General features: G+C 31.6%; 3 protein-coding genes and 1 pseudogene across 6 annotated transcripts; 3 read left to right on the forward strand and 1 right to left on the reverse strand.

The window, feature by feature from the left end:
* The first annotated feature begins 13,777 nt into the window (after nt 1-13,777).
* LOC110646256 (WRKY transcription factor 72A) lies at nt 13,778-18,509 on the forward strand. Its single transcript, XM_021799653.2, has 4 exons — nt 13,778-13,938; nt 15,431-15,967; nt 16,075-16,188; nt 17,550-18,509. Exons 1-4 carry the CDS (start codon nt 13,837-13,839, stop codon nt 18,360-18,362), a joined length of 1,566 nt encoding a protein of 521 aa, XP_021655345.2. The 5' UTR covers nt 13,778-13,836; the 3' UTR covers nt 18,363-18,509.
* LOC131174448 (SNF1-related protein kinase regulatory subunit gamma-1-like) lies at nt 18,347-22,353 on the forward strand (annotated as a pseudogene).
* Nucleotides 20,159-24,405, reverse strand: LOC110646247 (pentatricopeptide repeat-containing protein At2g02750). 2 transcript variants are annotated; one of them, XM_021799642.2, is made up of 2 exons: nt 22,084-24,405; nt 20,159-21,326 (listed from the first exon to the last, which is right to left on the reverse strand). In XM_021799642.2, the coding sequence occupies exon 1, from the start codon at nt 24,388-24,390 to the stop codon at nt 22,474-22,476; it is 1,917 nt and encodes a 638-aa protein (XP_021655334.2). In that variant the 5' UTR covers nt 24,391-24,405; the 3' UTR covers nt 20,159-21,326; nt 22,084-22,473. The 2 variants fall into 2 exon arrangements, with proteins under 2 accessions (XP_021655334.2, XP_057993769.1); XM_058137786.1 differs by having other exon boundaries at nt 20,159-21,702.
* A 10,660-nt stretch (nt 24,406-35,065) lies between these two features.
* LOC110646258 (ubiquitin-conjugating enzyme E2 2) lies at nt 35,066-40,435 on the forward strand. Of its 3 annotated transcripts, XM_021799655.2 has the most exons (7): nt 35,066-35,230; nt 35,340-35,397; nt 36,191-36,324; nt 36,442-36,467; nt 38,662-38,751; nt 39,724-39,812; nt 40,145-40,435. In XM_021799655.2, exons 3-7 carry the CDS (start codon nt 36,200-36,202, stop codon nt 40,271-40,273), a joined length of 459 nt encoding a protein of 152 aa, XP_021655347.1. In that variant the 5' UTR covers nt 35,066-35,230; nt 35,340-35,397; nt 36,191-36,199; the 3' UTR covers nt 40,274-40,435. The 3 variants fall into 3 exon arrangements, with proteins under 3 accessions (XP_021655347.1, XP_021655346.1, XP_021655348.1); XM_021799654.2 differs by having other exon boundaries at nt 35,226-35,397; XM_021799656.2 differs by lacking the exons at nt 35,066-35,230; nt 35,340-35,397 and adding an exon at nt 35,457-35,624.
* The last annotated feature ends 18,286 nt before the right edge of the window (nt 40,436-58,721 follow it).

A 58,721-nucleotide genomic window follows, 5' to 3' on the forward strand; every position in this document is an offset into this window, starting at 1 on the left:
CTCCAACTAATGATGCTAGAGTAGTAAAATTTTTGAAAAATTTGTCTTGAGCCGATTTGGAGCTCCTAGGGCTATAATTAGTGATGGGGGTTCCCATTTTTGTAATAAGCAATTTGAGAGCTTAATGAGGAAGTATGGTGTAGTGCACAAGATAGCTACCCCATACCATCCTCAAACTTCAGGACAAGTTGAAATTTCTAACAGAGAGCTCAAGCATATTTTGGAGAAAACAGTGAACAATTCTAGGAAAGATTGGTCTATCAAACTAGATGATGCTTTATAGGCATATAGGACTGCCTACAAAACCCCTATAGGAACTACTCCCTTTAGGTTGGTGTATGGTAAGTCTTGTCATTTACCTGTGGAGCTAGAACATAGAGCATATTGGGCCATTCAAACCTTGAATTTTGATCTTAAGCAAGCTGGTGAGAAAAGGTTGTTACAACTTAATGAGCTTGAGGAATTGAGGATGGATGCTTATGAAAGTGCCCGTATTTACAAAGAAAGAACTAAAGTTTGGCATGATAAGCATCTGAGGAAAAAGGAATTCAAAGAAGGTGATTCAGTTTTGTTGTTCAACTCAAGATTGAAATTGTTCCCTGGAAAACTCAAGTCAAGGTGGACTGGTCCATATAGAGTTTCTAAGGTTTTCCCTTATGGAGCAATAGAAATTTGGAGTGAAAAATCTGGGAATTTTAAGGTCAATGGGCATAGATTGAAGCATTACATAACTGGAGACCCAATACTAGGAGCAAGCTGTTACAAGCTCTCCAATCCCTCACCTCTTTTCAGTGAAATTCATGAAAAGTCCAGCTAAGGACTATAAATTAGCCCTCTTGGGAGGCATCCCAAGTCCTTTTATTTTGCTTTTGTTGATTTACTTTCATTTTCATTAATTTTGTTTTTATCTTAAATCTCCCCAAATTCAATTTTTGACATTGTTAAATTTTGTCTCTTGTAGATGTAATTCAATGAAGAAGGGCTGGTGAACTATTGGGGAAGTAATTCTTAACTTGACAAATTTAGTCCTTCAAAAGAACTGATAAGCTTTTGCTGCATAATCTGTGCAGGAGCTGCAATCTAGTTCATGCAGAGGAAATGTACATTCTGCAGCAAAAAGGGGTGTCTGCAGCAAAATGGCTCATGTTTTGGTGAGGTTGGGTGGGTAATTTTCTAATATTTGTGCTTATAATGATATTATGGTGGTAAGTGAGTCATTTTTGCAGTTTTGAGCTTCTTTGGGTTGTAGGATTCAAGGTAGAAATGCTGCATTTTCTTGGCAAATCTTGGAGAGTTCATTTCTCATTTGTGGTTAGATGCAACTTCATGCAAATTTTATGGAGTTTTATGTGCCAAATGTTGATTTGCAGAATTTGAGTCAAAATGGCATGGCTCTCAAAGGTCTTTTATGTAGGATCCATTTTTACATGCTTGTGTGATGCACTTTTGATGAACTTTGAATATATTGATGTGTTTTTGGTGAAAATCTCTCATGGTTTGTGCTTCATAGAATTATATTTCATCATTCCAGGCTATCTTTCACACTTGCAATCCATGTTCTATTGCAATCTTAATTTTGTTGAATTTGTGCATAAGCAACTGCATAGCTTATGCAATCCTGCATGACCAAAATTCTTGCCATTTTTCACCTTTATTGCAAGTGCATAAGGAGAGTGCATAGCTTATGCAACCCTGCATAACCTCATTTTGTCAAAATTCATATCTGTCAAAACTTGCATAAGGTGAGTGCATGACCTATGCACAATTGCATAACTTCAAATCCTTCATTTTCTCTCTCTGCTGAAGTTTGCATAAGGAAGGTGCATAAGCTATGCACTTCTGCATAACCAAAATTCCACAGCTCCAATTCTGCCGAAGGTTGCATAAGCAGAGTGCATAACCTATGCACTTCTGCATGACCAAAACCGGAAAAATCATTCTTGCCGAGGGTGCATAAGGAAGGTGCATAGCCTATGCACCTCTGCATAACCAAGATCTCCAAAAATCAATTCAATTAAGAGTGCATAAGCAGAGTGCATAGCCTATGCACTCTTGCATAACCAGAAAACAGAAAATCCCAAAAGTTGCCGAGACCTGCATAAGGAATGTGCATAGCCTATGCACTTCTGCATAACCAAAATTTCTGAATCCCAAAAATTGCCGCAGAGTGCATAAGCAGAGTGCATAGCCTATGCACATCTGCATGACCCAAGTTTCTGAAAAATAATTCTTGCCGAGAGATGCATAAGGGGAGTGCATAACTTATGCACTCCCGCATGACTTCGCTCCTCACCATTTCAGGGTCACCGAAACATGCATAAGGACAGTGCATAACCTATGCACTTGTGCATAAGCACTTTTCTGAAATATAAATCCTTTTGAAACACGCACAGGTTATGCATAAATCATTTTCTCCTTATGCAGTCTCCTACAACCCGATTCAAATTCATTTTCAGCAAAGGCCATTCCCACCACCTCCACTTCCCGACTATTGAACCCCACGACCGCCCTTCATCCTCCATTTCTTTCCGGCATTCTCGCCATCTCTCTTCCATCTTCTCCATCAGCGCTCTCATCACGAAACCCTAAATCCCCCTACATTTCCATCTCTTCTCCAATCGACCATGGATTCCCCTCCACATTCCCGCCCCGCCTCTCCTCTTAAAGTCACTCCATTGTCTTCGATACATCCCCCTTCCAATCCTCCACCACAAACGACACCACCACCACCTCCATCAACAACATACAAACGCAAAATCCGATCCAAATCCGTGCGACCCATGTCCTCTGCTCCTCCTCTGTCCAAACGCAAAGACCCACCCACCCCATTTTCGGAGCCACCTCCTAAAAAGCCAAAAGCTCCAGCCTCTACACCTTCTTCCAAAGAAAAGGCGGTTCAAGAACCCCATTTGTATCAAAGCTACCCTGGCCTCTACATGATACAATTCAAAAAGCTGCTTTCAAAAGACTCAAAGATAGAAGGGTACAACCTACTAGGTATATATCTGCTGATGCTCTACAATCTCTGGGTTTATTTGATAATGTAGTTGCATTTCTTGACGGTATGGGTTGGACAGAATTTGTGCATAAGCAAGAGGTAGTTTATCCAATTCTAGTTTTGGAGTTTATTTCTTCATTCTCTGCTACCCTCAACTTGCATGATGTAGACCATAAGCCAATTATGACATTTAGATGCTTGGGGCAAAATAGAGAGCTGTCATTGGATCAATTTCATAGCATTTTTGGTTTTGCAATTGATGGGTTCTTTAGAGTGCCACATCTTTGGAGTAGAGGTAGCCAATAGAGGCATCTGGAATCCTGCCCAATTTTGGAGAATCATAACAAACCAACCCCAAACCTTCTCTGCTGGTAGGTCCAAAACATCCCAAATCCTTGACCCTGCACTTAGGTTTATTCATAGGTTGATGGCTAGCACCATATTGGGCAGAGGGACTAGTTACAGTCTTTGTGGGCAAATCTGAACTTTTATGTTATGGTGTGCATTTCACAAAGTTAAGGTGTCTCAGTTACTTCTTTTGCGAACATGTCTTTGCATATTGCCACCAAATCCATTGGTGACATTGTTTTGGGTGGGCTCATTACTGTCATAGCCAAGCATTTTGGCTTTAATCCTGCAGAGCACTCAATCCCAGCACTTGAGGACACTTCCTATTTTGATACTGCACACTTAACCAAAACAGGGTTCCATTTATCATATTTTGATACTGGCCACCCTGCAGCAGAAACTGAGCCTATTGCACAACCAGAAACCCAACCTTTCACACGGTCCCACAAAGACCCTACTACCCCTACCCCACCCCCTCAGCCTACTCAGGACACTCCAGCTACCTCTGCTCAGCCCATTCCTCCTACAGCTGAACCTACCTCATCCACAGCACCTCCTCCATTCAACACTAAAGCCTTATTCACCTACCTCGACAGGCTTAGTGATGATATCTACTTTGTGGATAGGAAGCTTGACAGTGGTCTTGATACACTAAAGGATCGTCATGAGCAACTATTTGACCTTGTCATGGAAACCAGGGACAAACAGAAAGAACTGAAGGAAATGGTGAAGCAACTCATGATCTTCCTGGGCATGCCACCCCACCTCCATCACCTCCTCTGCACCATCATTTCGACAGTACCACCAATTATAGCAACATCCTTGGACAAAGGAAAAACAATAGACATAGATTAGTGTTTAGTTTACTTTTGTTCAATCTTGTAGGACCTTTTCTTTGTAAATATGTTCAAACATTTATACTTTGTTTTGGATTTTGTTGATTTGCTCTGAATTAGTTTCTTTTAAATTCTGTTTCCTTTGAAGTTTTATTGAATAGCTATTACATTCGTCTTCTTTGATTTTTATTGCACTTATTGCCTTTTTGTACATATTTGCCCATACTCTGTCTATATTTCCATACTTTTACTGCTGGTTGTACATTTCCCCTTGCCAATTCCCATGCAGCAGTTTTTGTATACCCTGCACAGCTATGAATTTCCTCATGCATAACCTTTGCATAGCCTGTGCAACCCTTTCTGCTACTTCTGCAGAACTGCACAGGTTGTATTTCCCTTATGCAACTGTCCTGCATAGCCTATGCAACATCTATTGCATCTTATGCAGCACCGCATGGCTTATGCACCTTACCTATGCACATGTTCTGGACAGCACTTAACTCTGCATAACCTGTGCAGCTTCTTATGCATCCCTTTAACTTGAATTCTCATACCAGGTAACTCTTTCTTTTTGTTCTTATTTTTACAATATTATTTGCTTTGAGTTTTGGATATCTACTGTTTGAGACATTGAGGACAATGTCCAATTTTGAGTTTGGGGGTGCACATTTTGATTTTTAGCTTTATTTTTCACATTTTGAGTATAAGAGCATCTCATCCCATTTCATTTACATATATTGTAAATATTTTACATATACATCCATCCATACATATTCATTACACATTTACACACACATTATACATCACTTAGAAATTGTACAAATTGCATACAAATAGACTTCCTCCATTTAGTTCATGCATTACTCATTTTAGGAATCATACACCATGCATTAAAATCTTTTGCCAAATCCCTTGAGTATTGAAAATGTGCCTATGAAAGTGATTTGACTCACCTTTTAGTTGGGTTTGTGGATTGAAAGTTTCCTAAAAGGTGCAAGGTTTTGAAGTGTCTATCTCTTGCCTATATCTTCTTAGCCAAAAAGCCACCCAATTAGTCATTTGGAGGTGGAAGTGTTTAGAGGGAATTATTGGATATAAGGTAGTCAAATGATGTCTCACCAATCCTAGAACAAATTTTCTAAACCTTTCAAGGCGAAATACCAGCTTGTACTTGAAAAGAGAGATGATTAGGCATTCTTTGATTTAAACCTTCTCATTTTAAACCTTTGGCCCTTTTCCTAATTAAAATTGACCCTTGCAAACCCCTTTGAGCCTTTTTACCTCTAATTTTTCTTGAAATCCTTATTGTTACCTAGCCAATGAACCAAACACTCCAACCCTTTTCATGAGAATAATTATTTACAATATTAGGTACATATAAAAAAAAAGAGAAAAAGAAAAGAAAAGAAAAAATACAATAAAAGGGAGAAGAAATACTTGTCACCTTGTAAAAGTGCTAGTATATGTGCTTTTCACTATTGCCATTCAAAATGAAAGAAATCCACCCAAAGTATCAAAAGAAATGAGTTTGGGGGTGGCAATTTTAGGGACAATCATCAAAAGAAAATACAAAATACAAGTTAAAGTATCAAAATGTCCCTCCATTTTTATGTGTTTTGTAAACTATGCTAGCACTTGACAATCCTCATTGTGTATTCTCCTCTCCCATATAAAAAAAAAAAAGAGAAAAAGAAAAAATATATAATAAAGTGTACCCTATGTTTCAAAAATTGAAAATATTCTCATGCTTTGAATACTTTTTACCCATCTTTCTTCTTAGCCTCATTTTAAACCCCATGGCCTCATTACATCCCTAAAAAGACCTTTGATCTCTTGATAGTACTTGCTACATTAGTGGAGATAGGAGTAGGGAATTTGCCTATGGGATTGGAAAACTATTCATCTATTCATTCAATTCTATCATTCCATGTTGAGATACTTTGGTTATCAATTGTCCTAGAATTCCTTTTGAGCATGACTCTCTCTTTTGATTAGTTGGTTTGGGGATTTGAATGATAATTGACTTGATGGCTAAGCGGTGAAAGCTTGGATAAGCATTAAATTCTTTGCATTTTGAAGGATGGGTATATGGATTGTTGGTATGGCTAAAGGTGTGTTAAGTTACCTTAATGAGTGATTTTCATAACTCTTTGGATAAGGCACCCTTAAAAACTTTGCACCACATTTTAAAGTTTGCTTGAGGACAAGCAAAAGCTTGAGTTTGGGGGTATTTGATGCATTCATTTTGCATAATCATTTAGGTCTAATTTCACAATCATTTTATTTGATTATTAGTCATTTTTAGCTAATTTCAGTAGTTAATTAGTTAGTTTTTCTTAGTTGTCAATTTTGCACTAATTTGTAATTTTTACTTTGTTTTGTAGGAAAAATGGTGTTTTTGAAGGACTAAAGAGAATTTTGCCTTTGAGGAGTGTCTTCTACAGCAAAAAGATGCCAAAAACAAGTTTTCAAGCTGAAATATGCATTGACCAAACTGTGCATAACTTGCCGCATAAGCTATGCAGTTCTGCATAAGGAGGAAGAACACTGTTCCAGAACCAGCGAAATGTGCATAAGGAGATCGCACGACTTATGCACATTCTCACCTCCCTTATGCAGATTCACGAAATTGTGCATAACCTATGCACCAAGTCATGCGACTTCGCATAAGTGACCCGAACCAGCTGAATCGCATAAGGGATCAGATAACTTATGCGATCCACTTATGCAGTCCCATAAAGAGTTCATTAATGAGCTGGCAGAAGATTCCCTTAATGTATTCCTCCTAGAACATACTATTTTAGGGCTCCATGTCAGAAAAATGATATAAATAGTCCCATTTTCTCATTTTAGAGGGGAGGCAAGGAGAAAAGAAGAAGAGGAGAAGAGAGGCAGAATTTGAGGAGTCATCTCACCTTCTACACCATTTTTCAACTAAGATTTGCAGATTTCTTTCTTTCTTTACACTTTTCTACATTTCTAGTGTTTAATTACTTACTTCTTAGCTTAGATTAAAGCTTTATTTCCATTTAAACTCATCATATCTTGTAAGCATTATGGATAGTGAGTAGTTTACTTTTGATTCTTGAGTAAGGGTTGTAATATTTGAGATATTTGTGGATTTTGATTGGGTAATCCATATTTTGTGGTCTTAATGAGTTTTATTCATTTCTTGTAAGCTTAATGACATGCTTAATGTAGGATCCCATTGAGTAATGTTCTTAATCCATGGTTGAAGCACCGAAAGGAGAAAGCCTTGTGATAGATAATCAGGAAATTGGACTTAATTAACTTAGACCTAGAAATAGGCTAAGGATTAAGAGGATTCACAGATTAATTAAGGAACTTAATGGGTCTTAATTAATTCTAACTCCACGAAAGTAGGATTAGTTTGATTAAGGCACTCTTTGTCTCACTCGAAAGGGAATTCAAAGGATTTAAGAATTAATCTCCTTAAAACCCATTAGTTTCACAAGATTGGATAACCAATTTAAAATCCCAAAATAGCTCGAATATGAAATCCCGAACTCCGGAATCGCCTTTTTACCATTGTTAATTTCTAATCGAATTTAATCATTTGCCAATTTAAATATTGCCATATTTGAACTTGCTTATTTCTATTTGATGCAATTTTAGTTTAATTAATACATTGTTGAATAGAATATTAATTTTGCACAATTAGATTTCACATTCCATTACCCATTAATTCATCATTTTAATCTCATAAATACTTCAATTTAGTCAACTTTTATATCGAAAATTCAATCATTAACACAACTCCTCGTGGGATCGATATTTTTCTATACTACTTGTACGACCCGTGCACTTGCGGTTGGGACGCATCAAAAAGGATCAAGAAGCATAATTTGTGATTTAACAATAGCATATTGATCATTTAGGCCTTTAAGAAACCTAATGACATAGTCATGATCATGATACTTCTTGATTTTAAAAAATGCTCCATAGGAACGTGAATTCTCACATGAACAGACAAGAATTGGCCTAAAATTTAGTAATTAATCCCAAAGAATCTTCAATTCAGTAAAGTAATTAGTTACAAATCTATCACCTTGTTTAATAGAGAAAATCTCCTCTTGTAAATATGAAATCTGCAAAATATCTCCTTTAGAAAACGTTTCCCTTAAATCTTTCCAAACATCTACTGTCTTATCAATCCAAAGAATACTATGAATAATAGATGGAGAGAGAGAATGGATTAACCATGAAAGAACCATTGTATTGCATCGTTCCCAAGCACAATAAAAAGGATCTATAGTTGCAGAAATCATCAAATAACCATCGACAAACTTAAATTTGTTCTTAGACAAGAGAGCCATTTACATTGCCCTAGACCAATAGTGATAATTGGGACCTGTAAGTATAGGAGACACTAAATTCAGTATAGGATTTTCATTTGGATGCAAATGATATGGATTAGAAGGATTTTGCATTGGATCACTGCTCGCAGCCATGAAGAACAGATAGTAAAATCAAAAATCAAGAAAGGAAGAACTCAGCTTTGCAAAGATTCAAGCAAAAAACAATAACCACTCTGCTACCATGAGAAAGTTTGAAGAAAGAAATTTTATTGAATGACAAGAGAGATTATAGAAGATTATGTTTTGAGCTAAGTAGCTAGCATATAAATTCAGAGCCAAAGTAACTACTTTTCTAACTGACTTGTACACGTGGACTATAACAAACTAATAGTTTCTTTAGCTGACTTAACAGATTTTGACATCTTTCCAATTTGATTTGATACTGTTGAATTCTAATTTTGATGTTGATTCCAATTTTCATATCCCAATCAAAAGGCCCTTAATTAGCTTATGCAGCCATGTGGGTGATGAAAGTAATTAACAAACCATCCAATTATGTTTAGCAAGTGGCTACTCTCTCTCTCTCTCTCTATATATATATATATACATATAATTAGCAAAGCATGCACAAATACTTTTGTTAGTTTCAAATTAGTACCTAATCACCATCTATTGACCTACTGTTATATAAAAGTTTGAATTGGTTTAGTTTTTCCAACAATCATGATGATATATTTAATGTGACTTTTTTAAGTATATATGGATCAATATGGACCTTAGTTTATCGTAGACTTAAAATATAAAATATATGATAAAACTTATTTATGCAATATATAAATTTTATATATCTATATTTTAAATTTATAATAAATAGATTCTAAATAATAATTTCTTTTTAATATTAAGCTAGTGTATATATGTGCTATGTATATCTATTTTAATAAATAAAAAATAAAAATATTTTTATTTTTATTTTTTTATTATATTTAACAGAAGTCAAATTTTAAGACTTGTAATGTGAATCTTATATAGTTGTTCAATGACTTGTCATTACCTCATAAGCTAAATATGAGAAGAATTCACTCAAATTTCTTTAATGATGCTAAATAATTTTTTTTAATTAATTTAAAGTAAGGGAAGTAATTAACTGCCAAAATCATATATATTTTTGAGGCAAATACTATATTGATCGGAAAACTATTAATCTAGTTAAGCCGTCATATTTTCACTGATAAAGTTCTAATTATAATTTGTAGAAAAGCCTAATGGTAAAAAAAAATATATTTTATATTTTTTTAATTATTTTCATCTTTTTAAATTTAATAATTTTATTCAATTTCAAATTAAATATCAAATTATAAATTTGTGTTAATAAGGTATTTATATGCATGATAGCCGACTATAGTAAAAATATTATTTGTTAAATTATAGAGTCAGCACAAATATAATTAAAATATTATTTTTAAAAATTTTGAAATTCACTTATAGATTTTTTTTTTGCTTAGACTCGATTCACCATAAATCCAATATATAGAATGTATAGTGAGATTCACCTATTAAATATATGAATTTCACATATTTGTGTCTTAATTCATAGTAGATCGGATCTAAATAAAAATTTTCCTCTCACTTATATGCATGGATCTCAAAATTAACAAAAAAAAATCATCAAAATTAATGGTAATCTTGAATTTTAATTTTTATTATTAAATAAAATTACAATTAACATTTAAAATTGAAACAAAATTGCAAAAATGTGAAAAGATTAATTAGTTTGTTTTATCAATAAGCCTGGTAGAAATATATATATATATATATATATATATATATATGAAGGGTGAAGAGTTGTCTTTCCCATGGCGTCTGGGCATATAAAAGTTTGACAGAAGTAATTATAATTAATAAATTGTAATTGAAGACTTGCTATAATCTGAGATGACTTTTTTTTTTTTTGGATTTTCATTTTTTATTTTATAGTGACAAATCAATTACAGTTAAATGCATCATCAATTGACTTAATTAATTGTATTTATTTATTTAAACTCCCTCTAATTAACAGCCAAACTGTTTGCATCACAGTTCCCTTAAAAATTTTGTCAAGTTCAATCGTTCGTTTCAGCTTTCAAGCACCGGCCACATTTCATCTCAGCCAATTTTATATTTTTCTAGTTATTTTGATGTATAAGACAACTTAATTATTTATATAAAATCATTATTAATAATGAATTAATATGTAATTTGATAAACACTCTCTTTAAATTTAATTTAATAAGGTATCAAAATCCAAACTGAGTTGTGAATTTCAGCTGCGGCTGTATAATTGAGACTGTATTTAGTTAAAATACTACCTAATCATTAAGTAACAACTATATGTTACACTTATGAGAAAATGTTAGAAATCTCATATTAAAAGAATATGAAATAAAAGGAAAATATATAAGAGGTTGGGTTACAACATTAAATTGACTGATCATTTTATTGTATAAAATAACTTAATCATTTATATAAAACTATTATTAATAATTAATTAATATATAATTTAACTAATACTCTCCCCAAATTTAATAAATTTTGAGTTCTTACCAAATTTAATCGCTTTAAAAAATTCAACTTGGCGAATTAAAATTACTTGTCTATGTATATACACTATTATTATTGTTGAATTCCGTCAGTCCAAGTCTTCTTTTATTTGCTTTCTTTTTTTTCTACCGAAATTTTCAATGTTATATATCCTAATCTTGTTATGGCTTAAGTGGTCATGGTTTAGAGGAGGTAGTTTTTTCATTTTATTTTATTATCATTATTATTATTTTTTTTTTCTATGAATCGGTTTACCTCCTGTAAACTAGATCGGTTACTGATTATCTGCCTGGTTTGAGGGATCAGTCCCAATTCTCTTCTGACAAGTGTTTTTAACATTAATCGGATCAACTATTGATATGATATCCTATTAAATCGATCAGATCAATTTGATTTTAACAATTATAATGTATATAATAAAATATTTTTATAACATTTACTGAATAATGATTTATTTTTATTGAGGATATTCTCATATAATTCAAGCCCAAGTAACTAATTACTCATATTTTCAAAGGTAAGCTCTTGGGTCCTAAGTTTCAATAAGCAAACTATTTGCTCATATTTTTAAGAGGGAACTTTATTTTCTTTCATTTTACATCATCTCACACAAGAAACTACTAATTTAATTATTAGTGTGTTATCTCCTTCAGAAAACCCACCCAATAGACTCTTTAATCAGATCATATAACTTTTTCATTGTGATGCTAAATTTTAACTTCATGACAATCCATTTGTCTTTTTTTGTCCTCTTGATGGACAAAGGTTCCACGCTATCTTGACTTCGATGGTTAATGTAGAGAGGTGGCTTTGAACCAAAAAATGTATACTTTTATACGAGCGAGAAAATCAAAACTAATAAAATGTTCGACTATTACATACTTAATTTTTACAAATTCATATATAGCATATGGGATTTTTTTATATTTACGTCCAATTTATTATAAATATAAGACATAAGATGTATGATGAATCTCACCTATTAAATATATGAATCTCATATATTTATAATTTCAGTCTATAATAGATCAAGTTTAGGCAATAATTTTCCTTAGCGTATGTTGTGTTAGGAAAAGAAAAAGGAGAATTGATTAATTTTACCAAAAAAATTGAGGATTGCACTGACATTATTAGTATAATTATTAAAGATTAATAACTCTACTCTAAAAATTTAAATATTTGTGAGTTTTGAAGTTTTAATTTAATTTTTTTAATTTGGAATAAATTTGTTCAAATTTAAAATTGAAATGAGGGATTGTGCCTGGCTAATGTGTCATGACATGTGCACGCATCTTATTACACATTACCCTCTCCAGTGAAGAAAGAAGAAATTGCACTAAGGAAAGAGAAGGTGTAGAACTAAAGGGGAAAATTAGGTGGGCTGAAATTTGGACTTTGATTGAGCTGCAGGGAATGGTACGGTAGCCATTGTTTCTTGTATTTGTGATTTGAAAGTATGGGGAGATATGATGAGAAGAAACTAAAAAATGAGTGAAAGAAAGAGAGTGTGGTTTTAGTCTTCTTATCTTGTTTCCTGATGCAGAACTTGTCCATGTTCAAAATAAGGTCTTTATCCTCGCCTCCATATGTAAAGAGTGCTTGTTTCTCAGGAAAATGGAAGAAAATGAGGGAGAAAAGAAGAAAGCTTGGAAAGAGAAATTAAAAAAAAAAAAACCAACGAGAGAAAGTAAGTGTTTGTTGCATATGCCATTAATAATCAAATAGTGTTTTAATTTAGGGTTACTTTAGTTTGAATTTACATAATTAGCCATTGGTTAAATAGTTAGGGTTAAATGCTTTTTTGTTTGCTTGTGTCATGTATACCTACTTATTTGAAATAAAAAAAATGCCACCTCTCATATCACGTCAGAGTAGATATACCTCCTTAATTTCAATTTCAAATTTAATAAAATTTTTCTCCATTTTAAAATTTTAAACAAAATTAAAACGCGTAAAGATTTAAATTTTTACATGATTAAACAAATTATTAATTATGCTAATTCATTACATAATTAGCATTAGTAAAATTATTTTTTTGTGAAGAAAATATACTCGAATTTCATTTTAATTTTTGAAAAATAATATCTTTTATCGACGAATTTTAATAAATACAAAAATAATTTCAAATTCTAAATGTAATTTTCTTTAAAAATTTTCAATATATAAATAAAAGAAATTATGCAGCATTTTCCTAATTTCTTATATATATATTATAAAATTCATTATAAATAAGATTTGACTTCCTCAGAATCTCGTATTCTAAAATGGGAAAAATTAATTGACAACGCGTCAGCAACACTAGGGCATACGTGGTGTGAAAGCTGATATTGCGGTCGCCGATTGGATAATGTACAAACGCAAAAATTTTGCATTGAAGTTCATATGACGGCGGCTAACTTTGACCAAAATTCGGTGGTTTACACGTGCGAATCTCTAACTGAGTACTGGGTCAACGTTCTTCCTCTCAAATTGTTGTCTATACAAACGTTGAAATTGAATTTTTCTTCATTTAGATTTTATTAATATTGAAATTATTAGAAGAATAATACATTTGCGTTGGCTTCTTGAACTGTGACAGTTTGACATTTCTTAAATGAGTAACGTAAGAAAAGATGAGCACTGCACCTTTGAATTTTTTTTTTAGTAGAAGTCAAAATCTGGAGGCTCTTTCTGTTCTTCTTCTCTACTGTATCTAAAAATGACCCAGCCTATATAGCTGCTATATGGCCATGGTTGATTAAAAAACTCAATACCAATGGAGGCTAGCTTGGAAAAGTCTGATATAGCGCCTGCAGAAGAGCAGATGGTGATGAAATCAAACGGTGATGAAGAGGGTCTTGTTTTAGAAACCAGCAAGGTATTTATCATTATTAATCTGCATGCGTGCATGGATTGATTCTGTTTCTTGGAGATTTTCTGTTTTTAATTAGCTAGAAAGCTTCCATATTTACGAAGGAAATTAATTAAGCTGCTTAATTCTTCATTTAACATCTTGAATATAAATATAATGTTAAATTTAAAGAGATAAAACGTATATTTCAGTGATCTGTGGATTACATTCTCAATGATTTTAGAGGGAGAGAGCAATAGTTGAAAGAGATGCAAAATGACCTTCACATTTATAATTGCAATTATTTCAGCAATTGCATCAAACATATTTTGATTTTGATTTCCAGTTTTTTTTTTTTTCCATTTAATCGGTCATGGGTGATCCATACTTGAAAACCAACATATAATCATATCATATATTGAAATGAAGTTGGATCAGTGAAGACAATAATTAATTTTCTTGAAATTTTCCAAAAATCAGATGTGATGACTCTTGATTTCTTGATCTCGCAATTCCATAATAGAATGCTTTCCAAAGGCTATCAAGATCTATACGGTAGTTCAGAATCTATTTTCTTATAAAGCATGCATTTTCTTTTCGGTGTCTCAGGAATGAGATATGATTGGGAAATCATGTAAAAAATCTGGTTAAACAAGAGGAGAGTGGCAGGTCTCCTTCCATGGTAAAAAATCTGCCCTTTCTTGAGAAAAGCATAAAATTAAGATTTCTAATTAATAAGATTTGTTTTGCCCTTCTTCCTCTTTTCTGGTTGTTGGTTAAAGACTTCAAAATTAATATTTAATTTAATGTCATTGATATGTTCCCTTTTTATCCGATTTCATTCATGGAATTCTTCACTCTGTGCAAGTTGGCCCGTCAAATTAATTATTGATTGTTTCTTTACAAAAGTTGCTTAATTAATTTAAAGACTATAAATTAAGAACTTTGCATACGTTATTAAGTTGTTCAACCAAAATATATTTTTCTCGTATGGTTTGCATTTTAGCTTTTAAAATATATCTCAGCTTATATATGCATTATTCATTATGGTTTATTATCTCTTTATATATAGTATAATACCGAGTCAATAATAGTCATAAATGCCGCCATGTGAATCAGATCTCTTAATTATTGATTCTTTCCCTCTCACTTTCTTTGATTCCTACTCGAGAAAAACGATCTGCATGTCTTGGAATCTTCATCTTTTTATATATGTTAATGACCTGGAAACCATTTAGAATATGGTCAACCCTGGTTATGGTGATCTATTTGGATGCCATTTAATGAAATTAAATATGTAGAATTCCATGTGCTTTCGCTAGGAAATCATCAGATAAATTCAAATAATTAAACCCCTTCAATCCAAAATGCCCTTCGTCATAGATGTAGATATCATATATATGCAAGAATCTGGTTTTCAGATCCATGCTTTGGCTATATATCCTGATTATAATTAAAATAGACAGATACATAAAAACGGTGTACTGAATTTTTTGCTGTTACTTTGTTTTGACACTAGGAGAAGGATCAGCTCAGATCAGCTAAAGCTGAAATTGATAAAGTTAGAGAAGAGAACGAAAGGTTAAAGCAGTTATTATCCAAAATCGCGAAGGATTACCAATCTCTAAAGAAACGTTTCTGTGAAGTTGTTCAAGAAGAAGAAGAAAAGAAATCCACCAAAATAACACCTTCTACTCGAGAAAATGAAGAATCTGAACTAGTCTCCCTCAGCCTTGGGAGAAGTTCCAGTGAACCTAAAAAGGAAGAGGAAAAAAGCAGCAATATAGATGATGGGAATGAGCATAATGAGGGATGGAATAAAGTATTTTCACTTGGGTTGGACAGCAAATTTGAACTAGATTCATCTGTAACTAAGAAGAATCCAAGTTCTGAACATGGCTTTGATGATGAGGAACCAAAGGAAGAGGAAGCAACTGAGACATGCCGACCAAGCAAAATGTTGAGGACAACGATAAGCGCAGATGATGAAGTGTTGCAACAAACCCAGACGAAGAAAGCTAGGGTTTCAGTCAGAACCAGATGTGACACCCCAACGGTTAGTATCTAAGAACTCCAGCATAAAGCAAAACTTTCTAGCGAAAGAATAATCCAGTTCAATATAAATATATAAAATTATTTATTTTCCAATGAATTGTTATGCAGATGAACGACGGATGTCAATGGAGAAAATATGGGCAGAAAATGGCGAAAGGAAATCCATGCCCAAGGGCATACTATCGTTGCACAGTCTCACCAACTTGTCCAGTGAGAAAACAGGTATATACATTTTCTACTCGCCACATTGATGATATACATATTATCAGATCATTAACTTCTTTAGAAATTCAAGTTAACTTACTGTGATTTTACTCAAGAAAACTGCAACTTTAAAGGAGATTTCATGCTGTATAATATAATAGTGAGGAGCGAAAAACAGAAGGGGATTACTTTTTTATTTTTTAATAAATTGTTACTTTAAAAAATATTAAATTTAGAAATTTCCTCTCACCAAAAAAAGAAGAAATTTTTCCTGCTTAAAATTTAATATTTACCCCCCTTAAATTGTGAATTAAATAAAAAGACAGAAGCATTTTATTTTTTTTTTCTCTTTGTGTACTCTAAAAAACGATTTAAAAATTGCATTTCATTTGCCTATCAGAATCAAAACCCATAGAAAAAAAAATTAGAAAAAATTGAACAAAGTCAAACAAAAAGAAAGTGAATAAAAAAAATTAAATTTAATTGTGGGATTTGAAAATGAGATGAGTAATTTTGTTATATATTTATTTTTTTTTATTTTCTTTTAGTTTTTTCTTTTGAATAAAAAAAATTGTTGTAGTTTTGTATTTTTGTACGTATCCAAATCTATTTGATAAATTTATTTTATGTACTCTCAATTTTAACTTTTGTTGTAAATATAACAAAATATAAAACATATTGATAATTTCATAATTTTAATTTTTTTTATAATTGACTCTAACTAAGATTTATTGTAATTATCATTAATCTTTAAAATTTTTAAAATCTATATTATTAAAATTATGTTATTGTGATTTTTATATATGGGTTTTTCTCAGTTTTACTTTCTTTGAAATTGGTTAACTCATTGTTATTATATTTGATTCATAGAATTACATTAAAAATTATGATATTGTAATTTTCATAGGTTAATTTTTTTTTACTTACAATTTTCCCTTATTACGTTAATAAGAAATAAGAATTATAATTTTATTCTATTCCCATTAATTAATTTCAATTTTAGAGTGGATAAAACTAGTTTTTAGTTTGACAGTCTAATAATTTTACAAATATATTATGTATCTCAAATTTTTTGATTTAGTAATTGAACAATTTAATAAAAAAATTATTATTTTATTATTTAGATATTTTAAAAAATGAGGATGAATGAATTTTAATTATAAAATTATATAAACATAAGTTATACGAAATTTAATTAAATTTTATATTTTAATATTAATTGTGATTGCAACAACGCTCAAAGGAATCGAATATGACCTTTATAATTTTTGTCTATATGAAAGTTTCCACTTAATGTTAAATCATGGCTTCACCCGTATAATTTTCCCTAGGCCTGAGTTACGATCTTTCTTCTCATGCTGCTCTATCTTGACTTTCAGGTGCAAAGATGTCCTAAGGACATGTCAATCTTGATCACCACTTATGAAGGAGCACACAACCACCCTCTTCCACCTTCAGCCACAGCAATGGCATCCACCACTTCTGCAGCTTTATCCATGCTACAGTCACGCTCATCGTCCTCACAGCCAGGGTTAGGGACCTCAGTTTCTGCGCCTGTTTCTATTTCCACCACCAATGGACTAAACTTCACTCTCTCCCAAAATAATGCAAGGCCACAGCAATTCTATTTCCCAAACTCTTCAACCTCAACTTCCAATTCACACCCCACTATTACTCTTGACCTCACAGCGCCAACCAGCGACTCTCACTTTAATAGATTTCCTTATGCTTCGAGATACTCACCAACATGTCTCAACTTTTCTTCTTCATCATCTTCTACTTCTTTAGAGCTCAACAGTGCCCTGCAAACATCATGGAACCCAGGCTACTCCACTTATGGGACACTACCTCACAGGCAGACTTCAGCTACCTCGCAACAGTGTTTGACAGAGACCATTGCAGCTGCAACCAAGGTGATTGCTTTAGATCCCAGTTTCCGGTCAGCCTTGGCAGCTGCAATCACAACATTTGTTGGAAATAATGAGGGTAATGGGATTAGAGATAATCCTGGTGTGGGAGAGCATTCTGGCCTGAACACGAAGATGGGTGATTCACTAACATTTAACACAATCTATCCTAGTAGCCACGATGGTATAGGTCGTGCTCAAGGGAGCTTGGTTTCATTCCCATTTTCTGCTTCCAAGAGTTCTTCTGGGTCTCCTGTTAATAGTAGGGACTACAACAAGCGATGAGGTACAGAAAAAATCATTTCATTTTTTTAGCTAGATGATATATGTACATTTTCATTAGAAAAGGAAGAAAGTATATCATGTTGTAAAGATGTTTTGCTATGAATTTCAGTTACAAATTACACATTTATTATTATTGTTTTTTCCAAAGAATATAATGTGTACACTGTAAAATAATTAACCAATACAAGAACAAGGTTTGGTTCAAACTGTAAATTAAACTGGATTAGTAATTTGGTTAGATTTAATTCGTATTAGTAATATACTATAATATTTTTTTCTACATGCTAATTTGATCTTGTTTGTTAAAAATATATTTTTTTTGTAAGCATTAATTGTATAATATCTTAAGGTTGATACTTGGGCATATGTTAATTGTGAGGCCAATTAAATGGCGAAAATGCTGTGAACTTGCCCGTCGGGAAGCATTTCTTCTCGGACTCTGTAGTATGCAATATGAATTGGTAATTGCATGATATCAGTGGTATATGTATTTCTGTAATTATATTGTTTAGCTTTAATCAAGTATTAAAAAAAAAAGACTATTTATAATTCAAATCAAATTAAATAATAATTTTTTTAAAATAAAATTATGAAATTGAAGTGTGTTTCTGAATCAAAACAATTCCAACAATGAAGGCTTATTAATCACAAAGGCTTAAAATTGTCTTTTAAACCTAGCAATGACAACATTATTTTCAACATTATCTTTGAAACCTGAGGCTTAGGTTGCCGGTCATCGCCTTATAGTTATTGGGCTTCCCTTTGTAGGGAAGAAAAAAGCCCATCCTTAGCAATCTCCAGACCCATGCATATAAAGCCAGCACAACTAAAGAACTAGGCCGAAACTGAATCCAAATAATATTATTTCTGAAGACAAAATATTTCAGGTACGTTTTGCGTTGAATGTGGAATTTTTACCTTATTTTTTGTTTTCTATAAAGATTCACGTAAAAATTCTTTGGCTTCTGCATATATGCAACTGCAAAATTAAAGCGTGCCATTTTCATGGTTGCAACCATTGAATTTTTAACCTTTTCTCTTTTTAACGTATCAATCAATTCAATATCGTAATGAATGATATATTGAATTGATTGAAATGATGAATGTTCCGTTTTTTTTTAAAAAAAAAAAAAAGAAAGAAAGATTGAGATGATGAATGTTTCCGACACTACAAGCATCACATGGTTGGATCAATTAGGAACAAATGGCGGGAGGAAAAATCAATGTAGAGGATTAGATTAGCCAAGCATGCCCTTTGGTAAGTTCGGGGTGATGTACAAGTACCTAGGTTCCCATATCTGAAAATACTTTAACTCTTAATAAAAATTCTTAATTAAAAAAAAAACCTAAATATGTCTCTATAGACTACAGCTTGATATAGAAGAGAAAAAAGAAATAGCTAACCAAACCCTTGCAAGAATAAAATATTGTTTATTAAATTCCTACTAAAAGAAGTAGCTCAATGTGACTAAAATCATCTTCCAGATTGTAATGTCGCGAGTTCAAATTCCAGTTCTGACATGGGCTTGGGTCAAGGTCAAGACTCTAGCTCTGCTTAATTGCTCATGGGAAGGAATACAAACTACATCACAGGGGTCTTCATACTGTGCTATTTCATGGGTGAGAAGCACTCATAGAATGGGAGAATTAGATAGTTCTTGCAACAGACACTTGTGAGGTAAAGTTTGCATTAATTTAGATCCGGTAAAGAACTGATTTCCAAGTGATACCAAGTTTCGAACAGGCCTAAAACTTATGAATTCAACATATGCAAATATCTAAATGACATAAGAAGGTTGAGCAACTATCTCATACAAATCGAAGTTGCATCATATTAGACAATGAATTCAATTGCAAAAGATTCATTACATTAATGAAGGGGAATGATAATGAATTTTGTTCTATGCAATGAATATAGATATGGCACATGCAGAAGAGGTAAGGGGTGTAAGGCATCATTCCAAATTTGCAAACTACGATGCTTATTTTGAGATAATTCAGTCCAGGAAGAAGTTACCACAATCATTGCAGGAGACTTTTAAGTTCTGCATTTGCAAGGATTCCAGTCTCATCATTCCCGCTAGCGCCTGGCAGCAAAGGTGATTGCAGAAATGTTCTGGCTTCTACAATTTTACTGCACTTGGCAGTAAACAAATGAAATATTCTTTAATCGCTTAATGGTGCTTTACATCTTCATTTTTATAGCCATTCAAATTCCAGCAGAAACCTCCATTGCTGATGCTGTCAAGATCTTATCTGAATGCAACATTATGGCTGCTCCTGTGAAAAACCCTGATGCAGGAACTAGTTTGAACTGGAGAACTAGGTACATTCAGCAATTGTTCTCTGGGTGTTAGAGAGTGCAGAACTTGCAGATGTTGCCTTATTAGCCAGTACTGCAACAGCTGCTGAAGTGGGCACAGAAGCTGTTGGCACTCTTGGAGCAGTAGCATTGGGCATCACAGTTCCGGCTACAATTGCTGGGCTAACTGCTGCTGCAGTTGGTGCTGCTGTGGTTGGTGGCATGGCTGCAGATAAGAGGCTGGGAAAAATGGCCCCACAGCTGCTGACAACTTGGGGAAGGACTTCTACAAACTTATCCTTCAAGAAGAACCATTCAAGTCAACCACCGTAAGTTTACTTTCAGAATGAGTCTGGGATGCATCCAAATCTCAAGCTTGCATTTTGATTAGCTCCAGTAACAGATGTCTCTTTAATAAATCAGCAGGTTTATTTCTTCCTTGAACAAAGATAATAGGCCATACTTCATTGAGTACTGTTGACTGATTGAACCAATGGGGATAAGAGGGTTAATCTTTTTCTGGCCACAATTTTATTTTCCTGTCACACAGTTGAGATCAGTACTCAACTCATACCGCTGGGCTGCTTTCCATCCAGTTGCAACGGATAATTCAATGTCGAACGCCTTACTTCTACTCTCAAAATATAGGCTGCGCAATGTACCTGTGATTGAACCAGGAAACCATGATATTAAGAACTTCATTACCCAATCCGCAATTGTTCAGGGTCTAGACTCTAGAGGGGTTTGGTTCAATTGTATTGCTGCACAATCTATTTCAGATTTTGAACTTCCTTTCATGTCTCCCAATGAGTTGAGTAATTTTCATATAAGTACTCTCCCAGGACCACTTAGTTTGGATTTTCAAGCTTGCTATTATGTCTGCATGCCAGGTAGTTGGAATCCAGAGCAATGAACTGATTCTAGAAGCTTTCAAGCAAATAAGAGAGAACCAAATTGGTAGTCTTCCAGTTGTAGAGGGGCCAAAGAAGAAGATTGTTGGGAGAAACATAAGGGGTATAAGGCACTTGCTACTCAAACCTGAACTTTTCAACAATTTCAGGTAGTGGAAACAAAATATAGATTTGAACTTACAGATACAATTATGTGATAAAGAGCCACATTGCTATAACTAAAATAATTAAAATCATTTGAAGTGTAAAGTGCTCTATAGAAAAATGATTAATGATTGATATTTATGGGGAAAATAGGAAAAAAGAAAGGGGAAAGATAGGAAAAATAAAAATAAAGAAAGAATGTTATTCAACCCGTATGAAACTTGCGGTTATTAAAAGAATCACCATATGGCGCGGTTTTTAATTGGTTATTACATAAGCCATCGGTTTGAGGCTCTGCAATTGAGCAACAAACACGATAGACAATACCATTAAAGTATTGAAACTTTAATCAAGTTTGACTTACCATTTTTCTTTCAGGCAGCTCACAGTAACAGATTGCATGAAAACTATCAGCTCAACCCAAGAAATTAGCAGAGTCATCCCGCCAATAACATGCAAGCTAGATGCAACTCTTGCTAGTGTAATCCATAGTCTAGCTTCAATGGCGGTTCACAGGATTTATGTGGTCGCTGGCAATGAAAATGAAGTTGTTGGCGTGATCTCCTGTTTCATATTTGAGCCCCCTAACTACTCTGATAACTACTTAGGGGCAAATGAAATGTTCAATGATTGATACTTCTGCTGTCAAAATCTATAATAACTTCTGGTGATGCAGAAATGTAACAAGTCTCAGAGACTAGTAAAGGTTGGAGTTAAAGCTGTTTCATCAGTTACCACTGGATGTAATTCTTTCTTATGTAACTCCAATAGAACTATATCCTGGCAATTTTCTTAATCCTCTATCTTCTATTATTTGCCTGATTCTTTCTACGTCTCCCCACCTTCCCATTAGAGCATAAATGTTTGACAGAGTCACAAGAGGAGTTGGATCCCCCGGTTCTAGCTCTGAGAGCTTCATGGCCATTTCTTCTCCCAGCTCAGGATGCAAGTGATGCCTACAGGCACCAAGCAAAGAAGTAAAAACAGAAGCAGGAGGCTCAGGCATGTCTTCTACTAGTTTCTTAGCTTCATCCAGCCTACCCAATCGACCCAACATGTCAATCATGCAACCAAAATGCTCTACCTTTGGTTTCAAGGCATAGTCTATAGACATCATCCTGAAAACTTGCCACCCTCTGTGAACTTGACCCGTGTGACTACACCCAGATAAAACCGCAATAAAAGTTGCTGAATTTGGTTTCACCTTCTCCTCCAGCATCTGGTCAAAAACCTCAAATACAGACTCATTCTCTCCATTTCTTCCATATCCAGATATCAATGCATTCCAAAATGCTGGGTCTTTGGGCTTTATCTCAAACTGATCAAAAACTCTCCGTCCCCAAGAGGAATACCCACATTTCATATACATGTCAATGAGTGCAGTAGCCATAAATTCGTCAGTATTAATATTAATTCTAATAGCATGCCCGTGAATCTCTTTTCCATGTTGCAAAGCAGATAAAGATGCACAAGCTGGCAATAGGCTTGTAATAGACTTCAAGCTTGGGACTACCCCAGAAAATTGCATTTTCTTGAATAAGTTAAAAGCTTCGATCCCCTTGTCTAATTGTGCAAACCCGCTAATCATGGAATTCCATGTTGCTGAATCAGGTTCCAGTCTTTCAGATTCTAAAAGTTTGAACAAATCAACAGCATTGTCACTCTGACCATTCAACATCATCCCAGTAATCATTGCATTCCACGTTATCAAGTTCTTATTGCTATTTAGATCAATGAACACTTCATATGCCCATTTCCAATGACCACACTTGGAATACATGTCCACAAGTGCAGTCCCCACCATAGTGTCACAACTCGCCTGAGTCTTCTTTATGAACCCGTGAACCTGTTTCCCAAACTGAAGATGCAAAAGACAAGCGCAGGCAGAAATAACAGAAACCAATGTAACTGAATTTGGTTTAACAGTTGAACATTTTCTCATGTCCTTAAACACATTCAAAGCTACACTTGGCACCTCATTCTGCAAAAGCCCTGAAATAAAAGCATTATGACTCACCACATTGCGATTAGGCATTTCTCCATACACTTCTGTAGCCAAAATTATCTCTCCACAGTTGGAGTACATAGTCACCAACGACGTTGCAACATATATATCCTTTTCCACACCCAACTTTATAGCCCAGCAATGCACTTGCAAACAGTGTTCAGCACTATCACAAGCAGGCAACAGACTGGCAATGGTAAGTGAATTGGGTCTAAACCCACACAATCCCACCTCTCTAAACATTAAAAAGGCCTTCTCGCGATACCCATTTTGAGAAAACCCAGAAATTGCAGCGTTAAGAGAGGCCAGGTTTCGGTCACGCATTTCACCGAACACTTTTAGAGCATCCTGGAAAAGATGAAGCATCATATACATATGAGAGAGAGCAGTGAATGTGTACAGGTTTGAGTGAAAGCCAGTTTTCGTGAGATGAGCGTGGATAATTTGGCCCTGGAGGGGAGACCTAAGCTTGGCGCATGCTTTGAGGAGAGGAGGAAAGGTGAAATGGTCAGGAGGCAGGGAGGAAGAGTGGAGTTGAGAGTGCAAGGAGAAGGCTTCTTTGTAGAACCCATCAGCCACTAGTTTTGTTATGTGGCGCGGGAGCCTCATGTCATGGTGTACCCTAATGAGAGGTGGTGGCAAGTTGAGCGTCACATTCACAGCCATATATTATAGCCCACCTACATTTTTTGTTTTAATTTTAATACTCCAACTTTTTAGGGTAAAATATCATTGAACAATTCATACGGATAATTTTTTAATTAGAAATACAGGAGTTATTTAATTTACTTTTTTTTAATAATATTTTACTAATTTCAATCTTATAAAATTTTAAATTTAAATAATAATCAGATATCTATAAAAAAAAAAAAAGAAAATTTCTTGAATAGTAATTATTTGTATGCTTAAATTTATGGTTAAATAAAGTTCCTTTAGAAAAAAATTGAACTGAATTGTTTTTTATTTAATTTTTTAGTATTTTAATTAAGTTTGAATTAATATTTTATTATAAAAATAAATAAATAATTAATTTATTAAATTCAAAATTACTAACTTTTTTTTTACATATAATTAATTGGATTCTTAGCACATTGTGTGAATTGAATACGTGAGAGAGATTAGATTTAGACTTAATTTTATATGTTAGATATCTATTATTCAGATTCTTTATATAATTATTTAATTAAATATAGAATATACTTTTTTATTTTAAATAAAAATATTTTTAAAATATATAAAATTAAATAGGTTCATTATTAATTAAAATATATAAAATTAAATAAATTTGAATATTTTTTAATAATAATATGAGTCTTAGGTGCATTTAAATAGTAAAAAATAAATTTTATTTAAATTTAAAATGATTTTAAATTTTAAAAATATTTATTAATTTTAAATTTAATTAGAGTAATTTTTAAGCATATTACATTCGTTGTTATCTCTAGATCGAAGCTGTTAGAAATGTGACATAATTCTCTCCCTTTAGAACGAGTGGGACCCATTCCTTCAAATTTTTCACAAATTTCTCTTTTATTAAATTCATGCACGATTCAGCAAAAAAAGAATCCAGACACGAATTTTCATGCTAAATAGCAGCAATCTATAATTAAAAAATTTAGCTATTAAAATAAATTTAACAATCATATGTAAAATTATCAGTCTTAATTAAGTTTTATGAAGTATTGTTGAATTCAATTTTATTGGTGCATTCGATCATATGTTTCCTTTGGTGACGATCGATTAATATATATTTTTTTTATTAAGTTTTGTTGATGAAAATTGAACTTAAATAATACTTTTATTTTTATCTTTTTATCTCGATCATGTTACTTACATTTGACTTAGAAGCATTACACATTTCTGAGGATTTAACCCAAAATCGTTCAGAGTGGAAAAAGCGAATCCATATAGCCGACCCCAAATTTTTGGGATAAAGGCTTAGTTGAGTTGAGTTGAGTTTATGTTACTTACATTTGTTTCAATTTATTATCTAATGATCTTTACCACCTTATTGCTAATTCCCCAAGTTCCCGTATCAAATCATGTTTCCTCAACAGGAAGTAGGGGTGTGCAAACGGTCGGTTCGGTTCCGAACAGAACCGAACCGATAAAACCGAAAATCGAAAATCAAAAATTTTAAAAATCGAACCGAACCGATTGATAGGAGAAAACCGAACCGAATCGAACTGATAAATTTCGGTTCGGTTCGGTTTTAAACCGATCAAACCGAAATTTATAAAATTTCATATTTTTAACATTAAATCTAAATAATAAAAATAAAAAAACAAAAAAAAAATTAGAAATCAAAACTCAAAAATCTTTAGGTTCGGTTCGGTTTCCTTTGATTTCGGTTCGGTTCGGTTCGATTTTTTTGATTTTTTTATGAAAATAACCGAACCGAACCGATTTAACCGAAATTATCAAAATTATAAACCGAACCGAACCGATTAAATTTTAAAACCGAACCGATTGAACCGAATTAATCGGTTCGGTTCGGTTTTTCGGTTTAAATCGAAAACTGCACACCCCTAACAGGAAGTATTACAAAATCAATTAAGAAAGGAAAATATTTTGTCTCATTGAATGAACAGGAGCTACTTATATACAGAGCTAGAGAACTAAGAAGAAAAGGCAGGAACAGTTACATAGTTCAACGAACTAACAATCAACAAAGAAAACCAACTAAAAATAAGTCAACTAGCTAGATTCTTTATTCTCCAATAATACCCCCAGCAAGTTAGAGAATGGATATCAATCATACCCAGCTTGGTCAACATAGCTTGAAAAGAAGCAACAACAAGAGGCTTAGTATATATGCCAGCTAATTGAGCATTGGAAGCCAAGGGTAACAAGTGAATGAGGCCTGATAAGACTTTTTTCGCGAACATTAATAGCAATCAAGCTCAATATGTTTTGTCCTTTCATGAAAAGTATATTTGTGGCAATATGCAAGGCGGATTGATTGTCACAGTAAATACTAATAGGCATTTTATGAGAAACATGAAGATCATCAAGAAGATAGGCAAGCCATTTATAGTGCTTGATATTTTGCCTTGGATGATGATTAGAAATAGTACTCTGTTTCTTGGATTTCTAACTATTAAGTGAGTCACCAAGGTAAACACTAAATCCAGTGATAGACCTCCAAGTATCCAAACATTCAGCCCAGTCAGAATCACTAAATGCTTTTAAGTGCAAGAGGATGAAGAGAGAAAAAATAGGCCCTTGCTAGGAGAACTCTTGATGTATCTCAAGACATGATGCAACGCTTGTTGGTGAACAATAGTGGGTTGAGATAAAAATTGGCTAAGTTGTTGTATGGCGAAAGTAATGTCTGGCCTTACAATGGTCAGATATAATAGCCGTCCCACTAAGCGTCTATAAGATGATGAATCTGATAAATGTTCTCCAGTGTCTTTGCTAATCTTAGAGTAAAAATCCATTGGAGTGGAGGCTGGTTTGGTAGCTAGATAACTCGTATCAGAGAGAATTTCTAATGCATATTTGAATTGGCAAAGAGAAATCCCAGCTGCAAACCTTGCAATTTCCAAGCCCAAGAAAAATTTCAAAGAACCAAAATCTTTAATCTTAAAAGTATTATCCAAAATTTGTTTGATCCTTGTGATTTCAACTAAATCATTGCCTGCCAATATGACATCATCTACATACACAAGTAAGGCAATAAATGAACCTGGATGAGTGTGAACAAACAAGGAATAGTTGGATTTGGATTGAGAATAACTACATTTAATTAGCTGTTATGACAACTTGAAGAACCATTGCTTGCTTGCTTGTTTAAGTCCATATAAGGACTTTTGCAATTTACAGACCTTATTAGGCTTGGCTGAGGAAAAATAGGAGGCAACACTATATGTACTTCCTCTTCAAGGTCACCATGGAGGAAGGCACTGTTGACATCCAGTTGTTGTAAGTACCAATTATGAATGGAAGCCAAAGCTTGCAACAATCTAATGGTGGTCATTTTAGCAATAAGAGAGAATGTATCAAAATAGTCAATGCCTTCTGTTTGAGTATATCCTTTCGCCATAAGTCTGGCTTTATGCCTTTCAATACTTCCATCAGACTTGTATTTTATTCTAAACACCCATTTATAGCCTATATGTGACTTTCTAGGTGGTAGATCAACTAAGGTCCAAGTATGATTTCTCTCTAAAATAGCAATTTCATTAGCCATAGCTTCTTTCCAAACGTCATATTTCACAGCTTTATTACAAGTTTTAGGTTCAAAATGAGTGGTGATAGATAAGATAAATGCACGATGAGATGAAGATAAATGATCATAGGAAATAACAGAGGAAAGAGGATAAGGATTACCTGTGGAAGCATGATTGACAACTAATGTACCAGGAAGGTTACAATGGTAGTCGTGGAGATAAATTGGTAATTTTCTATTTCAGGTGGAAGTTTTTCATATGGAAGTAGATTTTGAATGTGATATAGAAGTAGGAAATAAAGGGTTGGAGAATGAAGGAAATGTGCCAATAGCAGAATAGTCTATATGAGAATAGTCCATATGATAATTGTGATTAATTTGTGGAACAGAAGAAGAAATAGATTTAAGATGAAAAGGAAAGACAAACTCATGAAATCGAACATGTCGAGACTGTAACACCCTCATACCAAGTAGTCTATACATTCTACTGTTCTGGTGACTCGTGTCTGTCCGAACAGTTAGGATGTCTAGAACTATATCTGTGTCATCTAAAAAAGTCATAAATAAAAATTAATTGAAATCACATGAAGGTGAAATGGAAACAAGGAAAACAAAGCATGATCGGTTAAATGAGCCGAGGTCCCAGCGATGGGTGACTGAACCGGAAAGTGACTGCGAGTTCAGTTGCTACCCTAATTTCGTGTGGGACTCTATGACACCCCAGGCCTAGGGATAATTGTAAAACTAATAGTAATGTGAAAATCACAGAAAAGAATAGAGAACAAATTCAAATAATTGAATCAGAGTTCAGGAAGTAACCTAGTACTATTAGAAAAATTGATCAGACCGAAAAGGGGCAATTTGGTCAATTCACTCTTAAAGGTGACTCTTGGCCTAAATGTCCATTAAAATGTAGAAAATTAAAATTTTGAAAAAAAGAATTAAAAACATAAAGAAGTGTATGGAAGAAAAGAAAAAGAAAATAGAAATTCAAATTTTTAAGGGAATTATGACATAAGCGTGAGGTAAGCATGATCTAATTAATTTATAATTTTAATTTATGAAGATTTGGGAATAATTATATATATATATATAAAGACAAAATTAAAAAGAAAAAAATCACTTTCTTCCTCCCCATGTCCAGCCGTCCCTCTCTCTCACCATTTCTCTTAAAAATCCTCCATTGATGAATATTTGAAGCTCATAAAACCCTAAATTTTCTTCATAATTCCCATAATTCCCAACACCAAATCTTGATATTAGACATTGGTTAAGAATTTAGAAGCAAAGAAAGGAAGAAAAAGTGAAGAGATTGAAGGTAGGAAAAGCTTCATCAAAGGTACGTCTCCCTCTCCTAACTTAAATTAGTTTATACTCATGAAAATGATGTTAAGCAAGTAGAAATTTAATGAAAAATGAAAGAAATATTGTGTTGAGGGAAAAAGGGAAATTCGGCCAACTTGATGGGGATTAGGGTTTGATGGAATTGAACATGCAATTGAGCTTAAATGCATCATTATATTGATTTATAAGTTTAGAATGACATGAATTGAATTAGTTGTAAGAGATGGAGAAGATAGCCAATTAGGGTTTTGAAACAATTTGGGGAAATTGTGCTATGATGCTAAATTAATGTTGTTAAGGTCAAATGTTGACCAATTGATGAGCTTTGATTGTGAATTGAAGTAGTGATTGAGATGGATTAATGAGATAGGAAATGTGTTTGATGTGCTGGATTACTAGACTAATGAGTACAACAAGGTTAAATGGCCATAAGTAGAGTTGGGTTACTCTAATTGGTGTGAGGCTAATTGGAGATGAAATTAGGGTCATAATGCCACATTTTTCATGGAGAAACCTTGCCCAAAAACTGACCCCAAGTTGGTCTAAAATTGGCTTAAATTCGGAATTGGTGTTCTTATTCTGGACATAATTGACCAAATGAACAATACATGTTAAAATGGCCATAACTCACTCTAGAAATGTCAGAATGACCTGATTCTTGAACCATTGGAAAGGGTATATATAGGAGCACATTTTTCATGATGATCATGAGCCCAAAATCTGACTCTAACCAAGCCAAATTGCTAGAACAAATTAGGTCAACCAATCTACTGGAACCAGACTTGACCCAAAAATTCTGGACTTGGACCTATCCGACCGGTCTTGGCAAAAATGCCATAACTTGGTTCACAAGACTACAAATACAATGAAACTAAAGTCAAAATTTTTATAAGACCTAGAACTACAATTTTGGTGTTTTGACCAAAATCTAGAACCTAATGGAATTGGGGCAAATTGCTAGGACAAGTTAACAATTCAAATCCTGGAAATGAGCTAAATAGCTATTAACCTCAGAATAGTATTTAAGTCATATCTCCCACTAGAAAACTCTAAATAGAGTAATTCAAATTGGAAAATGAAATTAAAACATAGAATGACAAATTTTATATAGAACACCTCATTAGATTATGACTAGAACTAGGTCAAAATTGAGTTCAAAAGTCAAGAAATAAAACTATCCAGAACCCAACTTTATGAGACTTCATAAGTAATTTAAGTATACATAATTCAATTATTGGATTAATTATTAGAAATGATGTGGATGGATATTGAAACACTTTAATTACGTGTTTCAGTTGGAAAGGAGCCTTTCAAGGAATGAGGAAGAGTGGATTGAGTCAAGTCAAGTAAAAAAGGTTTGTGCACAATAACCATTTCCTTTTTATTTTTCAAATCGAATTTTGTTTTGAATGAGTTGTGGGAATGGTTTATGGCTTTTATAGCATTGAAAACCTTAATTCAGAAATTATGTGTTATTAACCCATTTTGGGTAATTGTTTTGAATGGGATATGATTATGTGTTGACAAATGCAATTGATGATTGAAAAATTGTTACTATGCTTTGAAACCACAGTTGACATAACTATGTGTTTTGTATTCCTCATTAGCTTGTCTAGTGGGACGAATTGGATTTATATTCCCTCTCTGGCTGAAGTGTTGAGGTGTGTACTAGTTGATCACGAATTAAATGAGTACTCATATATATGTGCTAGCTCGCCTTTGCATTCCCCATTAGTCTTTGGTTATTGGGATGAATTGGATAATCATGTCATGATCTAAACTATATGACTTTTCAAAAATTATTGTTTTATGATTAATGGAATAAAATTTGCATTGATTAAGTGATTCTCTGACTTTAGAAATAAAGTATGATTTTATATGTGTTAATTTTTTTAAAGTTGTGCATCACTGAGTCTTTGGCTCAACGATAGCTTATTTATGTTGTCGCAGGTAAAGAGGCAGATAAAGCAGCAGAGTAGACTGCTTGTGATGAGGAGTGATCATTATTTTGGAGTCGTTACCGGGTATATAGATTATACTCTTGTAAATTTTCTTTTAATGTATATGTATTTGTGTGTATGTACATGACAGACTTGAGTAGTTGTATAAAGATTTTGGAATTTTATTTTTGATCAGTGTAAATATTTGTAATGTAAACCTGTTATTTCTTATTAATGAAATGCTTAAGTTCTTTTTGAAATTTTCAAATAATGAATTGCTACCTTTAATTAAGTTGATGAGATTGAATTGTATTGAAATTATTGGAGTCGTGGTTAAGACATATATTGGGAGTGTTTTTAACAGGTTTTGAAGAACTGTTTTCTCAATTTATAGACGGAACTCTATCAAAATTTCTGTAAAAATCCTAGAAATTCTGAAAAGATCAAAAAATTGTCATTATGATATAAACCCCAATAAAAAGTTTTTAAAGGTTATTTATCATTTTTTTTTTCACTTTAAAAGGGATTAAAATTGTTTAAAATCCATCGGTTGGTGAAGTTCGGTAATTTATTGGATGTATTACGGGATCATGTCATACCTTATGTAGGGATAAGGTGTGACAGAGACAAAAATATTTCTCTTGAATTAAGGTCCATCAGTGTGTAACCTTTTGTGCTAGATTTAAAACCCAAAAATATACATTTCCTAGCTCTAGTATCTAACTTAAATTTGTTGGCACAGAGTGTTGATGCAAAACAAAGAGAGCCAAACACTTTGATGTCGTTATAATCTGGTAGCTTATGATAAAGAATTTCAAATGGCGATTTTTCTTGCAAAAGGGGACTTGGAATTTTGTTGATTAGGTAAATGGCATGAAGAACGGCATAGCACCAAAAGGATTTAGGTAGATTAGATTGAAAAAGCGAAGATCTAGCTACATTAAGAATATGTTGATGCTTTCTTTCAACAATGGCATTCTGCTAAGGAGTTTCAACACAAGTGGTTTGATGCAAAATGCCTTTAGAATTATGAAAATCTATCATTAAAAATTTAGGGCCATTGTCACTCCTCACAATTTTGACCTTGGCTTCAAATTAATTCTCAACTAAAAGAATGAAGATTGTAAAAGAGATCTAGTTTCAGATTTAGCTTTCATCTAGAACACCCAAGTGTGTCTAGAAAAGTCATCAATTATTGATAGGAAGTATTTATGACCATGTATTAACAATACAGAAAGAGGTCCCCAAATATCAATATGAAAAACTTGAAATGCTTTGTGTTTTTGGCTGACTAGATGAAAAAGGCAATTTCTTTTACTTAGCTAATGGATAAATATCACAAGTATGATTATTATCACTACAAGACACAAAGGATGACTTTATGTGTAGCAGCAAGTCTTGAGCTTGAAGAGCCTGAAATGCCATAAGTTTGCAAAAGAAAAGGATGGAGCAAAAGAGTAGGAAACACTGAACACAGTAGGTATTGGTGAACTAGTGTGAATTGCAGGTTTGACCAAGACATACAACCCTTCCTTTACCTTAGCTACACCAATCGTCTTCCAGGTACTAAGATTCTGAATGAAACAATATGCATTTTGAAAAATCAGACAACAATGTAGGAATAAGCTAAGTTTGGTAACAGAAATGAAATTAAATTTGAAGTCAGGAATATAAAAAACATCTATTAAGTAAAATTATGCAGAAAAATGAATGGTGCCAAAATAGTGAGCAATAACATTATCACATTAGGCAATTTAGCAGAAATTTGCTTGATTTTCTTATAAGTGGTAAAAAGGGATAATGAAAAACATACATGATCTATGGCTTCTATGTCAAGAATCCACAAATCAGACTTTAATTGACTAAGAAGGGTAAAATAATTACCTTTAGAGTGATTAAGGGATAGGACATTGGTTGGATCAAAGGAAGTGTTACCAATTTAGTTTGTTATTACTTGGTTGGTTGAATGATGTGAGGAAGTCAAATTATGATCCTAAATCAAAGCTAATAGCTTTTGATACTGCTCTAGAGTGAAATGCATATCAAGACCCTCATTGACATTTGGAGATGATTCAACAATAGTAGGCATTATTGTTTCAGCAGAAACATTATTGGCAATTGAATTAGAATTCTTGAATTTAAAGCCAAAAGCAAAATTATGCTTCCTATAGCAAGTGTTTACAGTATGCTTATGCTTACCATAATAGGTACAAAATTTTACTGATTCAGTAGATTTGCCCCAGTCTCCTTGAATATTTCCATAAAATGGATTAGCAAATCCATTTTGACCTCTGCCATATGATCCATAACTGAGTTAAAACTAAAATTGTTGGGCATATTTTTAGTCTTCACAACCCTATTTACAAAGACCTTTGATTCCATATTATTGTTGCTACCCATTTGCCTCTCTTATTAAATGACTAATAAAAATACTTTGTTTATCGAAGATAGTGATTCCATCAACATGATTTGTGATTTAACATTCACAAATTACTCGTTCAATCATTTGAGGAATCGTATCATATAATCACTTTTCATATAATTTTGTATAGTAGTAATAGCACCACATGAATAAGGCGTAACACATGAGCATGAAGGAATTGGTCAAAAATTAATTAACTTATCCCAGAGAATCTTAAACTCAGTAAAATATTTAGTAACTGTCGCTCTCCTTACTTAAAATTGTAGATCTCTTTTTGTAGATCTGATATACATATAATGTTCCCTTGTGAAAATCTATCATTCAAATCATTCCATGCATCAACTGACTTATTAATCCACATGATACTCTGAGCAATCGAATGAGATAAAGATATGATAATCCAAGATAGGACCATAGTGTTGCATCTCTCCCAAGTAGAATATGTCTGATCAATTTTTGATGGGAGAAGACAATGAACCATCAATGAATTGAAGCTTGTTCTTGGATGCTAATGCCATTTTCATGGCTTGAGCTCAAGAATGATAATTTGATCCATTAAGAGCAGGTGATACCAATAGTAGAGATGGATTTTCATTAGGATGAAGAAAATATGGATTAGAAGGATTCTAAAGATGATCATTAACTTGATTAACTGCCATGAATACCAGTGAGTAGTTTCTAATCTTAAAAAAAGAAGAAGAAAAACTCAAAGAAGTTAACTATCTCAAAAGAAAAATTGCTCTGATACTATATTGCAAAATCAATTGAGAAAGGAAAATATTGTCTCATTGAATGAACAATAGCTAAGCTAGTTATATACAGAGCTAGAGAACTAAGAAGAAAGGCCGAAAAGTTACGTAATTCAATTTACTAACAACTTATCAAGCAAACTAACTAAAAATAAGTTAACTAGCTAGGTTTTTTTATTCTACGGTAATAGGAAGGGCAAGTACCTTTTGCACTCCAAGGAAATGCCACTATTTTATATTAAAAATTTTAAAATATTTAAAAAAATTAAAAAATAATACTTTACACAAAAAAATAAAAATTAATTAATTTTGTAATTTAAAAAATAAGTCTCATATAATTTATAAGTGAGGGAATATAAATAAAGAATAATAAGTATATAAAATAATGAAGAATTATTATATGAATCGAGAGCACTAAAAAAATAATACTCTCTTAAAAATAGAAAATTAATGTTTCCATAATTTTAGAAAATAGAATCTTTGTATTCGGACAGAGAATGCATATACACCTGAATACACTCAATAATCCCCCTTAAATAATTCCTCCATTATATCATAAGGCAGCTAACTTCCTAGGGGGCAAAAACAAGCAACCTACATTTTAGCGTAGCCCATACGCTACCGTATAGCAAAATAATAGAGAGCAAGAAAATAGATATAATTACTCACAGAAGCAAATTTTTTGCAAAAAAATAAAAAAATAAATCAGCCTTGGTAGCAACTTGGGCACTTAGCCATAAAAAGCACAAAACAGTAGGGAAAAGGGACACCCATTGGGACCTCTGACCCGACCAGAGCCACTCAACCTGCGATTCCCTTCTATAATTATTAATTTCAGCATTCAATTTTTCAAAAAAAAAAAAAAAAAAGTCTTTGCGTAAGGTTTTCTTTATCTATATAATCAATAGGTCCATTCTTTTGTCGTGGATGTTTTCCTCTAATATTTCATTTTCTGTTTATTTCATCCGAACGAATTTAATAAATAGGGCCGACAAAGGTTTCATTTCAGTTGATTCAGCGCGTTCTCGCCGCTTTTGCTGACTAGTGAGTTCCTGGTGCTCTGGATTTATTATTATTATTTTCCTTTAATCTGTGGTGATATTCAAATTTTGTGTTTGTGAGAGTAGCTAGCTGTGTGGGTGTTGTATGAGAGGAAACCCTTGTTTTGATTGCTAGATTTGTTTAGGCATCGGGTGTTTGATTGCTGCATTTGGTGGATTGAGAGGCATCCATTTCTGGATCTAGGGTTTTGTGTTTGCTGTGGAAATTAGGTAATGAGTTTTTGGATGCAATCATTCGTGCTTTTACTTGGTTGAGATACTTGTCCCTCTAGGGTCTATTGTTCAATATTGGTGCGAATTATACTAGCTGATGAATTCATTGTTTAAGCTCTGTGATGTATACAATTTGTATTGGGAACATGGATAGAAGGCATGTGTTAGCTTGCTCTTTCCTTTTTTGGGCTTTAACTTTGTAGATTCTGTCATTCTAGGATGCTTTATCTCGCAGCCAATATACTTTGAGGTTTCTGTGCAAAATGAATATCATATTTTTATCTAAAATAGATTTCAGTGTGAATTGCTTATAATTTGTTTTCCGGATGTTAGTCTTCCAAAATTATATTGACTATAACCAGGTGATTGATAGTTGTTGGCATAACTGCATGCTGCTTTTCATTGACCTGTGACATTGTTGCACCTTAAATTTGATATGTTTTGGGCAACAAATAAGCCAAGCAACGATCATCACTGCAATTTTGTTTCTTGAAGTATCCTTTCTGTTCACCTTGTGTGATCTGAGTTAAATTGGTTGGGTTGTTGATATTTTGAATTTACAGGTGGTGAGGATGTCAACCCCAGCAAGGAAGAGACTGATGAGGGATTTTAGGAGGTTGCAACAAGATCCTCCTGCAGGGATTAGTGGCGCTCCTCAAGACAACAATATTATGCTATGGAATGCTGTTATATTTGGGTATGTCAAGAGATGAAATGATGTTTAATAATAATAATAATAATAATAATAATAATAATAATAATAATAATAATTGTCCAATAAAGCTGCTTATGCCCTTTATTTGTCAAATTGCAGGCCTGATGACACCCCGTGGGATGGAGGTAAAGTAATCTCCTCTATGTGATCTAACTTGAAGGGGACTTTTTAGCATTTGCATTCTGTTTTTCTGTTTCAATTGGACAAGTTTTTAAGTGTTATGGGGTACATCTTGATGATATCCTGGTCTTGCCCAAGTTCAACCCTCAATGCATACCATTTTGTTCATAGCAACCCAAAACACATACTGTGTTATTTGTTAGTTATTACTAGCACATGGTTTAGAATGTTTTTGCTAATGGTTACTTTTGCTTTTTTATTTATTTATTTTTAATCTTTTTCACTTGTGTTTAGTTTTCCTTTGTCTCAGTTTATGATATTGGTTTCTTACATTTGTAGCTTTCTGATTTAGATGCTATTATGCCAATGATCTATATGGAGATTATTTTTTATTGCATTTTATGATTTAGGATCTAGAGAATTAGTTTCTTATCGTTTGTTTTTAATCTAGCTTTTTTGGTATTTGTAGCTTATTTTTCTTTTTTACATTAAAGGATTTTGCTAGACTCTAAACTATCAATTCATGTATGTGTTGGGATGGCAAAATTAGTCACAATCTTAATCTCTAAGTCTAGTTTGTTTTGTGGTTTTACATCAATTTGGTATCAGTCTCATTAATTTGGTATCAATTTGTTACCAACCTAGCAAATTGACTTGTACACCTCATTGAAAGCTCGCTACTTGCCAATTGACATCTTATCATTGTTGGATTGCTCGTCTGACCCTCCATGCACTCACACTCTTTGGGTCAGATCCAACCCACCTGCTTAGCCACTAATTTCACTCTTGCAGTCTGCACCTGTTCGTCTCCAATCCTATGCATTGCTCTCTGTCACTGTCACATCAGCTCCCATGTCAACAATTTTATGGCAGAACTCTCCCCCACTAATTTCAATGTCTGTTGTGGGCAGAAACAAATATTTGATGTACAGTTGCATATCCAAATTGCAATTTAGTAAGATTTTATGTGATCTGACATTCAAAGATAACAAAGTACAATTAGATGAGATATGTTATTTGAGGGATGCTTTTGTGGTGTTGAAGCATGTCCTCCTAACTCTTTAGTTTCAAATTGTCAAATAACTTTCATGAAATAGGGAGAGAGAACTTGAAATATGGAAGAATGTATATGTGTTTCAGCAAGGGTATTGAAAATTTTGTTTTATTCAATTCAACCGCCAATAAGTTCTAAGTAGTTGGCTTATAATACTCGCCCAAATGTTCCATTTGAAGAAAAATCTCAAGAAACTGATGAGAATGAGCAATAAAAGTTTGAGGAATCTTCTGTAGGGAAAGAAGAAAAATAGACCATTGAGAAAATGGAAATTGAAAATTTATTTATTTCTCTTGTTCTGAGTGAATCGAAGAGCCTTTTAATTACTGTCGTGATTGATTTTATCTAGTCAGATATTATCGGAGATGTGAGGGGAAGAATGAAGTTCATTGTTTCAATCTTATTGCTACCATCCAAGAAGATAGAGTTGTTCTACAAATTCAGTTCTTGATTCTTTAGTACTTTTTTTTTTTGAAACATGATTCGTTAGTACGTAAAACTCAAGATCAAGTTGTCTTCATTTGAAGGAGAATGATATAGTCAAGGAAGACCAGATTTAGGAATTATTTTAATTTAATTTTTAATTGTGAATTTAAGAGCTTTAATTCAGATTTTCTAATATAATTAGGAAGTTTAGATTTCTATTATTTAGGAATTATATTATTTTTTAGGAATATTAAAAAGGTTCCATTAGGCTTAGTATTTTTCTAATTAGATTGGTTTAATATTTTCTTATTTTTGGAGTCCTAGTACTAATAGGTAGTTATTATACTATACCTGTCATCTAGGTATTTTAGCATAGCTTATTGTGATTATTATTGGTGTTTAAGAATTAATAAAAGTTGAGAGTTTATTTCTTTATTCCCTTTTGAGTGTTTTTTTGTTGTTCTACATTACATTCGCTCCTTGGATGTAACACTTTGAGATTTATAACATTTGTTAGTGACTTTAATTTGAGAACAGTCTCTACGTGATGCTAAGTAACTAAGATTTAATAATGTGGCATGGCATCTGCTTGGATTTGGTTATTGTGTTAAAGTTTGAAATTGTCTTTCATGATGATATTATTAAGAGGCATTTTTAATTTCATATAAGATTGTTATATCACTGGAAAACTTATATCTTAATGTCTTTGAGTTGTTCAGGAACGTTTAAGTTGACCCTTCAGTTTGCAGAAGATTATCCAAATAAGCCTCCAACAGTGCGTTTTGTTTCTAGAATGTTCCATCCAAACAGTAAGTTGAATACAAGAACTTTCTCCCATCTTCTTTTAACATCCTAATTTCCAATATTTGTTCATGAACTTTAGATGAGAAATGCATTCAATTCCCTGAAAAAATGGTGGTATCTGTCTATTCCCATACTTTCTTCTGGGCTTGTCTCATGTATTTTATCTGGTGTCAATGTGCGTGTAGTCGTGTACCCCTTTGTGTAGGTGGGGTTCTCTGGTTATATATGTCATGTTTATTTATTTATTTATTTTTTGTTGGTAATTTACAATTAAGCCTTTGAGATATAGCAAAACTCACAGACTAGTCCGTAGTATGTTTTTGAATAACAATTTGGTCCTCAAAGTTCAATTTTGTTAAGAAATTAGTCCTTACGGTCTAAATTGACCTTAACAAGTTAAAACAATTTAATCTTTTAAGTTTTGTTTCATTCAAATAATTTTGTATAATTATTTAAATATAAAATAAGGAATTACTTAAATATAAAATTTAAATGTAGGGACTATTTTGCTAATAAAACAAAACATTAGTGACCAAATTGTTTCAAATTGAAAAGCAATTAACGATAAGGACTAATTTGTTAATGGAATTTAAACATAAGAACCAAAATGTTACTAAAAAACAAATCAAGGACTAACTTGTGGGTTTTGCTATATCTGAGGGGCTTAGTTGTAAATTACCCTCTTTTTCTCATCCTTTTTTGTTGTAGTGGTGAAGTGGGACTCATGTCTATTTTGCTTATGGAACTTTAAGTTTATACGGACTGATAAAAATTACAAGGCCTATATCATCTAATAACCTTAAGGTTCCTTGCTCATATCCTTTCTTGGTTGTCAATATTGTTTCCTGTTGCCTTAATTGATTATAATTATTAATTATTTTCATATATTAGTTCAATAAGGGATCTGAGAGATTTTGTTTTGCATTAATCATTGTTTTCTGGTTCCAAGTTTTTACTTTGATTGGCATTTTCTTCAGTTTATGCGGATGGAAGCATTTGTTTGGATATCCTACAGAATCAGTGGAGTCCAATCTACGATGTGGCAGCCATACTCACATCAATCCAGGTAATAAATTATAGTTCAATCATGGTTTTGTAGTAATTTAATGATCCAGAGACTGTAAATACTAATTGAGAGCAGATTTCAAAGAATTTGATTCTTTTTCATCATTTACTATTTCATTTTCTTCTTAATCATTACTGTTGCACCAAGTTCTATTCCAGCCTGAGCCTGCTGATTAGTGTGTGGCCTCTCTTGCCTGCTTGCTGACTCAGCTGTACTGCCTAGTATATTTTCATTGTTTTACTGTTCATAAACTTAGGTAGCCACGCTTGCATTTTTTTTCTTTACTGTTTGAGTGGTGTTTATTGAATGCATTATTCTTGTTTTTATTGTAGTCATTGCTCTGCGATCCAAATCCAAACTCCCCTGCAAATTCTGAAGCTGCACGGATGTTTAGTGAGAACAAGCGTGAATACAATAGGAGAGTACGTGAAATTGTTGAGCAGAGTTGGACTGCTGATTAGTTTCTCCTCGTTCGGCAGAAGAAGTTGAAAAATTGCCCTATGCCCTGTTTAAACAACATTTAACTTGAAATTGTGGTTGCCCATGCCCCTTGTTATATGTTTGCTTGGCTTATGAGGATGGATGTTTGGCCTCTATATTCCAATGTTTGTTCCACTTGATTATGTTGCCTCTGTGTTTGCAGTTTTACGTTTTGAAAAGAGTAGGATGAAGTTTTCTTTTGCCTGGGTGGTTAAGAAAGCGGTAAATCGCATGCTATAATTAGTAACCTGGGTCGCTTCTAAACTCCTAGCCATTCATCAACCTCCCTTCTTAACCATAATTAGCATTGTCATTGCTTGCTTTTGTCTTTTTGGCCAAGGAAGATGCAAAAGAGAGGGCAATCGCAGACAGGCAATAGAACTGAAATGCAGACTCAAATGTTGTCTGTGTTTTGGTTTTAGGGGGTGGTTACTCGAGGACCAAAATGGAATTTAGGAATCTTAAACCGTTTAGGGGGATTTTTCTCTTTTCTTTTTTTTTATTATTATTTTTTTAAGAATATATTTACTATCATTCATGAGAAGAGAGTCAATACATCCTATCTTACTGAGCAGCCCAACTAAACTTGACGCAAGCTTGGAAGACCGCCTTGACCCTAAACTTATCACCCTTACCTTCAAAGCAACCCAATTAGCACTGGAGTTTGCTGCTCTAGGAATATGAAGAACTTTAAAGGAAGGATGCAAAGCCAAATAACTCTCAGTGTCATGAATAAATTGTTGGATTTTTTATTTAAAATTAAAAAAAATATAAATATATATATATATATAAAATAATTAAAAATAAAATAAAATCTTTTTGACTCATAAAGTTTGTTCCCTATTTTTTTGGAAGCTAATTTTATTTTTATTTTTTAACGTTATTTGTTTGCTACTTTTAAGGATTAGTTGTCTAATATCTCTGATAAGTAGATTAAAACTAAGAATTTTTTAGTCATTGGAAAACGTATATTTTTTGCAATTCATAAACTACCTATTATCGTCACCTATTATGGTCATCATTTTTTTTTTTTACTCTACCGAAGAAAGCAATTTTTCTATTTGATGTTTTTGGGTGTATTGACTAATAAATTCTGAGCATTGAGAATAATTGGTTCAGGGAACTTTTAGCTATACACAAGAGCTTCAACGGATTGAAGTATGGGATGTGGTTGATTGATTACTTGGTGTAGACGGGCCATTCCCTCTCAAAGGGTAGCGTCAAAATTCAACGTGTTTCAATCCACAAATTCACAGGCTACTCTAATCATTTTTTTGTTGATTTTATATTGTTATAATTTGAATTTTATTATTTGTTTGTGGCCCATATTTACTGTTTTTTTATTTAATCTGATTGTTGATTTGGTATTAAGTTTTTCTTACAATCTTTGAGAGGAAAACGTTCGTGCTTGATTGTTGAAATGGATGTGTTGAAATATTTGTCTAGCAAACCAGAAAAATTTACTGAACAAAATTTCCTTTGTTAGCAACAATAAATGAAATTTTGGCTTACTGAATTAGGACTGTTTTATGTGATTTTGACTGAATTTAAAGATAGATAGTCTTCTTTTTCCATTGAAAAAACTGTTGCAGTTGTTTCATCCACTAGTCAGTCTACTACTGCCAAGGATGATTTAACTGATAAAGATATTTTATGTCATGAAAAAATCTTAAGTGCCTTATTTGATAATATTTATCGTATTTTCTGTCATACCAAAACTGGTCTTGAATTGTGGGAAGCTCTAGATTATAAATATGGCACTGAAGAAAAGGGTTTGAAACGATGTTCAATTGAAAAATGGCTTGATTTTCAAATGGTTGATGAAAAATGTGTTTCTAACCAAATTCATGATTTGAAAACATTATTTTTGACATGAAAATAAAAGATGTTTCAATTGATGATCCTATTTTGATTACATCTCTTATTAAAAAATTACCACCTTCAAGGTCCGATTTTGTTAGAAGTTTGAAACAGAAACCTGAAAGTTTTTCTTTTGATGAATTGCTTATCTCCTTGAGAATTGAAGATAGGCATCGTCTTACACAACCCCAAAACTAAAAAATTGAATTTCAAGCCAAGGCATATGTTATTGAAAATTTTCACAAACCAAAATCTAAGAATTTTAAGAAGGTTGCATCCAAAAAGAATTTTAATGGGAACAACAACAATATAATGAAAGGTAACAATTTTAATTAGAAAAGGGGGGTAGAATGTTGGGTTTGTGGAAAGACCAATCATGTTGCCAAAAATTGCTTCAAGCGTCATGGTCAACACAATAAGGCACCTTCTAGTAAAAAATCACAAGCTAATGTAGTGACCATTGGAGATGGCTCCCAATCCCCATCTCACTGGTATTAGGCACAAGATCTGTGAGAATGGGGAATGGGAGTGAGGCTCAAGTCTTAGGAGAAGGCCAAATAAAACTAGAATTGTCTTCTAAAAACTTTCGTATTAGATAGAGTCTTTCATGTTCCTTCTATTAGGAAAAATTTAATTAGTGCATCTTTATTGGATCAGCATGGTTTAAAACTTGTTATTAGTTCCAATAAATTTGTTATTAGTAAATATGGTAATTTTATTGGTAAAGGTTATTTAGTTGATGGACTTTATAAGTTGAATGTAATGTCTTCTTCTATTAATGCATTTTCTTTTACTTCTGTTACTAATGTTGAATGTGATACTTTTTGGCATAGTAGACTTGGACATATAAATTTTGATACTATGAAAAGAATGATGAGTTTAGATTTAATTCCAAAACTTGAAATTAATAAAAGGAATAAATGTCAATTTTATGTTCAAGCAAAACAACCCAGGAAATCTTTTAAATCTGTGGAAAGGGAAACATGCTTGTTAGAATTGATTCATAGTAATATTTGTGATAGTAATAATGTTTTGACTCGTGGTGGTAAGAGATATTTTGACACATTTATTGATGATTTTTTCAAATTTTGCTATGTGTATTTTATTAATTCTAAAAGTGAATTATTTGATAAATTTAAAGTTTATAAAGCAAAAGTTGAAAATCAACTAGAAAAGGAAAATAAAAATTTTACATTTTGATAGAGGTAGTGAGTATTCTTTTAATGAAATGAATGATTTTTGTGAATTACATGGTATTATCCATCAAGTTACTGCTCCATACTCACCTCAATCTAAGGGAATAGCAGAAAGAAAAAATAGGACCTTAATGGATATGGTTAATGCCATGTTGCTTAGTTCTGGTTTACGTAATAATTTATGGGGTGAGGCTTTGTATTCTGCATGTCTTATTTTAAATAGAATTCTTTATAAAAATTCTAGTAAAACACCATATGAATTATGGAATAACAAAAAACCCTCTTTGAAATATTTCAAAGTGTGGGAGTGTTTAGCTAAGGTTAATATTCCTATTACTAAGAAAAGGAAAATAGGTCCTAAAACTATTGATTGTGCTTTTGTTGGATATTCTTTGAATAGTAATTCATATCGTTTTCTAGTATTACATTCTGATATTCCTGAAATTTCTAATAATATTATTATGGAATCCAAAGATGCATGTTTCTTTGAAAATATATTTCCTATGAAAAATGTGTTATTAAGACCTGTTAATGAGGGTCCTTCTAGTTCTAATCATAATAATGTGAGTTCATATGAACCTAGAAGATGTAAGAGAAGTAGAAATAATAAAGTTTTTGGTACTGATTTTTTCACCTTCTTGCTTGAAAATGAACCTAAAACATATAATGATGCTATGATTTTTGTTGATGCTCCATTTTGGAAAGAAGCAATTAAGGGTGAGATGAATTCTCTTACTTCTAATAAAACTTGGGTTTTATCTGATCTTCCACCTGGTTGCAAACAATAGGGTGTAAATGGGTTTTTAAGAAAAAAATTAAGGACTGATGGTTCTATAAAAAAATTTAAAGCTAGGTTAGTTGCTAAAGATTTTAAACAAGAAGAAGGAGTAGAATTCTTTGACACTTATGCACTTGTTTCTAAAATTACTACTATTAAGTTTTTGATTGCTTTAGCTTCTATCCATAAGCTAGATATTCATCAAATGGATGTGAAGACAGCCTTTTTAAATGGTGAATTAGAAGAAGAAATTTACATGGATCAACCAGAAGGTTTTCTAGTACCAGGACAAGAGAGAAAAGTGTGTAAGCTTGTAAAATCCTTGTATGGTTTGAAACAAGCCCCTAAACAATGGCATGAAAAATTTGATAAGATTATGTTATCTGATAGTTTTAATATTAATATTATTGATAAATGTGTTTACTGTAAGAAATTTGGTGATACTTATGTTATTTTTTGCTTGTATGTAGATGATATTTTAATTTTTGGTAGTAATATCCATTTTATCAATACAACCAAATATTTTTTATCTAGTAATTTTGATATGAAGGATCTAGGTCAAGTTGATGTAATTTTAGGTATTAAATTATTGAGAAATGGTAACAACATTGCTTTAACTCAATCTCACTATATTGAAAAAATATTGAAAAGGTTTTATTATGCTAATGTGTCACCTGTATCTAGTCCTTTTGATCCAGTAGTTAAATTGAGAAAAAATACTAGAGAAAGTGTTTCACAATATAAATACTCTTAAATAATATGAGCATTATTACATTTAGCTAATCATACTAGGCTTGATATTGCATACGCGGTTGGTAGATTAGGTAGATATACTCATAATCCAGACTCTTTACATTGACATGCATTGGAAAGAGTATTTAAATAACTTAAAGGAATAATTGATTATGCTATTCATTATTGTAGTTTTCCTGTAGTAATGGAAGGTTATAGTGATGCCAATTGAATTTCTGATTCAAAAGAAACTAAATCAACTAATGGTTATGTTTTTTACCATTAGCGGTGGTGCAGTCTCATGAAAGTCTGCAAAACAAACAATAATTTCTCGCTCTACTATGGAAGCAGAATTAGTAGCTTTAGATGCTACTAGTAGTGAAGCAGAGTGGCTTCAGAATTTTATGAATGACTTGCCTTTCATTGTTAAACCCTTACCTCCAATTTCAATACATTGTGACAGTCAAGCTACTATAGCTAGAGCTAAAAGTAAAAATTTTAATGAAAAAAAGAAGGCACCTAATGGTTAAACATAAATCTATACGTCATTTGATTTCTCATGGTGTGATTTCTTTAGACTTTGTCAGATTTGAAAGTAATATTGTGGATCTGCACACTAACGGACTGGCACACTAGCAAATTCTTCAAACATTGAGGGGAATGTGATTGCAGCCTATAAAGTAGTTGCCATAGTGGACACCCGTTTTTAGAGGTATGGTGATCCCATGAATAAAGTTCAATGGGTAAAAGCGAAACTGTACGAAAACGAGGGAGAGCATATAATATTTTTATTATTGCGGAAAAATTTCGAGTTCCATTCCTATGGTATAGTGCTCTCTACTATGATGTATAGAAAGAGTTAAATTCTGAATGAACCCAATGACATTTTTTTTTTTTTTGCGGAGTAATGATCATAAATTGCTCTTAGAGGGTTCACCTAGTGAGTGTGGTGGTGGGGTCGCCGCTATGAAAATTTGGGCAATTTTCTAAAAATACTCATGAAATAGATACGTGTGCATGACCGTAAAGCACAATACTGATAGAACTAAGATAATTTCTCATACTGTGTGTATGGTTAATTTTAATCTGGTTCAAAAAGGACTAGTTCAAAACATTTATATTACTGTTTTCTTTCAGATTAAAACTCATTAACACTAAGTATAGGTTCAAACCCTGAAGGTACCTAATATCTATTACACAGTATTATATGCTCAGAATTTAATTAAATTTTAAATCATGTGGGGGACTGTTGGATTTTATATATATATATATATAATAATTAAAAAAAAATAAAATCTTTTTGACCCACTAAAGTTTGTTCCCTATTTTTTTGGGAGCTAATTTTATTTTTATTTTTTAATGTTACTTGCTTGCTACTTTTAAGATTAGTGGCCTAATATCTCTGATAAATTGATTAAAATTAGAGATTTTTTAGTCATTGAAAAACACATATTTTTTACCGTTCATAAACCACCCATTATCGCCACCCATTATGGTCACCATTTTTTTTTACTCTATCGAATGAATCAATTTTTCTGTTTGATGTTTTTGGGTATATCGACTAATAAATTATTAGCATTGAGAATAATCGGTTCGGGGAACTCTTAGCTGCACATAAGAGCTCCAATGGATTGAAGTATCTTGCGAGAGGGACGTGATTGATTGATTACTCAGTGCAGACCGGTTGTTTTCATAAATTCACAGGCTACTCTAATCCTTTTTCTCTTGATTTTATATTGTTATCATTTGAATTTTATTATTTATTTGTGTTCCATATTTACTGTTTTTTTATTTAATCTGATTGTTGATTTAGTATTAAGTTTTTCTTACTTAAATAGCCTCCATCTCCCAAGGGATGAAATAGCCTTGTAAGTCTTTTTGAATGTGTCAATGGGATTAAGTGGTACTACTTGGAAAGTTGTTGTGTTTCTAGATTTTCAGATATACCAGTAAATCGTACCCACTAAACTTCAAGCCTGATTTTTCAACCTAAGAGGGGCTGCCTGAAGTCTTTCCCACCAATTAACAAAAGAATGAAAAACCAATCCCAAATGGACTAAAAACAAGATCAGAAAAGGAGCTCTGATTGTTGCCAAATAGTTCCTACTAGCTCTCCATAAAAAAATTTCACCTTTTGGGGTCGACGGAGCACCCATGTGCTATTCCAAAAATTTGGGAGCATTGATCTGGATGGGTGGAGAATCTTGCATCTTTTTGAGCACATGATAAATTGATCGATCAGTTGGCACACCATCCTTTGTATAGCAACACACCCTCCTTTCCTCCCTTGGATTCTTAGTAAGAGGGATCTTACTAATTGCAACACACTCATTTGGTGAAAAGGAATCACGAAGGATTACTTGATCCCACTGATGGGTGACTCTACTAATCAAGTCAGCCACATTAAAAATAAAACCATCTAAAGGCCTCTCACTTTTATTTTGAAATTAGGCAGGTTAGGAATCCATGGTTCCCACTATACACTCATAAATGAAGGTCTTAAAATTTGCCAGCGAAGATCAAGATTTAAAGCCCTCCTTCCTTCCATTAAATTCCTCCATCCCTAAGATGGGTGTGTCCATTCCCACTCTAAGCCCTCCTTCCTTCCATTAAACTCTTCCATCCCTAAGATGGGTAATGTCCATTCCGAATCCAAGAAAATCAGAAAAAGGAAAATAAATCCCTTTTAAAATTTTCACCCACATCATATTAGGATTTTGCAGAATCCTCCAGGCCTGCTTGGAAGTAAAGCTGAATTGAAAAGATATAGATTTTTAAATCCCAATCTCCCTACTTTCTTACTCCAAGATAAGTTCTTTGAAGTGATCCAATAGATGGTAACTTGATCATTAGATTACCGCTACCAATACATTGCCATAAGCTTGAACAAATCCCCAACTAACCTCCTCAGCAACTTGGACACCGACATCACATATGAAGGTATAGCTTGCACAACAGCCTTCAATAAAACTTCTTTGCCTCTAAGAGAAAGCAAGCCTGACCTCTAGCTTTGAATCTTTTTGGAAACTCTAATTAGAGCTTGTTTCTTGGATCTACGCCATTCCACTGGAAGTCCCAAGTACTTTGATAAAGAACTCGAGTTAGAGATTTGTAATAGATTTGCTATCTCCCTCTAAGTATGAATTGCAATATTTAGGCTAAAAGTGATGTTAGATTTCCTCTGATTAATACATTGGCCAGAGCCTAAGTTATATGTCTCCAAAATTGATTTAATTTGTCTTGCCCCATCTACAGGTTCACGGAAAAGAATTGTTAGAGTAGGAGCATTGTAACAACACAAAACTTCCATCGCTATTTTAAATGCACTATGGTAGATGCCAAATACACCATTCAAAACATAAAATGTATGGGACAATGCCGATAACTTTTAAACTTGGATGTCTTTTAAAACTTTTTTGTAGAGATAAAAATGGTAGGGGGTGTAAAAAAAAGTCAATTCTCTTGTTTAAGAAAAAAAAAAGAAAAATTAAAAATTCAATTCTCCTATTTTGTAAGAAGGAAAAAGGAAAAAGAAAAAAAAATTGTGAGGATTTGTGTAGAAAATACTTTAAAGAGCATTGTTAATCTCCTTTTTTTTTTGCCCTAATTAGGTGGAAAGGATATTTTTCCACCTTGTCCTTTTTAATTTATTTATTATAATTTTTAATTTCAAATTAAAAGTATGCATAATTAAAATATTTAAGCAAATATATACACCTAAACATAGATTTGATGTCAGAATCAGTTATTATTAACTAGTATAATTTTCTTATAAATAAATTTTATTAAAAATAATCCATCATACTATTCAACTATAAAATCATACATACTATTCAACATAGTCATTTTTTAATATAATTTTATTCAATATGAACATAATAGTAAAAATATAATAAATCACTCTTCTTTATATCAAAAAATGAAAAATATGCAAATCATTTTCTTTTCTTTGCTTTCCTTTTCTGAAAGAAAAGATTTGTAAGGTAAATAATAATTTTCCTTTTATAGAGATTTTGTTTTCCTTACAATTCCACTCACTCTTTCTTACCTAGCATTCCATTCTACAAAACAAGTCCTGATGTATTTCATTCATAATTTAAGTGTTTTTAAAATTCATTTTTTATCACCAAAAAAGAAACTTAAAAAACACCGATTATAATTTTTTTTTGTTGGGCTAATAAAAAAAAACTTTTTAAGTTTTTAGAGTCTGAGTTCATTAAATTTTTTGTTTTAAACAAATTATGTTTACATTTTAAATTTTTGCTAATTTTTTTTTTTCAATTCATCAGGTAGTAGTAGAACCTTCTTTGATTAAATCTTAAACATTTTTTTACTATCCATAACATAATCACTCTTTGTATGCTAATTCAATAGCATCTGATCATCCATATACCAAGTCATCTCAGTAGATACTCTAGATAGCCTCATCAAGATCAAACACAATAGCAAGGCATAGCAAATTGAGCAACATAAAATACAAAATACAAGAAATTCAAGAAAATAAAATTATTAAGTAATCTCTTTATCTTTTAGACACGGATATGATAGACATTTTGATATTGCATGTATATCATTTAATACTTGAAACAACTCCCTTGTTTTACTTCTCTATGACGAAATGTAAATCGAAGGAGGAAGGAGTACAGTCAATTTTGAGTCGCAAGAAAATTTCAAACCATGTTGTAATACTAATGTACCAAAAAGGAAGTATTAAAGATGAAGAACTGTTTTGGTAATAAACACTATGAGGAAACTTGGATATAAGGAACTGAAATTACAATTAGCAAACTAAATCAAATAATTAGCAAACTAAAGTGAAACGATTAGCAAATCGAACAGATAGCAAATTAAGGTCAAACAACTGGCAAACACCAAATTATAAGTAAGATGAATTCGACCAAGTCACTTATTTTTGGAGTTTTTAGTTTATAAGTTTCATAAAAATAAAGAAAGAAAATAAAAAACTTTTTGTAGTTTTAATGCTTAACAATTGAAGCAAATATATAAGAAAGAAAACATAAAGAAATATAGAAATAAGAATGATAAACTTGCAAGAAGAACTTGATAAGTTGAAGAATGCCATAAGAACTCCAAGCAAAGGTTGTAATTGATGTTCCTTTGATAAGAAGAATTCACCATAAAAGACCATCAATGCCAAAGATTAGACGCTACATTAGAGTGGTAAGTCTAAGAATTTTGCTATAAATATAAAAGATTGATAAGAAATAAGTTTGGCAGCAATTTGCTAAATTCTCATAAACTCTCTCTAATCTCGAAATACTGCATATGATGGCATAGTTATAAGCAAAGTACATGAAATAAAAAGGAATAAACATGAAACACTACATATGATGGCATAGGCAAAGTACATGAACTAAAAAGGAATAAACAAGCAATAATAAAATAGGAACTTCAGCAGTGTCTAAAATAAGAAATAACAAAGATTACAATAAAAGAAAGTAGCATAAAAGTTTCCCAAAGTGTGCAGCCAAAATCCCTTGAAGATTAGACTTGAAGTCCTGTCCCAAATAAGAAAGAAGTCTCCCAAAGTAGGCTGCCACATCTTGGACAAATTTGAGAGATAAAAGAGTGCATTTTGAAGAGTTAACTTCCCTGTTGATGCTACTTTAATTGAAAGAAAATCTCTAAACTTTCTTTTATTAAAAGCTAATCTTCCTTCATTACAAAAATAAGATCCTCCCTTTAATGTAAAAGATGTTGAGTTCTCAAACTCCATGTATGTCATGACTCGATTTCTGAGTTAGACTAGCACTATAACTTGGGTCAGCATAAGGCCCTCAAAGTCTATAGGAAGCCCAACTATTTCTAATCCATTCATAAGGCCCATTAAGGTAGCCCAATATTAAGAAAATAAATAGACAGAGTCCGACTATGAATTGAACTATCCAATGGGGAGCATTAACTCACTCGACCTATAAACAGATAATATCAATAATATGAGGAGCTCAGCTCACCCTCACAATCCTCAAATCACACATATTAATTATTAGGAGTTCAGCTCCCTTTATCATCAATAATAAACATCTCATACATCCATGCAATCTCACATGATTAATTTTATAACTCTAGAATTGAGTTATTACAACTCAAATAAAAATATAACTATTGGTCCATGCAGAGTTCTAGATTTAAATAAAAGACAATAAAAGCCAATCAAAATATTTTCTATTTAAACCTGAGAGGAAAGAAAACAAGTCAATCACAAATAAAGCCTTCTGTCACTTGAGGAAAAATAGTTGAACAGGGATGAGCGTTCAACTCAGAGAGTAAGATATTGATTTTAAATATAATTTCTATAACTATATAAATCTAATGCATTCCTATGTATGAAATGCAACATGTTCACATAGTTCAAACAATTCAAACAATATTCATACAAAAGATAATTTGGAGCACGCACGCACCTATATGTCATATATATATATATATATATATATATATATATATATATATATATATATATATATATATATATATATATATATATATATATGGGAGCTGATTCCCTATACAGCTTTCTTAATCCAATATATGCCTGCCAGTGAGGTCAACTCAAACCGTTCGCTTAATAGTCCAAGAGCGAGGGCCAGCAAGATCAACTTAAAGTTGTGTTTACCCCAACTTATCCATATATAAGGATCAGGTCTCAGTGAGTCAAGCTCCAGCCATAACTACCCGTTCTACCCATATCTATATCCACACTATACTCATGCCAACACACACACAACTCCAAATTATCTTAAGGTGACATCTACAAACAAATTCAATGACATATGCAGCAAATGAGCGTGTTGAGTGTTTAACTAATTATATACATATATATAAATGAATACATGAGCATGCCTTGAATATAAATTAATAATATTAAAATTATAAGTAAAATCAATATCAAACTTATAGATTATCCAAGTGTTACTGGGGCGGCTGAGAGGAAGAGAAAGGTTGACTTAGATCACCTAGACAATTATATTCAAGAAATTTATTAATAATAAATCAAAATAAAGAACTAAAGAGTCAAAGACTTCCTGAATTTATGCTGAAAATCTTGTAGAGTTTCTCCTGCATTTAGGACCTACCTAACCTGCAAAACAACTCAACAAACACTTCTCAATCCATAACACAACAATAACATAATGCCCCTCCTGAGCCTGCCAAACCAATCAATTCTCACAACCTTCAATAACATAACTATGCTAAATAAAAATTCATTACTACACAAAGTAGCTAAATAATTAATCAATCATCATGCTAATCCACAATCTCATAATATTTCTCATAACTCTAAAATATTAAATCATATTTACTAAATTTGCTGCTATCACTCCATGATGTGCTACTAATCTCATTAGCATTTCCATTCTCATAATCTTTTAACTCTCTTTCTAGACTTGCTAATATGTATGAAATAAGATTTGAATAATAATGAACAATTATATAATAGAATCAAATTGGATTAAAATGAGAAATTAAATTATCAGAATATAGCAAATGATATCAGAAGCAAATAACAACTTTTGAAGGAACAAGAATCAATTAAGAAGCTAATTCATACTATATATTGTAAAATACCTCTCACATGTATTGCAAGATACCAACTCACATATGTCACTTTTCCATCCATGTAAATCATAATCCAAAAGCTCCTCCTAAGCCATAACAATTTAATAATCAAAATCAACCATAAGCTTCACTTTCCATATTAAATATTTAATGAAAATTCAACAACATTTCCTCTTAAAATTTAACTAAACTCTCTGTCACAAAACTCAAATTCATAACTCCAAAATTATCTCAATATATTAACTTGTATAACTAAAATCACAATTTCATCACCACTTCCTCCATAAAGTCAAATTTTTATTTAATGCTATTTACTGCCTTCAATTATAATTGGTTCCAACATCATCAAATCATTTTTCCAACTATCAATGCTCACATTTACCCCAAATTTAACCATTCACAAATATAAAATTTTCATTCTTAACTAAGTATATAAAATTTAAAGAGCCCATAAGAATCATACATACCACCATTTTATACCCAAATCTCAACCCAAATATTCAAGTTATGTTTATATCACTAAAATCCAACTAAACACGTATAATTATTTCTTAAAAAATATTCCACAATCACTTAATAATTCAACAACTTCATATCCCATCTCAAAATAATTTTAGTTCCAACAAAATAACTTATTCAATTTAACCCAACCCTTAATACCCAATCTAGCAGCTCGTACATTCAAATTTATATATAATGATCTGACTGTCAGATAAATTCCAAATTTTAACCGTAAGTTCAAGACATCTAAATACAATATCAGTAAAAACTTTGGCATCAAATCACCTCTACATCATGAGATATTAAAATATTCATCTAACCCTTCAAAATCTGAATTTTTCAGAAATCATTCTTACTCAGATAACTCATCCAAAATAATTTATATCTCACAAAATTCACCAAATTTTAGCACAACAGCCCAAACATCCTAAAGATCATCTCCACAAAATTTTATAATTTTCTAAGATCCTAACTATTTATTTTTCTCAAATTTCAATAGCCAAAATTCAGAATTCCAAATGCAGACAACTTATGTTCAACAATTTATTTCTCCAAATCCAACTGTTGAAAAATTCTAAAATTTTAACCATATATTCTAGAAATATATACCTTAAACATATCCAAAAGTCAATGGAGAAAAATTAACCAAACTCACCTAAACGGATGGGAGAACTGCTGCCCCTGCAGAGTTCTGCTTCTGCTACTATTTATCATCTTTCTCCCTTTTTCTCTCTAATTTCTTGTATTTCATACCACTCTCCCTCTCTTCCCCTTGTCGGCGTCTATCTTTGCCAGAGAAATATCAAAAATCCAGCTACTATCTCCTTCATTCCCTTCTTCTTCTCCTCTTCTTTCTTTCTCTCTTTCCCTTTCCTTTTCTCTTTCCCAATTCTTCTCTTTCTTTCTTTTTTTTTTTTTCTTTTTTCTGTTATCTGCTGGAGAGCTATGCTAGCTGTCCACTCTTTTTAAACAAATTTCATTTTGGTCCTTCAATTCTCCGAAAATCCTATTTTCACCCTAAAACTTTTCTTTCAAGTTCCAAGTTAAAATTAAATTTTTCTCTTCAAAAGTTTATAAATTTTATTTTTATTTCTAATGACAACCATATTTAATTTTTTTTCACAAAAATTGGGGTGTTACTATGTAGAATAAGTAAGCTTCCCATAGCACTTAGACTTTGACTTTTCTACATTAAACCATTATAAGCAGCCCCATACACGCCTAATAAGTGCTCTCAATATGGACTTAACTTTCCCCTCTTAGGCCCACATATGCAACTCATTACTTGGCTTTCACTAAACCCATACAACCATGATTCAAGGGTTTCTCATGTTTTTTCCACCTTAAATGTTTGTGATGAATATGCTTTAAGGTTCTAAAATTGATAAAAAAATTTTGACCCCTTTAGGCACATCAAATCTATAACGTATGAAAGAGTGAGGAACATTAAGATTTCCAAAAATACCTATAGTAATTTAGTGTTATAACAATGAATGACTAAATTTAATTGGCTATTTAATTTCAAATTAATAATAATAATAATGATAATAAATAACAAAATTTAATTGACTAATGAAAACTAAAATTAATTTTAAAATGGGTAGGATTCTTTTTATATTATTTATGAAATTAAATAATTAAAAAAAACTTAATTAAAATAAAAAAATCTTTGAAAAAAGAAAAAAAGGAGTTATTTTTCTACTAAAATTTTATTTTAAATTTATAAGTATATATAACATATTTTGAAAGAAAAAAAAAATATATACATTAAATAAAATAAAAATATTACAGAATTAAAAGAAAAAGAAATAATAATATAAATAGTTTTTTTAAGAAGAATTATAAATAATTGGTAATTTTTTAATTTATTATATAGGAATAATTTTTTATAAATAATAATTTATTTTTATAGATTTAGTGATGAAAATTTGATGCTAATTACTTTTAGCGACAATGTATTCATCGCTAATACTTTAAGCAAAAAGAGGCTACACTATATAAAGGTGCCCCTAAAATTTATTTGTGACTTAGCCATTGCTAATGTTTCAAGAGTGAAAAGCTATTTTATACAAATTAGTCAATAATAATTTTTAGCGACAAATTATCTATCATTAATACTTTAAGCTATTTAATAAAAATTCATCGTTAATAATTTTTAGCGACGACTTATCCTCATTATATCTATAAATAATTTCAATTTCTAATATTACTACAATTAATATAAATTAAATTTTAATAATAATTGGATTATACTAAAAATCCTATAATTATATATTCTTAAACCTATAAGCATTGTTAATTCATTAAAAATTATTTAGCTTATTATAATAAAATTAATAAACAATATTAAATATCGAATCTCACTCATACTAATTTATTTTTTAATTATATCAAATATTTAAAAAATTATAATAATAAATTATAAATTACCATTAAAAATAACTATTTAATTAACATAATTATAAATTTATTATTAAAAATTAACTACTTAATTAAATAAAAAATTTACATTTTTATCAATATATATATAAAATAATAATCCTATTAAATGACAAATATTTTATTTGTTATAGATTTATAGCTATTTTTTAAAAATATTAGTAACGGGTAGTTTTTACATTTACACTATATTTTCTTATAATAAAACTTAATGTTAATTAACTTTAACTTATAATGTGATTTTATTTCTTCACTATATTTTTATATGACTTTTTTTTTAATGAGTAAAATGTATTTATAAATTTTTAAATTTTTTGAGGTTTTTTTTTATCACATAAATCATTCTTATAAGAGTAGTACGTAAATGTGACCATTAAGTTTTTCTTATTATTGCTAATATCAAATGAAACCAATATCCTTACAAATTCAATGATATTTATATACGTTAAGATAAGTTAATTTTCTTATTTTTTTATATTTAATATCGATACATTCTATAAGATTGAGATAATTAATATCATTTTTACATAAAAAAATTATATAAGATTTTAATTTTCTTAGGTCTATTTCGATTAAATATAGATTAATTTTAATTTGTTAGTGTCCTCATGAAAATATTTTTTATTTTTAATTTATTAGTCAATTTTTGTTAGGTTGTTGATTTTGACTATAAGGTTATAAAAAAGCTAAATTATATTTTTACATATATTTATGTGAAAAGATATGCTCTTCTTAATATTAATTTTAAGTTGCTATGTTTTAAATTTTTTAAAAACAAAAAGGAAAGAAAGATAAGGAAAAAAAATTACTACTTGAAAGTATTAATTATATAATTAATAAGGATTAATTAAAATGCATTATTAAATTTAAATTTATATTGTAATATATAATGCATTTATAATATATATAATATAATATATAATTTAAAAAAAATAAAAATACTTATTAAATATATTAAAGAGGTTTCAAAATTATTTGTATTAAACAATATGACAATATAAAATTTCAATATATCAATATAATGAAAATGAAAAATATAAGAAAATTAATATTATTTTAAATTATAAAAAATATAAATAAGCAAATAAAACTTATTTCAAAAAAGTTAAAAAATAATGTTTGAATAAATTTAATTTAATGAGCTAACTTGTGTTTTTTTATTAATTTATTTTAATTTTAAACATCTTCACCCATTTATATTTTTAAAACTTATTATTCTATATTTTTTATTATATTACTTTTAAGTTTATAATTATGTTATTATTATGTATAGCACATAACTTTCATAAAAATGTAATCCAATAAAAATATAATAATTTTAAATTAATAAATATTTTATCCATATAATTAATTAAAATAATATTAAAATTAATATTTTAATTTAAATAATTAAATATAATATTTATAATATTATGATAATATTATATCATATATAAAAAGTTAACAAAAAATTATATATAAGAAAAATTAAATCACAATTATGTATAATGAAAACAATAGCATGCAATGCACATTACAGAAAAAATTAGTACCTAATAGAATTATACAAAAATTAGAACTTTTGCTAATGACCAAACTTCACAGGCCAAAATGAATTAAAACCGCAAATTAAGAATGCCTAAGCAAGAATCAAAACAACAATTCATCTAAATTAAAAAGAGCAACAAAAAAAAATTATTAAGCTGAACAACTTGAATTCCTGGAAGCAAGCGGTGTGGAGGTTGATCAAATGGGTTTGCTAATATGAAGAAGAAGATTCAAGCTTATAGAGAACGAAATATGAAGAAATAGTTTGCAAAATTGAAATACGATGGCAACCTTCTCTGCAATTGAGCGGCTAGAACCCTTTTTTGAGAAGCAAGCCTTAGATATATCATCACCGGCCTCACGCCATATGACCATTGAATCAAACCCAATCAATCAAACAATACCACAAGTACTTAATCCAGGGCCAAAGGTGTATTTTTGCAACCATTAGGAAATCAAGTCAAGGATCTAGAACCTTTAGATTTGCCTTTACCATTATCCTCCTCTCCTTTGTAGTACTAACAGTCCACCCCAACATCTATGCATGAAAGTAATCCTACAATGATTGCCATAAGATGGAGTAGGTCTAGTTCTCCCTAGCCCTCTTGATCAACGCCTAGAGACAATTTCTTGATTAAAGAGCATTGAGATTTGTTGATGAGTGTCATGCTGGGATCGGCGTTTAATGGCGTAGGAATGGAAGTGGAAGTGACAAATTGTGGTAATGGCCAAAGAGAGGCACAATCAGAGTTCATGAAGGTTTCCATGACAAATGCATTATCATCCATCCACAGATTCATCATCGGTGGTGAATTCGTAAACAATTGAAGAACAAAGGAGGAGGTGATTAATATTAATAAAGGGGTCAAGGGCATTTATCATAATTTAAAATTTTAGGTAAATAAATAAATAAATAAATAAATAAATAAATATATATATATATATATATATATATATATATGTATACATGTAAGTACTTAAATTTATTTTTTCTAGTCTCAATATTTATTTTTGTTGTAAATATAATAATACATAAAAATATTGATAATTTGTATCATAATTTAAAATTTTAGGTAACTTGTTGTAATGATCATTGGTCTTTGAATTTGTTAAAACACACATTATTAAATTATGTTATTGTGATTCTTATATATAAACTTTTCTCACATTTTACTTTTATTGTAATTTTGGTAAATCATTATTATTATATTTGGTTCCTAAAATTATTAAAAATTATGATCATGTAATCTTGCTGGTTTTTAGATTTTCTCTTATTATGCTAACAAGAAATATTATTTATTATATTTTCATCCTTTATCACTGATAATCAATTTCAATTTTGAAGTAGACAAAACTGATTTTTAGTTAATAGTCAAATAATTTCATAAATATATTGTTGTCTCAAACCTTTGGTTTAACAGTCAACAATTTAACAAAAGATATTGTTGCTTTCCTATTTAGAGTATTTTAGAAAACAAAAGTAAATAAATTTTAATTATCAAATTATGCTAAACATGAGTTTTATGTAATTCAATTGAATTTTATATTTTAATATTAATTTCAATTGCAGCAACGTGTTAAAGGAAACCGATTGTCAATTTCTTTTTGAACGAAATTAAAAAATATATTCATTCTAGTTTTGATTTTGAAATTTAAAGTGAACCAACTCTTGTACAATTTTTCTTTAAAAGTTTGGCCCCTCTATTTTCAAATCTTGGTTCCGCCACTAGTTATAGAGTCAAGTGGAAGTCGGGCTAATAGACTTCTTTTATATATTTTGATTTATGTTGAATTGTTATACATATGTTTAAGCGG

Source organism: Hevea brasiliensis, chromosome 2 (genome assembly GCF_030052815.1).
Source record: "Hevea brasiliensis isolate MT/VB/25A 57/8 chromosome 2, ASM3005281v1, whole genome shotgun sequence".
Taxonomy (NCBI): domain Eukaryota; kingdom Viridiplantae; phylum Streptophyta; class Magnoliopsida; order Malpighiales; family Euphorbiaceae; genus Hevea; species Hevea brasiliensis.

Coding starts and splice junctions, on each gene's coding strand:
- LOC110646256 (XM_021799653.2), top strand. CDS start 13,837: ATGGAGGCTAGCTTGGAAAAGTCTGATATAGCGCCTGCAGAAGAGCAG. Junction 15,968..16,074: donor CCAGATGTGACACCCCAACG/GTTAGTATCTAA, acceptor ATTGTTATGCAG/ATGAACGACGGATGTCAATG. Junction 16,189..17,549: donor CTTGTCCAGTGAGAAAACAG/GTATATACATTT, acceptor CTTGACTTTCAG/GTGCAAAGATGTCCTAAGGA.
- LOC110646247 (XM_021799642.2), bottom strand. CDS start 24,390: ATGGCTGTGAATGTGACGCTCAACTTGCCACCACCTCTCATTAGGGTA.
- LOC110646258 (XM_021799655.2), top strand. CDS start 36,200: ATGTCAACCCCAGCAAGGAAGAGACTGATGAGGGATTTTAGGAGGTTG. Junction 36,325..36,441: donor TGGAATGCTGTTATATTTGG/GTATGTCAAGAG, acceptor GTCAAATTGCAG/GCCTGATGACACCCCGTGGG. Junction 38,752..39,723: donor TAGAATGTTCCATCCAAACA/GTAAGTTGAATA, acceptor CATTTTCTTCAG/TTTATGCGGATGGAAGCATT.